The following is a 64,009-nucleotide window of genomic DNA, read 5'->3' as shown; positions in this document are numbered from 1 at the left end:
CACGTGACACACTGTATTGGCCAGGAATGCAGAGTGAAATTAAAGACTATGTCAGTAAATGCACAATCTGCAATGAATATGCCATTGAGCAACAGAGAGAGACGATGATGTCCCACGAGCTACCGATGCGCCCCTGGCAGATAGTAAGTCTAGATCTCTTCCAGCACAGTGGCAAAGACTTTCTGCTGGTAGTCGATCATTACTCAGACTTTTGGGAGATCGACCTCCTCCCCGACCTCTCAGCAGAGACAACGATCAAACGCTGCAAGGCTCAGTTTGCCCGCTATGGACAGCCAGATAGGGTAATTTCAGACAATGGACCCCAATTCTCCGGAGTTGAGTTCCGAAAATTTGCTGCAGGATGGGAATTCGAGCACGTCACTTCATCACCACGACACCCAAAAGCTAATGGGAAGGCAGAGTCCGCAGTAAAAATCGCAAAGAACCTCTGCAAAAAGGCTCTGCGAGAGGGCAAAGATGCTTGGAAAGCAATCCTGCAGTGGCGCAATACCCCGACAGAAGGCATGGACAGCAGCCCGGCACAGCGCCTCATGGCACGGCGCTTAAAAGCAGCTCTGCCAGTAGCCAGCACTCTCCTGGAGCCATGTGTGGTGACAGACGTGCTGGTGAAGCTACGTCACAGAAGACAGGTCTCCAAGTTCATCTACGACAAATCAGCAAAAGACTTACCTGAGCTCAGGGTGGGTGAAACGGTGCGAATGAAGCCACTACCAGGGGACCGGACAGGCCTCTGGAGACTCGGATCCTGTGTACAGAAAGTGGCACCACGCTCCTACTTGGTCGAAGTGAATGGATCACTGTACCGTCGTAACAGGGTTGACCTTCGGATTGCTGAGACAGCACCTACTCAGAACCCTGATGGTCAAAGGGGTCGCATGACAAAAGACAGAACCCCAGCAAGTCACATGGGGCCTGAGGCACTGGGCGAAGAGCCAGGGGATCACAGGTCGGCCGCTCCCTCACCCATCAATTCTCCCCTTAGACATTCAGGTGACACGCCTGTGCGGGAACCCGCAGTCCTCGCAGACAAGCCCCCTGTCTTTTCACGATGCGGGCGTCTGTCCCAGCCACCAAAAAGACTTAATCTGTAGGTTTCCCATCAGGGATTGTTGACAGAGATAAAAGTGAAGAGAATATCAAAATGTGTTGTTGTTCTGGAAAAAAAAAAAAAAAAAAAAAAAATACTAAACTGTTCATGTTGGAAATTGTTACTAGGTTTGTTTTGTTAGTGAATTGACACCTCCTGTCCTATTTTATTAAAGGGAAGATGTTATGGGTGTAAGATGGCACAGTGATGCCATCTGTTGGTAAATGTTCATTACTGCAACTCTTGTGTTTTACCGGGGTGCTTCAGATACCCGGATGTGTTGTGATGTACTGAACAAGACTGGTTACTCGCATCAATGCCTCTGTCTCGTCATTTAGCATTCAAACAGCTACCCTGCCGCCAAATCCGCGTGTCTTGTTTGTAAACGAAACTGTCCCTGTTTGCAAATAATTTAACCTGAGACATTATTAGGGAGTTAGGACTTCATTTCCACCCCAGACAGAGTAGGCCTACTGACACAACAATTTAAGCTTCAACTGCTACTACCTACTCTTCTTCCGTGGAACAACCCAGCGAGAGGTCACAAGTGTTTCCCTAAAAGCTGTCTGCGTTGTTTGTATTGTACAGAAAGTGAATATCTTAATCAATTGATAGTAACATAATTAGATTACTTCCCAAGCAAAGTCAAACTCTGAATGTCAAAGAAATTAAACAATGATATTCCCATATGCATCAGAGTCTTTTCCTGGTACTTTGCAGCTTGTTTCTAGCATAAAGCTGCGTGGACCAAAACGCTGTTATAGATCACTTAATATTATCAGATCCGTTTCATTTTCTTCAGCATCTTAAACTAACAATGGGTCGGCATGTGCTTTTTGTAATTTTCTTTACTAAAAGGGAGGCCTATGGCATACCATCTCATACCCTCTCGACTCAAGTATTTGTTTTAACTTAACAGCCAATCATTGACATGGAGGAATTGACCGAAAAAATCTATGGATGTAGCAGCCTATAGCCTAATTTCGTCTGTCAAACAGGTAGAGCAACCTCTTATTTCTTAAATAGGAAGAAACAGGCTCCAACAAAAAGCCATCAATAACGTTGATTAATACATCATGGACAAGAAACATATTGTTTTTTAACCAAATCAATTACAGTAGTAGCAAGCTATCAAAGTTGACCTCCGGTCCTCCGTCTCATCTTCGCCCCCCCTTCTCAAACTATACAGAACATAGGCTATAGGTTAGTTCGCACACAATATATTTAATTTATTGCACTAGGCCTAATCAAACATAATTGTTGGAAAAAACGTTGATTCTCCTCCTGAACTGCACTACACAGCCCAGCCATTGGTTAAGCAGCATACAATATGTTTTGATCAGCAAGAGCAGAGCAGGTGAGAGATCAGGGTTGGAATATCCATTGCAGTGTGTAATGCAGCCTAATTTTATTCACACAATCCCAGCAGCTATTTTAGAAATATAACTTTCCTCTGTGCTTCTCAGAGCATGCACTTCGCAGTCTTTTGATTGAGACCACAATAAATAGCTTATAGGCACAACTGATATTGCTTGCCCAGCGGACAATCAGAGATGAGGAGCTGCATCGGACACACGAATGTATAGCCTAATAAGCAACTCATTCTGAAACACAGAGAAATATTGAAATGACATCAACTACAAATTACATTACCCTCCCCTGGACTACTTAAAAACAATTATAATAATACCAAACCCTCCCCTTGACTGATATTGAAAAAGCATGATCCTCCTCCATTTTCCTCCCGGTAATTATTCTGTAAATCTCGATCCGCCCCTTACATTGCAATGAGCCATGCCTGTTCCCGAATCGGATGTTGACGATTTTATCATTACGTGACTGCTGCAATGATGATAACATCAACTAGCGTCTCAGCTAAACGATACAAGTTCCTCATTTGAAGATGCTAATTACGAATCGCATTACTACCTAGCTAATATCAAAACGTGCTATGGACATATGGCATACGACTACTTCGCGGTGAAATAGTCGAAGGAAAACTTCACAGGCCAAACTTCAAGAAAAAGGAAAGAACAGCGACCCACATGACAATCATTGTCCAATGGGAACGCACATCTCTCTGTGAGGTTTCCCCTAGTTACCATAGTCACAAAGTCAAAATGGGCTATTTGGTAACATTCATATAAACTAAAATAGACTTTGTGGCTGTGGTAACTAGTGACGAGCTGTAATCATTAGTACAAACTGTTGCAAATCGTTTCAAAAATGAGAGTTTCTATTGGACAAATTCAGGTAGGTCTCCCTGTTTCGTTCTATTTGCTTCAGTTTAAGAAACGTTTTGCAACAAAATTGACGTGATGAATATGCCCCTGCGATCGGTTTAGAAGGCGCCGGTGCAGACACACAAGGCAAAGGGAGGTTGGTTGAAAGTCAAGGGAAAAAAAGGTATAGAAAAAAGTTGTTTATATCCAGCTGTAGCACTGTAAGATAAACGGGAAAGTAACTATGTTTCTATAGTCGTGGAGTTTGAACAACCGAGTCACTAGCTAGCTAGCTTCAGCTTGTTTTCATTTGTTGACCAATCTGGCGAACTAGCGGCTAATTTATGCTTAGTAGCTATCCAGTTGGCCAGTCAAGTTGTTATTATGCTTTTTATTTGGTGTTACAATGACACAACATAGCTAAACTAGCACACTCTTTAGCTTATGTATTGAACTGAGCAAGACAGACCACTTTCCTATCCAAATTATTATTTGATGTAATGTTGCTACTTGCATGATTCTGACGGTGAATTGCTGCACTTTGGTACATTTTCACCCAATTTACTTGTGTAGAAAAAAAGCTAATGATTCTATTTGAAATACTTATTGGATTGACTGTACTGTATTGTCTGCATCAAAACTATCAAATAAAATGAGGTCCTGTGTATTTTCTCTTTTTCCCCTCACAGAGCTGCTGACTCTCCCGGTCCCACCACCACTCCCAGCTCCACCTTACAACACCCTAAATACTCCACTCCCTGCCCTCTTAACGATGGAGCAGCAACATATCCGCTGTGTGACCTGCCTGAGTCAGAGGTGCATGACCAGGCCAGAACCCGGTATCTCCTGTCACCTGCCCCCTAGTCTGTGGGGCCATTTTCCACTCCTTCAAAGGGCCCGAGCACCTCCTCCTCTGTCCCCTGGAGAGAATGCCCTGCCTGAACAGGGGTTTTGGCTGCCCTGACACTCTAGTGCAGACCCGGATGCCTGCGCACCATGGAGTGGAACAAGTGGGCTATCAACTGCTTGGATTACACATCATACGAGAGCTTGATCTGGGGGGTGGAGGAGACAGAGCAGCTGGACATGGCGCTGGCCCTGCAGGACCATTACACACTGATCAAGTCCCTCAAGGTGGTCCCAATGGCGCCCACGGTCGAGAGAAAGCCACCTGTTTTCGCCGTAGAGAGCGCGAGTGAGAGCAAGGACACTGCGTTGACAACGCATTCACCACCCTTGATGAAACAGTCATGACTACCATTGACGACACAGTCACCACTACCATTGACGACGCAGTCACCACCACCAATTGACGACACAGTCACCACCACCACCAATTGACGACACAGTTACCACCACCACCATTGACGACGCAGTCACCACCACCAATTGACGACACAGTCACCACCACCACCAATTGACGACACAGTCACCACCACCACCAATTGACGACACAGTCACCACCACCACCAATTGACGACACAGTTACCACCACCACCATTGACGACACAGTCACCACCACCACCATTGACGACGCAGTCACCACCACCACCATTGACGACACAGTCACCACCACCATTGACGACACAGTCACCACCACCACCATTGACGACACAGTCACCACCATCACCATTGACGACACAGTCACCACCATCACCATTGACGACACAGTCACCACCACCATTGACGACACAGTCACCACCACCACCATTGACGACACAGTCACCACCATCACCATTGACGACACAGTCACCACCATCACCATTGACGACACAGTCACCACCACCACCATTGACGACACAGTCACCACCACCACCATTGACGACACAGTCACCACCACCACCATTAACGACACAGTCACCACCACCACCATTGACGACACAGTCACCACCACCACCATTAACGACACAGTCACCACCATCACCATTAACGACACAGTCACCACCATCACCATTGACGACACAGTCACCACCACCACCATTAACGACACAGTCACCACCACCACCATTGACGACACAGTCACCACCACCACCATTGACGACACAGTCACCACCACCACCATTGACGACACAGTCACCACCACCACCATTGACGACACAGTCACCACCACCACCATTGACGACACAGTCACCACCACCACCATTAACGACACAGTCACCACCACCATTGACCACACAGTCACCACCACCATTGACGACACAGTCACCACCACAATTGACGACACAGTCACCACCACAATTGACGACACAGTCACCACCACCATTGACGACACAGTCACCACCAACATTGACGTCCCAGTCACCGCCACTGAGCTTAGCAAAGGATAAAATTGCTAACGGAATAAATGGTTTCAACGAGGACTGGTATAGCAAGCTGTGCTAGTATTTCATCCTTCCACAAGACATAGTCCGACACAAATCTAAGGTTTCTAAACAAGCCGGCTAGTCGTTCATTCTCTGTTCGGTTGCCAGAGATGCGAGCCAGTCATTCAGTCTTTTTGTTCTGTATCTATGGACGCGACCCAGTAGTTAGTTCTAAATGTCCCATTACCTTACTGGCTGTCAACGTTCTTATCCCTTGCTAGCTAGCCAACTACGGCTAATTTACAGTCATGTCGAAAAGTGTAGCCAGAATAACAACAATGTAGCTGCATTTGTTTAAGCTGTTTTCTAGTGACATTTATTTGGTTACATCCCAGAACAATTAGCTAATGAGGCATTATGCCAGGATTTCACCTGGCATAAAAAATGTGTTCTTGCGTTGTTCAGAGGAGCTAGCCAACAACACAGCTTACACAATAACTTGAAATTGAAGCTGGAAAGACTGTAAACTAGCTGCACTTCGTTTCGTTTTACCTGTTTCTTATTGATATGTCTTTGTATATATTCATAAATTATGCTGCTTCATGATTTTGACGGGCTGAGAAAAGCTGCCTGCCTGTCTGTTCCAAGCGGGCTGTCATGTGCCTTTTACTGAGGAGTTCATGACACGTTCATTACTATGCGACAGCTAGAGATCGAATTTGAACGTTAAAACAATGTTGCAAATGTAGGAGAGACAGACAGCAAGGTTTCTACAAATCTCTGCTGTTGAAAACTAAATGTTAGTTTAAAAGACGTGAGATAATGTCTAGATGCTTTTTATAGTGGAGATCAAGTTTATAAATTGCCTGCCTGGGCTGATGAGACAGTGGATTGCGCAGTCAGGTAGTAACTTGTGGAATTAGACCCCAGCTGGAATGCGGTTTTAACCAATCAGCATTCAGGATTAGACCCACCCGTTGTATATAACTATATTTACAACCTCGTCTGAGGATTTACATTCCCAGTCTAGGATTTTAAAGTGCCACTGCCACCATATAGGCCTTTCTTTTCTTATTGTTTGTACAATAGCACTGATGTTGATTCTCTTACCCTATACCCCTTTAAATGTTAACTAGACTGGAGTGAACTTTCCTGCCTTACTAATGCTTTCTTACCTGTTCTGTTCGGGCAGGTGTGGAGATTCAGCACTGCCTTTAGCCCCGTTAGTGAGTGGCGGTTCGGCGAAGTCTCCAGTATGTCTGACCTTCTGAGGAAGTCAACACAGTTGAGCACAAGATGGAGGGCGTTCCACTGCCGTCCATGTGCACAGCCAGAGACATATCCCTCCTCTCAGTCTTGAAACTCTAGGAGCAACACACAACCTTAGTGTAGCTAACAGAGGTTAGGTACTGGTGTCTAATTTGATTCAGGTTTTGATGTTACATTTATTTTTTTTATTGGAAAAGACTGTCCCATGTTATATTGAGGTTGAAGAGTAAGAGCCTTTAATGTAAAACCTTCTCGACACAGTTCCAGTGGCGGTAAAATTGGACCTGAATTTTGCACTCTTAAACCCATTTTCAATTTACTGAAATCATCCTCCATGAAATGAATCTGAAGGGCAAGTCTGCTCTCTGTGTGGGTTGGACCAGAAAGGGACCACAACACACAAACTAAAACAAAGCGAGAGAAGACACACAAGGTCCTAATGGACATTTCCCAACGATGCATGTGATTCTGTTGCCATTTAATACAAATAGTCTTTAATACCACCTTTCATGATTTTCCTTGTGCTCTTTGTATTCTGTTTTTTTTTTATGGTTGTTTTTCTATCATCACCATGAAGCTTCAGTGAATCAGACAAGCTGTTTGAGGTGATTTATTTTATAATTGACAGTGCATATGAAGATGCTCAATCAGGAGACAAATGTTAGTTCAGTCATTAACATGGCCAATGAGGCAAGATGACTGTTGCCAGCAGCATACCAACCTGCATCCCACTGCTGGCTTGCCTCTGTAGGTCAGCAGGATTGATCCTGGTTGTTCCCTGGATGGGAGACCAGATGCTTCTGGAATTGGTGTTGGAGAACCAGTAGGAGGCACTCTTTGCTCTGGTATAAAAAAAAATCCCCTGCGACATTGCCTTGTTGTTGGGTGCTGTCTTTTGAATGGGTGTCCTGACTGTGGTCATTAAACATCACATGACACTTATTGTCAGAGTAGGGGTGTTAACCCTGGTGTCCTGGCTAAATTCCAAGTCTGGCCCTCATACCATCATGGCCACCTAATCATCCAAATGGTTGCCTAGTCAGGCCTAGGGTAGATTATTATTATTTCAGATTTTTTTTGCGGTTATTGAAATGGCATATTCACTGCAGTTTACAGCCTAGACTAAAGTTTTTTATTCACTGGAAAAAAATGTTTTATTGAATTGTGTTGTTATAGGCTAGGTATGATAATTTTCTTGTCCCTAAAAAGCTTAATCAATTGGGGAGATTTTTGATCTTGAGCGCAGCCTAGGGATAACAGCCTGTAATTTCCTAATCTGATGGGAAAAAGAATATACAGTATATACAGTGCTTTCAGAAAGTATTCAAACCCCTTGACTTTTTCCACGTTTTGCTATATTACAGCCTTATTGTAAAATTGATTAAATAAATAAAAATCCTCAGCAATCTACACACCAATCTACACAGCAAAATACCCCATAATGACAAACATGTATTAAAAATAAAAAAATATAAATACCTTCTTTTTAATACCAAACCATAGATTTTTTTTAAATGTAACCTTTATTTAACTAGGCAAGTCAGTTAAGAACACATTTTTATTTTAAATGACAGCCTACAAAAAGGCAAAAGTGGGGATGGGGGCTGGGATTAAAAATAAAAATTAATTCAATAAAAATATAGGACAAAACACATGACAAGAGAGACAACACAACACTACCGACAACATAGCATGGAAGCAGAACATGACAACACAGCATGGTAGCAACACAAAATGACAACAACATGGTAGCCTCAAAACATGGCGGCAGCACAACATGGTAGCAGCACAACACAGGGTACAAACATTGTTGGGCACAGACAACAGCACAAAGAACAAGAAGGTAGAAACAACAATGCAGAGCAACCACAACTGTCAGTAAGAGTGTCCATGATAGAGTCTTTGAATGAAGAGATTGAGCTAAAACTGTCCAGTTTGAGTGTTTGTTGCAGCTCGTTCCAGTCGCTAGCTGCAGCGAACTGAAAAGACAAGCGACCCAGGGATGTGTGCACTTTAGGGACTACATAAGTGCATACATAAGTATGAATACATGAGTATTCAGGCCCTTTGCTATGAGACTCAAAATTGAGCTCAGGTGCATGCTGTTTCCATTGATCATCCTTGAGATGTTTCTACAACTTGATTGGAGTCCACCTGTGGTAAATTCAATTGATTGGACATAATTTGGAAAGAAACACACCTGTCTATATAAGTTGACAGCGCATTTCAGAACAAAAAACAATTCATGAGGTCGAAGAAATTGTCTGCAGAGCTCTGAGACAGGATTGTGTTGAGGCACAGATCTGGGGAAGGGTACAAAAAACATTTCTGCAGCATTGAAGGTCCCCAACAGCACAGTGGCCTCCATCATTCTTATATGAAAGACATTTGGAACCACCAAGACACTTCCTATGGCTGGCCACCCAGCAAAACTGAGCAATCGGGGGGGAAAGGCCTTGGTCAGGGAGGTGACCAAGAACCCGATGATCACTCTGACAGAGCTCCACAGAGTCTGTGGAGATGGGAGAACCTGTCAGAAGGACAATCATCTCTGCAGCATTCCAACAGTCTGGCTTTTACGTAAGAGTGGCCAGACGGAAGCCACTACTTGGAGACTACTTAGGATTGAGGGAAAGATGAAAGGAGCAAAGTACAGGGAGATCATTGATGAAAACCTGCTCCAGAGCGCTCAGGATCTCAGACTGGGCGAAGGTTCATCTTCCAACAGGACAACGACACTAAGCCCACAGCCAAGACAACGCAGGAGTGGCTTCGGAACAAGTCTCAATGTCCTTGAGTGGCTCAGCCAAAGCCCAGACTTGAACCCAACCGAACATCTCTGGAGAAACTTGAAAATAACTGTGCAGTAACACTCCCCATTCAACATATCCTACCCTGCCTTTCTAAGGTCTTCGAAAGCCAAGTTAACAAACAGATCACCGACCATTTCTAATCCCACCATACCTTCTCCACTATACAATCTGGTTTCCGAGCTCGATCAAGGTCCTAAACGATATCATAGCCGCCATCGATAAGATGCAATACTGTGCAGCTGCATTCAATGACCTGACCAAGGCTTTCGACTCTGTCAATCACCACATTCTTATCGGCAGACTCAACAGCCTTGGTTACTCTAATGACTGCCTCGCCTGGTTCACCAACTACTTCTCAGATAGAGTTCAGTGTGTCAAATCGGAGGGCCTGTTGTCCGGACCTCTGGCAGTCTCTATGGGGGTGCCACAGGGTTCAATTCTCAGGCTGACTCTTTTCTCTGTATACATCAATGATGTCGCTCTTGCTGCTGGTGATTCTCTGATCCACCTCTACGCAGATGACACCATTCTGTATACTTCTGGCCCTTCTTTGAACACGGTGTGAACTAACCTCCAGACTAGCTTCAATGCCATACAATCTCCTTCCGTGGCCTCCAACTGCTCTTAAATGCAAGTAAAACTAAACGCATGCTCTTCAACCGATCGCTGCCCACACCTGCCCGCCCATCCAGCATCACTACTCTGGATCGTTCTGACTTAGAATATGTGGACAACTACAAATACCTAGGTGTCTGGTTAGACTGTAAACTCTCCTTCCAGACTCACATTAAGCATCTCCAATCCAAAATTAAATCTAGTATCAGCTTCCTATTTCGCAACAAAGCAGCCTTCACTCATGCTGCCAAACACACCCTCGTAAAACTGATTATTCTAATGATCCTTGACTTTGACGATGTCATTTACAAAATAGCCTCCAACACTCTACTCAGCAAATTGGATGCAGTCTATCACAGTGCCATCCGTTTTGTCACCAAAGCCCCATATACTACCCACCACTGCAACCTGTATGCTCTCGTTGGCTGGCCCTCGTTTCATACTCGTCGCCAAACCCACTGGCTCCAGGTCATCTACAAATCTTTACTAGGTAAAGCCCCACCTTATCTCAGCTCACTGGTCACCATGGCAGCACCAACCCGTAGCACACACTCCAGCAGGTATATTTCACTGGTCAACCCCAAAGCCAAATCTTCCTTTTTCCTTCCAGTTCTCTGCTGCCAATGACTGGAACGAACTGCAAAAATCACTGACGCTAGAGACTCATATCTCCCTCACTAACTTTAAGCACCAACTGTCAGAGCACCTCACAGATCACTGCACCTGTACATAGCCCATCCAACTACCTCATCCCCATACTGTTACTTATTTTATTTATTTTGCTCCTTTGCACCCAGGTATCTCTACTTGCACACTCATCTTCTGCACATCTATCACTCCAGTTTTTAATTGCTATATTGTAATTATTTTGCCACTATTTATTGCCTTACCTTCCTTATCCTACCTTATTTGCATACACTGTATATATACTTTTTCTATTGTGTTATTGACTGTATGTTTATTTATTCCATGTGTAACTCTATGTGTTTGTTTGTGTCACACTGCTTTGCTTTATCTTGGCCAGGTCGCAGTTGTAAATGAGAACTTGTTCTCAACTAGCCTACCTGGTTAAATAAAGGTGAAAGAAATAAAAAATAAATATATCAAACCTCACAGAACTTGAGAGGATGTGCAGAGAAGAATGGGAGAAACTCCCCAAATACAGGTGTGCCAAGCTTGTAGTGTCATACCCAAGAAGACTTGAGACTGTTGATGGGGATCACATCAAATCAAATTTTATTTGTCACATACACATGGTTAGCAGATGTTAATGCGAGTGTAGCGAAATGCTTGTGCTTCTAGTTCCGACAATGCAGTAATAACCAACAAGTAATCTAGCTAACAATTCCAAAACTACTACCTTATAGACACAAGTGTAAGGGGATAAAGAATATGTACACAAAGATATATGAATGAGTGATGGTACAGAGCGGCATAGGCAAGATACAGTAGATGGTATTGAGTGCAGTATATACATATGAGATGAGTATGTAAACAAAGTGGCATAGTTAAAGTGGCTAGTGATACATGTATTACATAACGATGCAGTAGATGATATAGAGTACAGTATATACATACACATATGAGATGAATAATGTAGGGTATGTAAACATTATATTAGGTAGCATTGTTTAAAGTGGCTAGTGATATATTTTACATCATTTCCCATCAATTCCCATTATTAAAGTGGCTGGAGTTGAGTCAGTGTGTTGGCAGCTGCCACTCAATGTTAGTGGTGGCTGTTTAACAATCTGATGGCCTTGAGATAGAAGCTGTTTTTCAGTCTCTCGGTCCCGACTTTGATGCACCTGTACTGACCTCGCCTTCTGGATGATAGCGGGGTGAACAGGCAGTGGCTCGGGTGGTTGTCCTTGATGATCTTTATGGCCTTCCTGTGACATCGGGTGGTGTAGGTAGTTTGCCCCCTCTGGAGAGCCTTACGGTTGTGGGCGGAGCAGTTGCCGTACCAGGCGGTGATACAGCCCAACAGGATGCTCTCGATTGTGCATCTGTAGAAGTTTGTGAGTGCTTTTGGTGACAAGCCGAATTTCTTCAGCCTCCTGAGGTTGAAGAGGCGCTGCTGCGCCTTCTTCACGATACTGTCTGTGTGGGTGGACCAATTCAGTTTGTCTGTGATGTGTACGCCGAGGAACTTAAAACTTACTACCCTCTCCACTACTGTTCCATCGATGTGGATAGGGGGGTGTTCCCTCTGCTGTTTCCTGAAGTCCACAATCATCTCCTTAGTTTTGTTGATGTTGAGTGTGAGGTTATTTTCCTGACACCACACTCCGAGGGCCCTCACCTCCTCCCTGTAGGCCGTCTCGTCGTTGTTGGTAATCAAGCCTACCACTCTTGTGTCGTCCGCGAACTTGATGATTGAGTTGGAGGCGTGCGTGGCCACGCAGTCGTGGGTGAACAGGGAGTACAGGAGAGGGCTCAAAACGCACCCTTGTGGGGCCCCAGTGTTGAGGATCAGCGGGGTGGAAATGTTGTTGCCTACCCTCACCACCTGGGGGCGGCCCGTCAGGAAGTCCAGTACCCAGTTGCACAGGGCGGTGTCGAGACCCAGGATCTCGAGCTTGATGACAAGCTTGGAGGGCACTATGGTGTTAAATGCCGAGCTGTAGTCGATGTACAGCATTCTCACATAGGTATTCCTCTTGTCCAGATGGGTTAGGTCAGTGTGCAGTGTGGTTGAGATTGCATCGTCTGTGGACCTATTTGGGCGGTAAGCAAATTGGAGTTTGTCTAGGGTGTCAGGTAGGGTGGAGGTGATATGGTCCTTGACTAGTCTCTCAAAGCACTTCATGATGACGGAAGTGAGTCGTTTAGCTCAGTTACCTTTGCTTTCTTGGGAACAGGAACAATGGTGGCCCTCTTGAAGCATGTGGGAACAACAAACTGGGATAGGGATTGATTGAATATGTCCGTAAACACGTAAACAAGTTCTTCCCCACCGATCTCGACAAACCGTTTTTGTATGGACCTCGCTTTGTACATAGGGGCATTGTCATTCTGAGACAGGAAAGGGCCTTCCCAAAACTGCCACAAAGTTTGTAAGCACAGAATCGTCTAGAAGGTCATTGTATGCTGTAGCATTAACATTTCCCTTCACTGGAACTAAGGAGCCTAGCCCCAACCATGAAAAACAGTCCCAGACCAGTATTCCTTCTCCACCATACTTTACAGTTGGCACTATGCATTGGGGCAGGTTGCATTCTCCTGGCATCTGCCAAACCCAGATTTGTCCATCGGAGAACACCAGAGAATGCATTTCCACTGCTACAGAGTCAAATGGTGGAGAGCTTTACACCACTCCAGCTGATGCTTGGCATTGCGCATGGTGATTTTAGGATTGTGTGTGGCTGATAGGCCGTGGAAACCCATTTCATGAAGCTCTCGACGAACAGTTCTTGTGCTGACGTTGCTTCCAGAGGCAGTTTGGAACTTGGTAGTGAGTGTAGCAACCGAGGACAGACAATTTTTTCAAGATACGCACTTCAGCACTCAGTGGTCCCGTCTGTGAGCTTGTGTGGCCTACCACTTTGCGGCTGTGCTGAGTCGTTGTTGCTCCTAGACATTTCCTCTTCACAATAATAGCACTTACTGGGGCAGCTCTAGCAAAGCAGGAATTTTACAAACTGACTTTTTGGAGAGGTGGCATCCTATGACGGTGCCACATTGAAACTCAGAGCTTTTCAGTAAGGCCATTCTACTGCCAATGTTTCCTATGGAGATTTAATGGCTGTGTGCTCAGTTTTATATACCTGTCAGCAACGGGTGTGGCTGACATAGCCGAATCCACTAATTTGAAGGGGTGTCCACTTACTTTTGTAAATGAAGTGTATGTTGGTGATGTAAATTCAGAAGAGCGTGGGGCCTAGGTTTGAGCTTTGGGGTACTCCCTTGGTGGCAGGCAGTGGCTGAGACAGCAGATGTTCTGACTTTACACATTGCCCTCTGGCCATGGTTAATCCCTACCACATTCATGTGAACTCCTCCTTTTCTTTCCCTGTATTCCTTTCCTTTTTTCACCACTCCCTTTCACCATTTCCTAGCTTCCTTTCCCCCTTCCCTAACTTATTTTCATTTTCCTCTTTACTGGCTGTGGTTAATTCATTACATATACAATGCATTTGGAAAGTATTCAGACCCCTTCAGTTTTTGCACATTTTGTTACATTACAGCTTTTTTTCACAATGAATTTTTTCCCTCATCAATCTACACACACTACACCATAATGACCAAGCGAAAACAGGTTTTTAGAAATAGTTGAAAATGTAGGGCACCTGTACATAACCATCTGATCATTTATCACTCCAGTGTTAATCTGCATAATTGTAATTATTCGCCTACCTTCTCATGCCTTTTGCACACAATGTATATAGACTCCCCTTTTTTCTACTGTGTTATTGACTTGTTAATTGTTTACTCCATGTGTAACTCTGTGTTGTCTGTTCACACTGCTATGCCTTATCTTGGCCAGGTCGCAGTTGCAAATGAGAACTTGTTCTCAACTAGCCTACCTGGTTAAATAAAGGTGAAATAAAAAGAAAAAGAAAAAGAAAATATTAAAAAGAAAAAACAGAAATACCTTATTTACATTAGTATTCAGACCCTTTGCTTTGAGACTTGAAATTGAGCTCAGGTGCATCCTGTTTCCATTGATTATCCTTGAGATGTTTCTACATCTTGACGGGACTCTTTCGTACTGGTCCCGGTGGGAATCAAACCCACAACCATAACACATGCTCTACCAACTGAGTCACATCAACACAAACACTTGATGTCTCAAATACTCAAATACTGTATTGTGCATTGTTTTTTCTTCATGGTGATAGAAAGTCTGCAGGTACAAACCTTGATGACCAGCCTATGTACAATACAGTAATGTACAAAAAGTGGTTGTTTCCCATGTTATTTGATCAATACAAATATTTAATTTGATGTGGCTGTTTTGTGTCTTCGCCCATAACTTTGCAACCTTGGTATAAATGTTCGTTCTGGATTCCATTAGAATGACAATCGCAGAGAAAGGGCAACAACTCTTACAATTCCAGCTATTGAATCCTACAAGATACTATTCTTAATTATACAACTACCTTTTTGCCAAACCATAGATGCAGATTTATTTAATTTAACTAGGCAAGTCAGTTCAGAACAAATTCTTATTTACAATGACAGCCTACCCCAACCAAACCCTCCCCTAAACCAGACAACGCTGGGCCAATTGTGCACCGCCCTATGGGACTCACAATCACAGCCGGTTGTGATACAGCCCAGGATTAAACCTAGGTCTGTAGTGACTCCTCTAACACTGTGATGCAGTGCCTTAGACCGCTGCGCCACTCAGGATGCCTATGCTACAGCATTCTACTGTCTGCTAAAATGAGTAAAAAGACCCAGAATTTTTTTAAACTGAGATTTAACTGAGATTTTTCAGGGGTTGCTGCAGCACCATCAACACCCCTACTTCCCCAGGCTTTGTTCCAATGTGTAGCCTTCTGTACACAATGACATGGTTTTGAAGCCTTCATCACAGAGAATGAGCTATGAAAGCTTGAAAATGTAACAGCACTGCGACCTCTAGCCTAATAGGCTATAACTTTTAGATCATTTGGTGAGATGTCACCAATGGATATTAGTGAGATGTTAAGTGACATTATCACTCCGGCGTGTCCAGACATAGAGGTGTTTGTGTTGGGGTCCCATCTGGAGATGGGTCACTAATGAAACCGACAAAGGTGGGTAAATCCATGCGTGAGCCCTGCCTCTGGATCGACAACGTGCACCTGGCAGAGCTGTGACAAGAGAGCCTGTAGTTGAAGTTCATCAAATCAGTGGGGGACAATTTAATTTCTAAAGATATGCAGTGGTTCTTCCTTTAAAAGTTTTGTCGTACTGCAGCACACCTTGCGGGATGCTATGGAACATTATTTAAGTGTCAGCCATTGTTGCCATTAATGCTAGTTAGTGCTAGTTTAACAACCAGAGGGCATCTTTGAGAAGCATTTTACTTTAAAAAATATTGGCTGTACTAGTGAATTTAAAACCTTTTCTTGTAAAAACATTGATTTTAAGAAATGTAGCTGAATTAATTTGATTAATATTATGGTGTTTCTATTCCAAGAAAAACAAAAAACGCAACCCTCAGGGTTCCCGTTAGGAAAATAAGGTGCTGTACAACGTGACCAGTAGGCCCTAATTGTAGTCTAACCAATACCCAAATGGAGATTCCGTGAAAATAAAAATCGCATTGAGTTATCAAGACTAGTCCGCATGCTTGTCTCAGAGCGGTTCGAAACTGTGCTGTAATAAATGGCTTCAAATCCTATTGCTTCTGTCTTCAATATGCTTTAAATGCCACAAATAATTGAACACACACAATTCTTAAAACTCTGAAAAGGGTAATAGGAGTCTCTCTCTCTCTCTCTCTCTCTCTCTCTCTCTCTCTCTCTCTCTCTCTCTCTCTCATAATCTAATACCCCTTTGGATTTAAGTATAACTTTTGTATGACTGACACCTTTAGTGAGAGGTCTAATGCTTTAATATTTAATAATTTCTGCCCTCCAATTTCATATTCATTATATAAATATGCCCATTTGCAGATAATACGCAACATGTCGACTAAAGCGATATATATCTTAAATATATGGTTTGGTGAAAGATTGGACTAATATTCAACACAACTAATTATGATAATATAAGTTAGGGTAAATGCTCAACTATACCGAACAAAAACCTAAACACAACATGCAGCAATTAAAACGATTTTACTGAGTAAATCAGTCAATTGAAATACATTAATTATTTCCTAATCTATTGATTTCACATGACTGGGCAGGGGCGTGGCCATGAGTGGGTATTGGAAGGCATAGGTCCACCCACTGGGGAGCCAGGCCCAGCCAATCAAAATGAGTTTTTCCCCACAAAAGGGTTTTATTAGAGACAGAAATACTCTTCAATTTCATCAGGCAGCAACACTGCCACTAAAACAACGTTGGAAGTGGCTTACGGTTGAGAAATTAACATTAAATTCTCTGGCAACAGCTCTGGTGGACATTCCTGCAGTAAGCATGCCAATTGCTTGCTCCCTCAAAATTGAGACATCTGTGGCATTGTGTTGTGTGACAAAACTGCACATTTAAGAGTGGCCTTTTATTGTCCCCAGCACAAGGTGCACCTCTGTAATGAGCATGCTGTTTAATTAGCTTTTTGATATTCCACACCTGTCACGTGGATGCATTATCTTGGCAAAGGAGAAATTCTCACTAACAGGGATGTAACAAATGTGTGCCCAACATTTGAGGGAAATAAGCTTTTTGTGCATATGGAACATTTCTGGGATTGTTTATTTCTGCTCATAAAACTTGGGACCAACACTTTACATGTTGCATCTATTTTTTTGTTTAGTATATCTCCACGTTTGTTTCCATGGCATAGATAGGCCTACAGCCTTTTATGTATTCTGCCTGTTGCTCTTTCAACTGTAATAAGCAGTTCAGTCACTTGATGGCGGCAAAGACATGTCTTTGAATTGCACAGGTTCGAGGCTCTGGCTCTTTGTTTCCGACAGAAAGGGTGGTGCGCAGTGATTAATGATGCATAAATTACCACCTTGAGAAATACCAGGACAGAAGGCCTTACAATGTCACACCAAATGACCACATCTCGTCCATCATTCCCTGCAATCTTACTCATCTGCTGTATATGATATGTTTTCTTTGGGTATTATGAAGTTTGTTTGGAAGATAGATTAGAATATGAGATGGATGAGAGGGATAGAGTTCAGAAAGCGAGTGGTGAAGCAGGGAATCTATCCAGGCGGCAGCACTACCACTATTACTAGATCAGCCCCAGAATTATTAGCATTGGAAATACGCATGGGATGATTTTCCATGTAGCCTAGCTCACAGTACTCTAGGCCTATTTGGAAATACTTGGATCAACAGTGAATCGGAATAATAACTTTATGAATAACTGTCTTTATTTGGTGTTGTATGCCTACTTGAAGGCCAATTACCTACCACCACATCACCTTTAATCCAAAGATGTTATGTCAACGCCCAGAGCAACCTGGTGGATGGGGTGTCATGCCACCCTGTTGGACACTTGATCGAGGTGACATGTCGCATGGACGAGATGAAGCACATAACTGACTTGTGTTTTGTTTTCACAAGTAGTCCTCTTTAAAATAACCGATCTCAGTCCTCTTTAAAGTGAACTCTGGGGTAAAAAAAAAGGCAGTGCTCTTTGTTTTCACACTGCCTTTGCCTTTGAATGAATCCTCTTTGCATTCACATTATTACGTTTAGAAAGGAATCACAATCTTTTTCCAACATTCACTCAATGCACTCTGGGCTTTGATGGACATCAGAATGTGTTAATGAACAGCTAGATATACCGTACCTACTTACATTTTGGAAGCTAAGATTGCATTTAGTTAAAAGATGAGACATAATAATTGTGATCAGAAGATACTATCAACATGTAAATATTATTGGTAACAGAATAAATAACAGAAAAATAACTGCAGATTAAATAATGCTGTAGTCCAAAATTGTATACCCAATGTAGGCTATTGCCCCTTTAAGAGCTAGAATAGATTTTGTACCCTATGCAGTGATTCTCAACAGGTTGGTGTCTTATCACACTATTCAAATCCTACAATCAAAAAAACAGCTATCTTAGCCTATAGATCACATATTGAAAAACCAATAAACTGAACTAAAAACACACATTTTGGAATTTCTGTGCGTCCATGACAATCAATAGGCCTAACCAAAAACAGCACGTTTTTTCTGTGAACCTGCACATTATGATTTTATCTCTATTGTGAAACCAATGTGAGAGGGTTTATTGCAGTAGTCTAGTGCAGTGGATCCCAAACTGTGGGGAGCGAGTGGTCTGCAGCCAGGAGTGCGAGGGCCCTATTTGGTAAAATACTAAGTCCATATTATGGCAAGAACAGCTCAAATAAGCAAAGTGAAACAACAGTCCATCATTATTTTAAGACGCGAAGGTCGGTCAATCCAGAAAATTTCAACAACTTTCTTCAAGTGCAGTCGCAAAAACCATCAAGCGCCACAAGAAGGGAAGACGCACAGTTACCTCTGGTTCAGAGGATACATTCATTAGAGTTACCAGCCTCAGAAATTGCAGTCCAACCAAATGCTTCAGAGTTCAAGTAAAAGACACATCTCAACATCAACTGTTCAGAGGAGACTGCGTGAATCAGGCCTTCATGGTCGAATTGCTGCAAAGAAACCACTACTAAAAGACACCAGTGGAGCAGGTTGAGAGCTTCAAGTTCCTTGGTGTCCACATCACCAACAAACTAACATGGTCCAAGCACACCAAGACAGTCGTGTAGAGGGCACAACAAAACCTATTCTCCCTCAGGAGACTGAAAAGATTTGATCCTCAAAAGGTTCTACAGCTGCACCATCGAGAGCATGGTTGCATCACTGCCTGTTATGGCAACTCCTCAGCCTCCGACTTCAAGGTACTACAGAGGGTAGTGCGAACGGCCCAGTATATCACTGGTGTCATGTATTGTCATGTTGTGTCTTTCTGTCCTTTCCTTTCACCCTGTCTCCCTCTGCTGGTCGTATTAGGTTACCTTTTCTCCCCCGCTTTCCCCCAGCTGTTCCTTGTCTCCTCCTAACTACCCATTCACCCCGTTTCCCACCTGTTCCCTTTTTCCCTCTGATTAGGTCCCTATATCTCTCTCTGTTTCTGCTCCTGTCTTTGTCGGATTCTTGTTTGTTGTGTTTCATGCCTGAACCAGACTATCGTCATGTTTGCTGTAACCTTGTCCTGTCCTGTCGGAATCTGCCGGTCTATCTGAGCCTACCTATGTTTGGTTATTAAAGAAGCTCTGTTTAAGTTAGTTCGCTTTTGGGTCCTCATTCACTCACCGTAACAGAAGAATCCGACCAAGAATGGACCCAGCGACTTCGGATCCTCTCCACTCAGCCGTCGAGATCCAGGGAGCGATGCTAGGCAGACACGAGCAGGAATTGTCTGCTGCTCGACATGCCGTTGAGACCCTGGCCACCCAAGTCTCCAACCTCACAGAACAGGTTCACCATCTCCGCCTCGATCCACCGGCCACTTCCAGGGCTTTCGAATCTCCGGAGCCCAGAATCAATAACCCGCCGTGTTACTCTGGGGAGCCCACTGAATGCCGCTCGTTCCTCACCCAGTGTGATATTGTGTTTTCTCTCCAGCCCAACACTTACGCCAGGAGCACTGCTCGTGTCGCCTACGTCATATCTCTCCTTACTGGACGGGCTCGTGAGTGGGGCACGGCAATCTGGGAGGCAAGGGCTGAGTGTACTAACCAGTATCAGGACTTTAAGGAGGAGATGATACGGGTTTTTGATCGATCTGTTTTTGGGGAGGAGGCTTCCAGGGCCCTGTCTTCCCTATGTCAAGGCAATCAATCCATAACAGACTACTCTATTGAGTTTCGCACTCTTGCTGCCTCCAGTGGCTGGAACGAGCCGGCTTTGCTCGCTCGTCTTCTGGAGGGTCTCCGCGCAGAGGTAAAGGATGAGATTCTCTCCCGGGAGGTTCCTTCCAGCGTGGATTCCTTGATTGAACTCGCTATTCGCATTGAGCGACGGGTTGATCTTCGTCACCGAGCTCGTGGAAAGGAGCTCGCGTTCTCCGTTGCCCCCCTCTCCGCATCACTACCATCTTCCTCTGCCGGCTCGGGAGCTGAGCCTATGCAGCTGGGAGGTATCCGCATCTCGACTAAGGAGAGGGAACGGAGAATCACCAACCGCCTCTGTCTCTATTGCGGTTCTGCTGGTCATTTTGTCACTTCATGTCCAGTAAAAGCCAGAGCTCATCAGTAAGCGGAGGGCTACTGGTGAGCGCTACTACTCCTGTCTCTCCTTCAAGATCCTGCACTACCTTGTCGGTCCATCTACGCTGGACCGGTTCGTCAGCTTCCTGCAGTGCCTTAATAGACTCTGGGGCGGAGGGCTGTTTTATGGACGAGACCTGGGCTCGGGAACATGACATTCCTCTCAGACAGTTAAGGGAGTCCACGGCCTTGTTCGCCCTGGATGGTAGTCCTCTCCCCAGGATTCAGCGTGAGACGCTTTAACCCTCACTGTTTCTGGTAATCATAGCGAAACCATTTCTTTTTTGATTTTTCGTTCACCTTTTACACCTGTTGTTTTGGGCCATCCCTGGCTAGTTTGTCATAATCCTTCCATTAATTGGTCTAGTAATTCTATCCTCTCCTGGAACGTCTCTTGTCATGTGAAATGTTTAATGTCTGCTATCCCTCCTGTTTCCTCTGTCTCTTCTTCACAGGAGGAGCCTGGTGATTTGACAGGGGTGCCGGAGGAATATCACGATCTGCGCACGGTGTTCAGTCGGTCCAGGGCCACCTCTCTTCCTCCACACCGGTCGTATGATTGTAGTATTGATCTCCTTCCGGGAACCACTCCCCCCCGGGGTAGACTATACTCTCTGTCGGCTCCCGAACGTAAGGCTCTCGAGGATTATTTGTCTGTAGCTCTTGACGCCGGTACCATAGTCCCCTCCTCCTCTCCCGCCGGAGCGGGGTTTTTTTTTGTCAAGAAGAAGGACGGGTCTCTGCGCCCCTGCATAGATTATCGAGGGCTGAATGACATAACAGTTAAGAATCGTTATCCGCTTCCTCTTATGTCTTCAGCCTTCGAGATCCTGCAGGGAGCCAGGTTTTTCACTAAGTTGGACCTTCGTAACGCTTACCATCTCGTGCGCATCAGGGAGGGGGACGAGTGGAAGACGGCGTTTAACACTCCGTTAGGGCACTTTGAATACCGGGTTCTTCCTTTCGGCCTCGCTAACGCTCCAGCTGTCTTTCAGGCATTAGTCAATGATGTCCTGAGAGACATGCTGAACATCTTTGTTTTCGTTTACCTTGACGATATCCTGATTTTTTCACCGTCACTCCAGATTCATCTTCAGCACGTTCGACGTGTCCTCCAGCGCCTTTTAGAGAATTGTCTTTTTGTGAAGGCTGAGAAGTGCACTTTTCATGCCTCCTCCGTCACATTTCTTGGTTCTGTTATTTCCGCTGAAGGCATTAAGATGGATCCCGCTAAGGTCCAAGCTGTCATTGATTGGCCCGCCCCTAAGTCACGCGTCGAGCTGCAGCGCTTTCTCGGCTTCGCGAACTTCTATCGTCGTTTCATCCGTAATTTCGGTCAGGTGGCAGCTCCTCTCACAGCCCTTACTTCTGTCAAGACGTGCTTTAAGTGGTCCGTTTCCGCCCAGGGAGCTTTTGATCTCCTCAAGAATCGTTTTACATCCGCTCCTATCCTTGTTACACCTGACGTCTCTAGACAGTTCGTTGTCGAGGTTGACGCGTCAGAGGTGGGCGTGGGAGCCATTCTTTCTCAGCGCTCCCTCTCTGACGACAAGGTCCACCCATGCGCGTATTTTTCTCATCGCCTGTCCCCGTCGGAACGTAACTATGATGTGGGAAACCGCGAACTGCTCGCCATCCGGTTAGCCCTAGGCGAATGGCGACAGTGGTTGGAGGGGGCGACCGTTCCTTTTGTCGTTTGGACTGACCATAGGAACCTTGAGTACATCCGTTCTGCCAAACGACTTAATGCGCGTCAGGCGCGTTGGGCGCTGTTTTTCGCTCGTTTCGAGTTTGTGATTTCTTATCGTCCGGGCTCTAAGAACACCAAGCCTGATGCTTTATCTCGTCTCTTCAGTTCTTCAGTAGCCTCCACTGACCCCGAGGGGATTCTCCCTGAGGGGCGTGTTGTCGGGTTGACTGTCTGGGGAATTGAGAGGCAGGTAAAGCAAGCGCTCACTCACACTCCGTCGCCGCGCGCTTGTCCTAGGAACCTTCTTTTCGTTCCCGTTCCTACTCGTCTGGCCGTTCTTCAGTGGGCTCACTCTGCCAAGTTAGCCGGCCACCCTGGCGTTCGGGGTACGCTTGCTTCCATTCGCCAGCGTTTTTGGTGGCCCACCCGGGAGCAGGACACGCGTCGTTTCGTGGCTGCTTGTTCGGTCTGCGCGCAGACTAAGTCCGGTAACTCCCCTCCTGCCGGCCGTCTCAGGCCGCTTCCCATTCCCTCTCGACCGTGGTCTCACATCGCCTTAGATTTTGTCACCGGACTGCCTTCGTCAGCGGGGAAGACTGTTATTCTTACGGTTGTCGATAGGTTCTCTAAGGCGGCTCATTTCATTCCCCTTGCTAAGCTTCCTTCTGCTAAAGAGACGGCACAAATCATCATCGAGAATGTTTTCAGAATTCATGGCCTTCCGTCAGACGTCGTTTCGGACAGAGGTCCGCAATTCACGTCTCAATTTTGGAGGGAGTTTTGCCGTTTGATTGGGGCTTCCGTCAGTCTCTCTTCCGGCTTTCACCCCCAGTCTAACGGTCAAGCAGAACGGGCCAATCAGACTATTGGTCGCATCTTACGCAGTCTTTCTTTTCGCAACCCTGCGTCTTGGTCAGAACAGCTCCCCTGGGCAGAATACGCCCACAACTCGCTTCCTTCGTCTGCGACCGGGCTATCTCCTTTTCAGAGTAGCCTCGGGTACCAGCCTCCGCTGTTCTCATCTCAGTTCGCCGAGTCCAGCGTCCCCTCCGCTCAGGCTTTTGTCCAACGTTGCGAGCGCACCTGGAAGAGGGTCAGGTCTGCACTTTGCCGTTATAGGACGCAGACTGTGAGGGCTGCTAATAAGCGTAGAACTAAGAGTCCTAGATATTGTCGCGGTCAGAGAGTTTGGCTCTCCACTCAGAACCTTCCCCTTAAGACGGCTTCTCGCAAGTTGACCCCGCGGTTCATTGGTCCGTTCCGTATTTCTCGGGTCATTAATCCTGTCGCAGTTCGACTTCTTCTTCCGCGATACCTTCGTCGCGTCCACCCGGTCTTCCATGTCTCCTGTATTAAGCCCGTTCTTCGCGCCCCCGCTCGTCTTACCCCCCCCCCCCCCATCCTTGTCGAGGGCGCACCCATCTACAGGGTCCGCAGGATTTTGGACATGCGTCCTCGGGGCCGTGGTCACCAGTACCTCGTTGATTGGGAGGGGTACGGTCCTGAGGAGAGGAGTTGGGTTCCCTCTCGGGACGTGCTGGACCGTGCGCTGATCGAGGATTTCCTCCGTTGCCGCCAGGTTTCCTCCTCGAGTGCGCCAGGAGGCGCTCGGTGAGTGGGGGGGTACTGTCATGTATTGTCATGTTGTGTCTTTCTGTCCTTTCCTTTCACCCTGTCTCCCTCTGCTGGTCGTATTAGGTTACCTTTTCTCCCCCGCTTTCCCCCAGCTGTTCCTTGTCTCCTCCTAACTACCCATTCACCCCGTTTCCCACCTGTTCCCTTTTTCCCTCTGATTAGGTCCCTATATCTCTCTCTGTTTCTGCTCCTGTCTTTGTCGGATTCTTGTTTGTTGTGTTTCATGCCTGAACCAGACTATCGTCATGTTTGCTGTAACCTTGTCCTGTCCTGTCGGAATCTGCCGGTCTATCTGAGCCTACCTATGTTTGGTTATTAAAGAAGCTCTGTTTAAGTTAGTTCGCTTTTGGGTCCTCATTCACTCACCGTAACAACTGGGGCCAAGCTTCCTGCCATCCAGGACCTCTATACCAGGTGGTGTCAGAGGAAGGCCCTGAAAATGGTCAAAGTCTCCAGCCACTCTAGTCCTAGACTGTTCTCTCTGCTACCTCATGGCAATTCTAAACAGCTTCTACCCCCAAGCCATAAGACTCCTGAACATCTAATCAAATGGCTACCCAGACTAATTGCGTTGCACCCCCCCCCCCCTTTTCCACCGCTGCTATTCTCTGTTGTTATCATCTATGCATAGTCACGTTAATAACTCTACCTACATGTACATATAACCTCAACTAACCATTTACCCTGCACATTGACTCTGTACCGGTACTCCCCTGTATATAGTCTCGTTATTGTTATTTTACTGCTGCTTTTTAATTACTTGTTACTTTTATTTCTTATTCTTATCCATATTTTTTGAAACGGCATTGTTGGTTAGGGGCTCGTAAGTAAGCATTTCACTGTAAGGTTGTATGTGTTGTATGTGACTAATACAATTTGATTTGATTCATTAAGAAGAAGAGACTTGCTTGGACCAAGAAACGCGAGCAATGGAAGGTGACCCTTTGCCCCAGTTTTTCATCGAGGATCTCTCTGTACTTTACTCCGTTCATCTTTCCCTCGATCCTGGCTAGTCTCCCAGTCCCTGCTGCTGAAAAACATGCTGCCACCACTATGCGTCACCGTAGGGATGGTGCCAGGTTTCCTCCAGACGTGACACTTGGCATTCAGGCCAAACAGTTCTATCTTCGTTTCATCAGACAAGAGAATCTTGTTTCTCATGGTCGGAGAGTCCTTTAGGTGCCTTTTGGCAAACTCCAAGCGGGCTGTCATGTGCTTTATACTGAAGAGTAGCTTCCGTCTGGCCAAAGGCATGACTGGTGGTGTGCTGCAGAGATGGTTGTTCTTCTGGAAGGTTCTCCCATCTCCACAGAGGAACTCTGGAGTTCTGTCAGAGTGCCAATCAGGTTCTTGGTCACCTCCCTGGCCAAGGCCCTTCTATCCTGATTGCTCAGTGTGACCGGACGGCCAGCTCTAGGAAGATTCTTGGTGGTTACAAGCTTCTTCCATTTAAGAATGATGCAGACATTTTGTGGTACCCTTCCCCATTTTTTGGTACCCTTCCCCAGATCTGTGTCTCGTATCTCTACGGACAATTCGACATCTTGGTTTGGTTTTTGCCCTGACATGCACTCAGTCCGGCTTTAAACGTGCTCTTGAAAGTTGAAATAGTAGAATGCACAAGCTGCAATTTCGAAATTGGGTAGTGCGTCATCAGTTCCTTTTGTCATGTTAGTCATTGCATTCCTTGGAGAGCTATTTATTTTAAAAAAATTGCCCATAGATATTGTTGAAAGTTTTCAGTCACTGAAATATCACATGAATCATCACATGAATCTACATTAGACATAGCAAAATGCATAGAATTGAAAGAAAATAAGCTTCAGTTCAGTTCGCTTCTCAGGCTCTTTTGAGGGGTATGAGTTGCACTTCAACAGGTAACAACACCCATAGTCCCATTGTCTTCCCACAGGTGGCATCCCTTCTTTTCAGCGCTCATCCCTCAACCGTGTGGGTGTTGGCAGCTGGAAACAAATCTCATTTACATCTCTCTCTGTCTCTCTCTCTTAGATACTAAAATGGCGCCGACAAAGATGGTTGCCTCGCTTCGTATTCTTAGGAAACTATGCAGTATTTTTTTTAATGTATTATTTCTTACATTGTTACCCCAGGAAATCTTAAGTATTATTACATGCAGCCGGGAAGAGCTATTGGATATAAGAGCAACGTCAACTTACCAACATTATGACCCTGAATACGACTTTCCTGAAGCAGATCCTGTCTTCGGACCACCACCCAGGACAATGGATCTAATCCCAGCAGTTGAGCGAAAACAACGGCGACGCAGAAGGGGCAGAAGGAGTGGTCTTTTGGTCAGGCTTCGTAAACGGGCACGTCGCTCACCGCTCCCGAGTATACTACTCACCAATGTCCAGTCTCTTGACAAGGTAGACAAAAAAAAAAAGAGACATCAGAGATTTTAACATTCTCTGTTTCACAGAAACATGGCTCTCTCGGGAAATGTTGTTGGAGTCGGTCCAGCCACCAGGCTTCTCCATGCATCGCACCACCTCTGGGAAGAGGAAGGGCGGGGGTGTGTGCTTTATGATTGACAACTCATGGTGTGATCATACCAACACACAGGAACTCAAGTCCTTTTGCCCACCCGATCTAGAATTCCTTGCAATCAAATGTCGACCATTCTACCTACCAAGAGAATTCTCGTCAGTTATAGTCCCAGCTGTGTACACCCCCCAAGATGGCCCTCAAGGAACTTCACTGGACTTGATGTAAACCAGTAACTATAAACCTGAGGCTGCATTTATTGTAGCTGGGGATTTTAACAAAGCAAATTTGAGATCAACGTTACCTACATTCTATCAGCATACTGATTACAAGACATGTAGGGCTAATACTCTCGACCACTGCTACTCTAACTTCTGCGATGCATACAAAGCCCTCCCCCGCCCTCCCTTTGGCAAATCCCAACACGACGCTGCTGTTGGCTTATAGGCAGAAACTCAAACAGAATGTACCAGTGACGAGAACCATTCAACGCTAGTCTGACCAATCGGAATCCACGCTCCAAGATTGTTTTGATCACGCGGACTGGAATATGTTCCAGTCAGCCTCAGAGGACGACTTTGATCTATACACTGACTCGGTGAGTACGTTTACGCGATGCACCGCATTTAACCATGGAAAGAGGTCTGGTGATATGGCTGAATATAAACAGTGTAGTTATTCCCTCCACAAGGCAATCAAAGAAGCGAAATGCCGGTACAGGGACAAGGTGGAGTCTCAATTCAATGGCTCAGATACAAGATGTTGTAACGGTTTTCTTTGGGTGAAGTAGAGTCAGACCAAAACGCAGCGTGGCTATTGCAATCCATGTTTAATGAAACAAAGTAAACACGAATCAAATACAAAACAATAAACGTAACACAAAAACCGAAACAGCCTAATACTGGTGCAAAGTAACACAGAGACAGGAACAAGGACAATCACCCACAAACACACAGTGAAACCCAGGCTACCTAAATATGGTTCCCAATCAGAGACAATGACTAACACCTGCCTCTGATTGAGAACCATATCAGGCCAGACATATAAATAGACAAACAAGACATCCAACATAGAATGCCCACCCAGCTCACGTCCTGACGAACACTAAAATAAGGAAAACACACACGAACGATGGTCAGAACGTGACAGACGTATGTTGCAGGGTCTACAGGAAATCACGGACTAGAAAAACAAAAACAACCACGTCACGGATACCGACGTCACGCTTCCAGACAAACTAAACACCTTCTATGCCTGCTTTGAGGATAAACTATCAAAACTGTGCCCACCCCCCTCCTTCTCAGTGGCTGACGTGAGTAAAACATTTAAACATGTCAACCCTCGTTGGGCTCCTGGCCCAGACCCATCCCTAGCCACGTCCTCAGAGCATGCGCTTACACCAGCTGGCTTAAAGACACATTTAAATGGCTACCTATCCCAGTCTGTTGTCCCCATATGCTTCAAGATGGCTAACATTATTCCTGTACCCAAGAAGGCAAAGATAACTGAACTAAATGACTACCGCCCCGTAGCACTCACTTCTGTCATCAGGAAGTGATTTGAGAGACTAGTCAAGGATCATATCACCACTACCTTACCGGCTACCTTTGACCCCCAACAGGTCCACAGATGACGCAATCGCCATCGCACCGCATACTGCCCTATCCCGTCAGGGCAAAAATAATACCTATGTAAGAATGCTGTTCATTGACTATACGCTCAGCATTCAACACGATAGTACCATCAAAGCTGGGTCTCAACCCCTCCCTGTGCAACTGGGTCCTGGACTTTCTGACGGGCCGCCCCCAGGTGGTGAAGGTAGGATACAACATCTCCACTTCACTGACCCTCCAACTGGGGCCTCACAAGGGTGTGTGCTCAGCCCTCTCCTGTACTCCCTGTTCACCCACGACTGCGTGGCCATGCACCTGTACTGACCTCACCTTCTGGATGGAAGCGGGGTGAACAGGTAGTGGCTCCGGTGGTTATTGTCCTTGATTATCTTTTTTGCCTTCCTGTGACATCGGGTATTGTAGATTGCCCCCAGTGATGCATTGAGCAGACCACACCACCCTCTGGAGAGCCATGCGGTTGTGGGCGGTGCAGTTGCCATACCAGGCGGTGATACAGCCCGACAGGATGCTCTCAATGGTGCACCTGTAAAAGTTAGTGAGGGTTTTCAGTGACAAGACACATTTTTTCAGCCTCCTGAGGTTGAAGAGGGGCTGTTGCGCCTTCTTCACCACACTGTCTGTGTGCATGGACCAATTCAGTTTGTCAGTGATAAACTCAGGAAAAAAAGAAACTTCCTCTCATTGTGAACTGCATTTATTTTCACCAAACATGTGTAAATATTTGTATGAACACAACAAAACTCAAAAACTGAGACATGTGACTAACAGAAATTGAATAATGTGTCCCTGAACAAAATCAAAAGGGGGGGTCAAAATCAAAAGTAACAGTCAGTATCTGGCGTGGCCACCAGCTGCATTGAATACTGCAGTGCATCTCCCCCCATGGACTATTTGCCAGTTCTTGCTGTGAGATGTTACCCCACTCTTACACCAAGGCACCTGCAAGTTCCCTGACATTTCTGTGGGGAATGGCCATAGCCCTCACCCTCCGATCCAGCAGGTCCCAGACGTGCTCAATGGGATTGAGATCCGGGCTCTTCGCTAGTGTAACGCTCGTCGTTGTAAGAATGGTCGGACCAAGATGCAGCGTGGAAAGTGTTCATCATATTTATTAGTGTACCAGGAACAAAACAAAATAAAGAGTAACAAAAACGAAAGGGTTCAAAAGCAACAATACAAAATCAAGATCCCACAAACAACAGGTGGGAAAAGGCTCTCACTGGAGGCTTCTGGCCATGGATCATCACTGGAGGCTTCGGGCCATGGATCATCACTGGAGGCTTCGGGCCATGAATCATCACTGGAGGCTTCGGACCATGGATCATCACTGGAGGCTTCGTGCGTGGAACAGGCACAGGACGTTCCAGGCTGGAGACACGCACTGGAGACCGGGTGCATGGAGCTGGCATAGGATATACTGGGCCATGGAGGCGCACTGGAGGTCTGGAGCGTAGAGCTGGCACAATGCGTCCTGGACAAAGGACCACCTTCGCATGGCAAGTGCGGGGAGCTGGCACATGATGCACTGGGCTGTGAAGGCGCACTGGAGACACAGTACGTATGGCCGGCGCAGTATATACTGGCCCGTGAAGGCGCACTGGAGGTCTGGAGCGTAGAGCTGGCACAACGGGTCCTGGACAAAGAACCACCTTCGTACGGCAAGTGCGGGGAGCTGGCTCAGGACGCACCGGGCTGTGGATGCGCACTGGAAACACATTGTGTATCACTGCAAAACATGGTGCTTGACCGGTCACACGCTCCCCACGGTGAGTACGGGGAGTTGGCTCTGGTTCAAAACCTGGCTCCACCAACCCCGTGTGCCTCCTCCCAATTTTTTGGAGGGGCTGCCTCTCGGGCTTCCATCGTGGTCGCGAACCCCGGTGTCGTCGTTGTTCCTCCCTCGCTGCCGCCGTCTGCTCCCATGGAAGGTGATCCTTTCCGGCCCGGATCTTCTCCCACGTCCAGGATCCCTTACCGTCCAAGATATCCTCCCATATCCAGGATGTGTGCTCCTCCTGGCCACGCTGCTTGGTCCGTTTGTGGTGGGATCTTCTGTAACGCTCGTCGTTGTAAGAATGGTCGGACCAAGATGCAGCATGGAAAGCGTTCAACATATATTTATTAAAGTGAACCAGCAACAAAACAAAATAAAGAGTAACAAAACGAAATGTCCAGCTTTGTAGGGCTCAAAAGCAACAATACAAAATCAAGATCCCACAAACAACAGGTGGGAGAAGGCTGCCTAAATATGATTCCCAATCAGAGACAACGAAAGACAGCTGCCTCTGATTGGGAACCATACCAGGCCAACATAGAAATATACAAACTACAGTATCCACCCTAGTCACACCCTGACCTAACCAAAATAGAGAATAAAAAGGCTCTCTAAGGTCAGGGCGTGACAGCTGGCCATGGCAGAACACTGACATTCCTGTCTTGCAAGGAATCAAGCACAGAACGAGCAGTATGGCTGGTGTCATTGTCATGCTGGAGGGTCATGTCAGGATGAGGCTGCAGGAAGGGTACCTTATGAGGGAGGAGGATGTCTTCCCTGTAATGCACAGATTGCCTGCAATGACAACAAGCTCAGTCCGATGACGCTGTGACACACCGTCCCAAACCATGTCGGACCCTCCACCTCCAAATCGACCACGCTCCAGAGTACAGGCCGCGGTGTAACGCTCACTCCTTCGATGATAAACACAAATCCGATCATCACCCCGGTGAGACAAAACCTTGACTCGTCAGTGAAGGAGCACTTTTTGCCAGTCTTGTCTGTTCCAGCGACGGTGGGTTTGTGCCCATAGGCGACGTTGTTGCAGGTGATGTCTGGTGAGAACCTGCCTTACAACAGTCCTAGAAGCCCTCAGTCCAGCCTATTGTGGACAGTCTGAGCACTGATGGAGGGATTATGCGTTCCTGGTGTAACTCGGGCAGTTGTTGTTGCCATCCTGTATCTGTCCTGCAGGTGTGATGTTCGGATGTACCAATCCTGTGCAGGTGTTGTTACACGTGGTCTGCCACTGCGAGGACGATCAACTGTCTGTCCTGTCACCCTGTATCTCTGTCTTAGGCGTCTCACAGTACGGACATTGCAATTTATTGGCCACATCTGCAGTCCTCATGTCTCCTTGCAGCACGCCAATGTCACGTTCACACAGATGAGCAGGGACCCTAGGCATATTTATTTTGGTGTTTTTCAGAGTCAGTAGAAAGTAATCTTCAGTGTCCTAAGTTTTCATAACTGTGACCTTAATTGCCTACCGTCTGTAAGCTGTTAGTGTCTTCACGACCCTTCCACAGGTGCATGTTCATTCATTGTTTACGGCCCATTGAACAAGCATGGGAAACAGTGTTTAAACCTTTTACAATGAAGATCTGTGAAGTTATTTGGATTTTTATGAATGATCTTTGAAAGACAGGGTCCTGAAAAAGGGATGTTTCTTTTCTTGCTGACTTTATGTACACCGAGGAACTTAAAACTTTCCACCTTCTCCACTGCTGTCCTGTCGATGTGGATAGAGGGGTGCTCCCTTTGCTGTTTCCTGAAGTCCACAATCATCTCTTTTGTTTTGCTTATATTGAGTGAGAGGTTATTTTCCAGACACCACACTCCGAGCCCTCACCTCCTTCCTGTAGGTTGTCTCGTCGTTGTTGGTAATGAAGCCTACCACTGTTGTGTCGTCTGCAAACTTGATGATTAAGTTGGAGGCGTGCATGGCCACGCAGTTATGGGTGAACAGGGTGGGGGCTGAGAACGCACCCTTGTGGGGCCTCAGTGTTGAGGATCAGCGGAGTGTAGAGGTTGTTTCCTACCTTCATCACCTGGGGGCAGCCCGTCATGACATCCAGCACAGGGTTGGGCCAAGACCCAGGGTCTCAAGCTTAATGATGAGTTTGGAGGGTACTATGGTGTTGAATGCAGAGCTCTACTCAATGAACATCATTCTTATATAGGTATTCCTCTTGTCCAGATGGGATATGGCAGTGTGCAGTGTGATGGCTAATTGTAATTCCCTTTTAAGTGAGTTGTTGTTTTGTTATCGTTTACAGACGCTTGATTTGTTTGCACTGTGCGGTGTCTCCTGAGTGAGTTTGAGTCTTAGTGTTTCTTGTTTTCACAGTTTAATTATGTACCTTCTGTTGAACGTTTTCCAGTAAAGTATTCAAGTTTTTTCCTAAACCACTGGTTCTTCGTCTGGTTCTCTTCTCTGCTCCTGGATTCTACCTCACCATGTCACATAACACTTTTATTGATTTGATCCTGAGATGAATAGCTCCGCCCACCACATCCTCATGTCATGAGTGGAATGCTAGACCCTCTTCAATCTCTGAGCAGTGACAGCCAGCCATGCTTACCCTACTCTCTCATGTCTGCTACTAGCCTCCTCTCTCCCACTCATTTTTAATTACAATGCAAACAGGGTTTTGTGAGGGACTGCCAAATCTATTAGAGGAACGAGAGATTAAAAGTGTTAAAGACCTTAAAAGAGATTTCTGTGAAGAGGAGGGGAAAACTTTTGGGAGGTCACTGATAACTATTTGCAATGTGATAGCCAGACTGTCATCATCATCATCTCCCACCTTCTTCGCAAACTTTAAGAGAGATGGCTAGTCATTTGGCTGTGTGTCATAATGGTTCATTGGCAGTTTGGGCTATATGAAGTAATTTACTGACAGCAGGTTGAGTGGTTGTATTAAATGCAGTCATTCAATGTTCAGATTGGAAATAGAGTTGAGCAGTTAATTACAGGGCAGACAATAGTTGTATTTTGCAGTTTATTTGAAAATGCTATACCAACTAAAAGGCAAATATTTTCTTTGATATTCAAATGTATCTCATAAAAACAAATAATATTCGAAAGTATTTTAAACAGTACACAGAACATCAAATAATATTTGAAGGTATTTTAACATTAACATTTTCAGATTTTTTACATTTTATTAAATGGCTGCCAAATATTTCATGACGAAGAGTTGAATTAGTCTAAATATATCATCAAAAGCACATGGATCAAAAGCTCTTAGATATGTATCTTAATATAGCCTATAGTAATCTCTAATACATGAGAGACATGGAAACACCTCTACATTAGAATAGACCAATTTTCCAGCTTCAAAATGACTAACACATATATTTTCATAATGAGTGAGACTTAAGGTAATACAGTAACACTTGACATCAAGTTTTTATACATGTGTAGTAACTGATTATTACAATAGCAACACTGTTGTTACATAGGACTTTGGAAATTGCTTTATGATAATGAAGTTATTACATGAAATAAGGAATAGTCATTATTCCTCTTGGGCACAGTAGTTACAAAAACTCTTGGCTCATTGCTATGCAGTTCAAATGCAATTATTATTTAATAACATAATTAGAAAATGTTATAAAAAGACCGAATCGTACTATCGCGACTCTGACGCTCGTCGGATGTGGCAGGGCCAGTAAACCATTACAGACTACAAACGTAAGCCCAGCCGAAAGCTGCACAGTAACACGAGCCTAGCAGTCGAGCTAAACTACTTCCATGCTCGCTTCGAGGCAAATAACACTGTAACATGCATGAGAGCACCAGCTGACCTGGAAAAATGTGTGATCACGCTCTCCGCAGCCGATGTGAATAAGACCTTTAAGCAGGTCAACATTCACAAGGCCGCACAGCCAGACAGAATACCAGGACGTGTACTGCGAGCATGCACTGACCAACTGGCAAGTCTCTTCACTGACATTTTCAACCTCTCCCTGTGTTTTAAGCAGACCACTATAGTCCCTGTGCTCAAGAACACTAAGGTAACCTGCCTAAACGACTACTGACCCGTCACACTCACATCTGTAGCCATGAAATTATTTGAAAGGCTAGTCATGGCTCACATAAACACCATCATCCCAGAAACCCTAGACCCACTCCAATTTGCATACTGCCCCAACAGATCCACAGATGATGCAATCTCCTTTGCACTCCCCAGTAACCTTTCCCAGCTGGACAAAAATAACACTTACGTGAGAAATCCATTCATTGACTACATCTCAGCGTTTAACACCATAGTGCTCTCAAAGCTCATTCCTGGGACTAAACACATCCCTCTGCAACTGGATCCTGGACTTCCTGACAGACCGCCCCCAGGTGGTAAGGGTAGGTAACAACACATCCGCAATGCTGATCCTCAACACAGGGGCCCCTCAGGGTTGCGTGCTCAGTCCCCTCTTGTACTCCCTGTTCACTCATGACTGCATGGCCAGGCACAACTTCAACACCATCATTACATTTGCTGACGACACAACAGTGGTAGGCCTGATCACAGACAACAATGAGACAATCTATAGGGAAGTCAGAGACCTGGCCGTGTGCTGCTAGGCCAGCAACCCTTCCCTCAACGTGATCAAGACAAAGGAGATGATTGTGGACTACAGGAAAAAGAGGCCAGAGCACGCCCCCATTCTCATCGTCTGGGCTGCAGTGGAGAAGGTTGAGAGCTTGGTGTCCACATCACCAACAAACTAACATGGTCCAAGCACACCAAGACAGTCTTGAAAAGGGCATGACAAAATCTGTAACCCCTCAGGAGACTGAAAAGATTTGGCATGGGTCCTCAGATACTCAAAAATGTCTACAGCTGCACCATCGAGAGCATCCTGGCTGGTTGCATCACTGCCTGTTATGGAAACTGCTCGGCCTCTGACTGCAAGGCACTACAGAGGGTAGTGCGAATGTCCCAGGACATCACCGGGGCCAAGCTTCCTGCCATTCAGGACCTCTATACCAGGCGGTGACAGAGGAACGCCCTAAAAATGGTCAAAGTCTCCAGCCACCCTAGTCATAGACTGTTCTCTCTGCTACCGCATGGCAAGCGGTACCGGAGCACCAAGTCTAGGTCCAAGAGGCTTCTATAAACAGCTTCTAACCCCCAAGCCATAAGACTCTTGAACATCTAGTCAAATGCTACCCAGACTATTTGCAGGGCCTCCCCTCTCCTTTCACCCCCTCTTTACTCCACTGCTACTTTCTGTTGTCATCTATGTATAGTCACTTTAATAACTCTACCTACTTGTACATACTACCTCAAATAATCAGTGCCCCCACACGTTGACTCTGTATCGGTACCCCCCTGTATATAACCTTGCTAATGTTATTTCACTGCTGCTCTTTAATTACTTGTTACTTTTATCTCTTATTCTTCTGTATTTTTTTTGGAACTGCATTGTTGGTGACACAGGGCTCGTAAGTAAGCATTTCACTGTGTTGTACGTGACTGATAAAATTTGATTTATTTAGACGTTTTTTTCCGAGGATGTTTTAGCTGCGCAATTTCATATTTAAGGTGCTAGCTGCAGTATTTCTCAAGTAAAAAAATGTGAGACATATTGTCTTATGGTAACAAAGTTGGCTCTGATGGGCAGGTCGGTCTCACTGTCTATACTACTGGATAGAGAGCAATCACCGCAGGTGTTCACCCCATGTTCGTGAGCTAATGGACATCGTCAAATCAAAACCCAACCTTCATGTACCCGTTGTGACGCAGTGATGTTCCGAAATGATCCTTTACACTGTAGTAAATTGTATTCTCATATCGATGCCATATAGGCCGTTTTCAAAGGGTTTCATTGCTTTTTAAAGGCAGTCGTTCTTTTTTGGAATCTGTATTAAAATAAGTAACTATTTGATGCCTACATTTTTAAAAATAAATTCACAAACACACAGACATGCACGCACACACACTTGCCTTCTTTGCTCAGTGCACACACCTTGTGAGGTGAGCTGCTGGACACATACAAAATTAGCCTGGTCCACCTGAAGCTCTGGATATACTGTACACCTTAAAATGAAACAGAGGGTGGCCAGGTCCAACCGGGTTTTAATTTGTGGCCCAAGACCTTACACGCCTTTGTCAAGGACCTCTGTACTGCAGGAGGCACATGAACTTGTATACCTCTCCTTTAATAATAGCTTTTTAAATGAGACTTCCAGGCTGGTATCAGTATAGCCACCGGTATCAAACACAGCCCGCTCTCTAATACATTTATCATTGTTTATCTGAAAGGGAGGTTAATGCACTTTACAGGAACATTGTTCGTTATGCGTCGATCAGAGGTGACTCCCAAGGACTTCTCTACCATTGTCTTGCTAATGCAATTCAAACCTGTTTGTACAGCTGGGTTATTTCGATAGTTTAGAGATGTTTGTTTCTGCTGTAAGCTCCTCTTTACTTCCATGCCAGGGCTTTGACTGGTTGGCCATGTTTACCCAGTGGAGAAGGTTAAGTTCACACCAGCCCACACCTTCATCAGTGCCAAAAGGGCCGGTTAAGTACACCAGACAGGGAGGAGAACACGAAAAACGACACTGTAAAAAATGATTGGTTGTTTCAACTTATTATTTCCAGCGATCAAGTTACGTGGCCTTTTTCAAGCTCAGAGTACTTCACATTTCACGTTATCCTAGCTTTTATTACATTCATTTTGACAAACAGATGGTTAATTTGATGTTTGTTAATTTAATATTTTTGAATCAACTTAAAACCTTTGTTATGTTAACAATAAATATGGAGTTCTAATAACTAAAGTTACATTATTGTTGACAAATAAAAGACAGTTAAGTCCGCTGCTTCATTTTTCAGTCTAACTTACACATTATGTCAACAATACATTTTGAGTTAACTATAAAGCAACATTTCCGTTGACAAATAAAATCATTTCATCATGTCAGTATAACCAACCATTTTTAGCTGAATCTTTTTCCAATTTTGTTATGTCCATTTTTTATAAAGTTATCATAAATAGTAACACAGTTATAACTACATTTAAAGTTTACATAACAAAATTGTCTAAGCTAGGATAACGTGACATGTTAAGTGCTCTGAACTTTAAAAAGACCACGCGACTAAACTCAGCAAGAAAGAAACGTCCTCTCACTGTCAACTGCATTTATTTTCAGCAAACTTAACATGTGTAAATATCTGTATGAACATAACAAGATTCAACAACTGAGACATAAACTGAACAAGTTCCACAGACATGTGACTAGCAGAAATTGAATAATGTGTCCCTGAACAAAGGGGGGGGGGGGGGGGGGGGTCAAAATCAAAAGTAAAAGTCAATATCTGGCGCATTAAATACTGCAGTGCATCTCTTCCTCAAGGACTGCCAGTTCTTGCTGTGAGAGGTTACCCCACTCTTCCACATTTCTGGGGGGGATGGCCCTAGCCCTCACCCTCCGATCCGACAGGTCCCAGACGTGCTCAATGGGATTGAGATACAGTCACGACTTTGGTCCCTCTCCTTGTTCGGCGGTCGAAGTCACCGACCTTCTAGCCATCGCTGATCCTCTTTTCATTTTCCTTTGGTTTTGTCTTGTCTTGTATCACACCTGGTTCCAATCCCATTTATTACATGTTGTGTATTTAACCCTCTGTTCCCCCTCATTGTCCTTGTCGGGGATTGTTTGTTTGTAAGCATTATGCAAGATATGTTCTGGTGTGCGATGTGTTTTGTACCCACTTTGTATATTTTGGTTTTCGGAGTTTTTGAGCACTTATTAAACTGCTCCGTTTATACCAAGTTCGATCTCCTGCGCCTGACTTCCCTGCCACCAACACGCACCCTTACATACACGTAGCAGAATTGCACAAGTAATCCAATTTAAACTGATATAGTAAAATACTATTTGCCAAACGTAGCCAAATCAGTTTTTCTTTCTTAATTTAATCAAATTACCATTTTAAAATCGAGTGTGTGCGGTGCTAACCAGCTAGCTAGCATGTAACATAGTGGCTAATGTCCTTGCTATTCTTGTGCTGAAAAGTTTTCATTATTTTTTACAAAGGCCACTTGTTAACTTACCCAATAAATATTTATACCGTGTAGGTTACCAAGTAGGTAAATAACATGCTAGTGGTTGTATTGTTTTAAAGGAGATACTCACCTATTGCCAAGCTACTCACTCCAGTTTAGAGTGCAGTAGAAGAGTTGCCAAAGCACTGTCTTGATCAAGCCACTTCCTGAAATGACGCCGCCACCTATAAATTAACAATGAGTTCAAAAATAAATTGTGCTAGTATGACAAGGCTTAAGTAAATTTAAAAAATGTTTGATTCTAAACATTGTACACTTGTTTAAGAATTGATTGCTATAATTACAAGGACTAAGTACTAAACCAAATTAAGTTTGATCTATATTCCCTATCAATACGCAAACAAGGAGCAAACTCAAACAGAAACACTAATATCACACAATTGGACAGCTGATCTGATGCATTCTGAGTGTTTTTTGTAGTTAATCTATTTTATAACCAATTGGAACATTACACATATTACTTTCACAACATTGGCCTCACCAAACACCAACTGTTAGATGGCTAGCCATGAAAGCTTAGACCCAATAATAGGATCTCTAATACATGTACATGCATGGAGAAATAGTATATGTCAATCATTCTCCTACAGTTTAGTCAGTTAGCAGACACGCTTTTCTAGAGCGACTTGCAGTTAGTCTTACTTGAATAAGCTATAGGCCTTAGTTACACATGTGTAGATCTTCATGCAGTAAAAACCTGTAACCCTCAGCTAACACAATATGAACCCATAGCCCATACAATTGACACAGTGTCAGAGTCGTGTGTTTAGGTGGCAGGGAAGTCAGGCGCAGGAGAATCAAACTGAATGAAATTGAGTTGTTTAATAACAATAAATGAAACATAACTCCAACACTAAATAACAATAAAACAAAGTGGGTACGAGGATCCGTCGCGCACCAATACGAACAACACAACACTGAGCAAACAAACAATCTCTGACAAATACAAAGAGATGAGACATGAGGGGAAACAGAGGGTTAAATACACAACAGGTAATGAATGGGATTGAAACCAGGTGTGTTGGAAGACAAGACAAAACCAATGGAAAATGAAAAATGGATCAATGATGGCTAGAAGACCGGTGACGTCGACCGCCGAGCACCACCCGAACAAGGAGAGGCTTCGACTTCGGTAGAAGTCGTGACACACAGTTAATGCTATGTGGCTCCATATTCTTTAACATTTGGTGCATTTGTGTCAGAAATTAGAAAATTAGAAATTGCATGTGACCTTTGCCCTCACAGACAAAACATGAATTTATTGGCTGCAAGGAATATGGGGGAAGTCACTCCAGAAAAATTGTACCAATCAAATTCCATTTAAAACAAACAGAACAACAAACTGCCAATTGTGACAATTGTTGGCACCCCAATAGGGATTCTTACTTATGAGCAGCTGTATTGTGGCCTTCCATGGCTCCCTTTAAGTAGGGTATGAAAATAGTTAACACGCATGGAAGATGCATTTTTCCTCAATCACAATGTGGAAAGGCAAAAACACTCACAAATTCAAAAATAAAAAAATTGTTTCTGCTATTAAACAATAGGTACACTATTAGGGCAATAATTAAAACCCACACACCAGTACATGTGCACCGGAGGCAGTTGCACAGACCACTGATTTGAAATCTTGGTTCTGACTTAAAAGTTAAATGAACACATAGGTCTTAGCCGATTTAACTTAATTTTGTAAGTTAATTAAGTTAATGTACAGATTTGTTGTTATCCTGACTTGACATTTAAAGTCAAACAACTATTGTCTTTATTTAGTTCATTTTACTTATTGGATCTAATTTGAAAGTTGAGGGAATGTAAGACAATGTAATGATTTATAGTTATTATAACTTGCCATGTTTCAACAACACAACTAGGATCTTGTTTTAGTTTATTTCACTTATTAGTTCTGATTGGAAAGTTGACTGAGCAAATTGTTCTTTGCTAACTGAACTTGGTTTTTTATGTTTACATTTTTTTTTTGAGTTAAAGTTAAGTTAATAAAGTTAACATTATTTGTAAAATCAACACATTTTGCACATTTAGTTGACTTGAATAGATGAAGTAAGTTATTTTGACTTAATCTCCAAAACTTTTTTTTAGAAATTAAGAGTTTCTGGGTGTAGAAAGGAGTCTTTCTCCAGCTGTATATTTAAAGTGGAGGCAAATGTTCCTGAATAATCTCCATTTAACTCTTATGCAAATCAGGAGCGTCTTTGAGTTTCACTGCCCTGGTTTCCCATAAATACCCAGAAGTCTGTGGCACCAGCTGCTGGCCCAACCAGAGAGGGGTCCTTGTGGTGTCACTCAAGGGCATCATTCGGTGACGCTGTCGCTTCTTTTACGGGTAACTTCCTCCCACTGACTGTTGAGTTTACTCAAGCTAAATGGAGTCTGGTCTCAGAGTGACAGGGCAGAAAATGAATGGAGGAGGTCAGGGAACATCACTGCCAGAGAAAATTACAGGAGGAGAGAGAGTGTGAGAGCGAGAGAGCGAGAGAGGAGGGAGAGATGAGATCGACTGATGGCTTTTCTGAGAAGTTGGGATTTTTTTGAATCGGTCTCTTTCGTGTGGAGAGAAATTAGATGAGTGAAAACAGCTTTAGATCAATTGCCTTTGGTCTGTCTGGGAGACAGTTTCTAAAAATACCACAGCTCTCCCCAGGAATCAGACTAGCAGACTAATGCATTTAGCTTTCACCCTCTAGGTTTCCCTCCATATTTTCCCCTATATTTTCCACCTTTACTGGGTGTGTCTGGGCATCAACCCCAGTCCCTCAACCCCTGTGCCCCTTCACTGCTACCAGGGTCCTTTACTGGGTGTCTGGGAATCAATCCCACTCCCTCACCGCCTGTACCCACTCTGCTCTGTTCCCATAGTCCTGGGTGTTTCTGGGTAGCTGCCCTCGCCAGCTGGATCAAGTGACCCTCAAGCTGAAGGAGGAGCTGGGCGTGACTATGTTGGTGAACTTCCAGAAGGAGGGGGACGTGGTCAACATCTTTTCCGGCTACTACCGCGACCCCGGGCAGGATATGACCCCAGAGACCATGATACACCTGTACAGGGACTGTCGCCTGAGATTGTGGCTTTGCCTATCATGTGGATCCCCATGCTGGATGGGGGGCTCTGGGGTATATTCAGGACTGCAGATGTGTCTCTCAAGGACCAGGAGAGAAGTAGACTGTAGATCAGTCATGAAGCCCTCCTCTTTTGCATCCTGGATCTGGGTAAAGACTAATCAGAAAGGATGAGGATCCTACCCCAGAATGTTTTCCTGCTGCACGGTCTCCTGGAGAACGGTCACACGGTCTACGTTCACTGTAAGGCTGATGTTGGCCGCTCCACCACAGTCGTGTGTCTCCTTATGTTTGTCCTGGGATGGAGCAAGAGGAAGGAGCATTATTTTGTCACTCCCTGGAGGGCGGCGGTCTAAATCAACAAGGAGACACTGGTAAACGCCATGGGGGACTTCATGCGCACCTCTGTTTGCTACTTGGAGACATGAGGGAGGACCCCTGTATGATGTGGAGTGTTGCTGCCAAGTTGTGGGTGAGTGTCTGCCTTAGAGACAGTGGGAAAAAATATGCACACCCGGCATGATTTGTGCAGAAGATGCCAGAAGGTGAAATAACTTAAGTGAAAATAAACCTCTGCACTCATTTGATCTAATGCAAATTACCAGTTTAGATAACTTGTTGTCATAAACTGGACGATGCAGAGATACCCATAGGGAATTCTACTCGCTGCCGTTATACACTGTATCTACAAAAGTATGTGGACACCCCTTCAAATTAGTGGATTCGGCTATTTCAGCCACACCTGTTCCCAGGTGTATAAAATCGAGCACACAGCCATGCAATCTCCATAGCCTAGCCTTAGCAGTATAATGAATGCATTACTGAAGAGCTCATTAACGTTCAATATGGCATCATCATGGGATGCCACCTTTCCAACAAGTCAGTTTGTCAAACTTCTGGAAATGTCTAGGAGCAACAACGGCTCAGACGCGAAGTGGTAGGCCACACAAACTCACACAATGGGACAGCTGAGTGCTTAAGCGTGCAGAGTGTAAACATCACTACCAAGGTCCAAACGGCCTCTGGAAGCAACATCAGCACAATAACTATTGGTCAGTATTTTCATGAAATGGGTTTCCATGTCCGAGCAGCCGCACAAGCCTAAGATCACCATGCGCAATGCCAAGCGTTGGCTGGAGTGGTGTAAAACTTGCCGCCATTGGACTCTGGAGCAGGAATAATGGTCTGGGACTGTTTTTCATGGTTCGGGCCCCTTAGGTCCAGTGAAGAGAAATCTTAAGGCTGCAACATACAATGACATTCTAGACGATTCTGTGTTTCCAACTTTGTGACAACAGTTTGGGGAAGGCCCTTTCCTGTTTCAGCATGACAATGCTCCTGTGCACAAAATTAGGTCCATACAGAAATGGTTTGTCGAGATCGGTATGGGAAAAGCTTTCTGAACCCACACTACATGACCAAAAGTATGTGAACACATGCTTGTCGAACATTTCATTACAAAATCATGGGCATTAATATGGAGTTGGTCCCTCCTTTGCTGCTATGACAGCCTCCACTCTTCTGGGAAGGCTTTCCACTAGACGTTAGCACATTGCTGCGGAGACTGATGTTGGACCAATCCGAACTCCTCTATCGGCATGTCCAGCCCACTCACTATCTCAGCCAACCATGGCTCGTGGGAAGGTTGCTAACTTTTTCTTTGGCTTAAGCAACAAGGCTCGTAATTTAACAATTGTATTCGTATTTACAGATGGCATACACACTTGTTATTAAGGCACATGAAAGTTCACATGTTCCAGAAGGCATTTCTGAGCAAAAAACACATTTTGATAAAATAATATTTTTTACGTTCAAACAGCTCTCCTGTGAAGTCGTGACTTGCGAAATACGCCTAGTTTCCTGAATCGGGATGTTAATTCCTTAATAAATAATTCCAGGAACAATATTTGTACTCAAGTATGTAAATTGTTTTGCCTCAACTCTAGAAACTTTTAATCCTACCCTGTGATGTCACAAGTTAGGTGTCCATCCAACTGGTGACAGATTTTCATGCGAATATTTGAAAATCCTCATAAAATCCATATGAGCATTTTCCCACCAGAGATGTGTTTCCATCAAATGTACTTGATGTGGATAAAAGGTTGTGCGCATTGACGCAGCTGCCTCATTATGAAGTAGATAACTGCTGTTTGACTTGACATGAAACTAAACTACAGTTTTAATCCTGCGGTGCTGCGCTTGTGCGTAACAGCTAACTATTATATGACGTGTTTGTAGAATGCTGAGTCCCCTACTGACTGACATGAATGAGGCTCCAAATCCCTCTTCCCTGTCACTTTGCTAAATCCTAGGTTTAGCTGAAATGCATCTAAACACACCAAATGTTTGATTCTGGCACTTGGCACGCTTTGCATTCATTGTACAATTCATATGACACTTCACATGCTTCTCTTTTTCTTCCAATTTATCTAGATCCAATCAGTCCTGTCTCGCTGGTTGCATGGTTGGTCCGTTCTCACTGGTGAGTACACTATCTTACATTATTTTTGGGGGGTTTGATGCCAGCAGCCCCGCATAGGGCTACCTGCATCACAGCATCTGGGTTCGAGGATCATCCCTCAGAGATGAGGCCATTCCCCAAACCATTTTAATAAATATTCCTACTTGCATTTTGTCTCTGTTGTTCATTCAGTTATCCCTGCCCTCAATTGAATTAAGTGTAGACTAAACGTCATGTGAAACAAAATAATTGTCATCGACTGCTGGTCTTAGAAAAACATCTGTAGCACGTTTGATAGCCTAGTCTCTTGTGAGGCTGGCACAATTATACAAAGATATGTGTTCACAGTAACTCGGAAGTCTATTGAAATTAAGGCCTCATTCCATTTAAATTTCACCAATGATGTCTCAGTGGAACCATAACTACATGGCCAATTCTTAATTTCTTCCAAGTTGTAGGCTGCCCAGTGAACCACATTGCCTGAGCGTGAGAGCTGCATGTCAAACATCTCTTCTTATTGATGCCTCCATTATGTACAGTACCAGTCAAAAGTTTGGACACACCTACTCATTCAAGGGTTTTTCTTTCTTTTACTATTTTCTACTTTGTAGAATAATCGTGAAGACATCAAAACTATGAAATAACACATGAAATCATGTAGTAACCAAAAAAGTGTGAAACAAATCAAAATATATTTTATATTTGAGATTCTTCAAAGTTGCCAACCTTTGCCTTGATGACAGCTTTGCACACTCTTGGCATTCTCTCAACCAGCTTCACCTGGAATGCTTTTCCAACGGTCTTGAAGGAGTTCCCACAAATGCTGACGACTTGTTAGCTGCTTTTCCTTCACTCAACTCATCCCAAACCATCTCAATTGGGTTGAGGTCGGGTTATTGTGGAGGCCTTTGCATATTTTTTGAAGAATCTCAAATATAAAATATATTTTGTGTTGTAAAAATTTGAAAATAGTAAAAATAAAGAAAAACCCTTGAGTAGGTTTGTCCAAACTTTTGACATGTACTATAAGTATATGTATTGCAAATTCGTAACATACTGTACAAACAGGAATTGGTAACATATCATACAAATTGGAATTTAACATATATACGAAATGGATGAAGGAATATTGGCAAAATATAACATATCGTACTATTCCATGGGCACCATGAGATGCAAATATTGTGCATAGAATGGTGTGTTTTCTTTTGCAATTTTGTATTACTTTTTTGGGGTTTTGGCTTCTCTAGAGTTTGATCACTGTATCCTGTGGTCTTGATGCAGGATCGCGATAAAGTCTATATTTTGGCTTGATAGCTAATCTGTCTGGAAGTAGGACGTTCAGGGACTGTTCTGGAAATGCTCCTAACCACTGTCAAAAATGTTGTGGCTTTTGATGCACTTTTCAGCAGCCGTGGCATCACCCAGGTGGGTGCTACAATGGCGGATCAGTACCAGATAAGCAGCTCTAATGGTGTGACTCACCATTTAGAGAAGCAGGTGTGGTGCGCTGTTGAAGAGCTCCAGGCCAGTTTTTTCAGAGTGTCTTTGTTTCTCCTTGGATGTCCCATCGATGCCCCACTCTCCTGCACATACTGTACACTGCCTTTCCAGCCCAAACGGCATCAACGTCATCCCAAGCCCACTGAGACTTTCATTCTCCAATATTAAAACCTTTTTTAATAAAAAAACAACTTTCTATGTGCTTTGAGATTCTTTTAAATCTATCTATCTATCTATCTATCTATCTATCTATCTATCTATCTATCTATCTATCTATCTATCTATACTAAATTCAGGGATGCCAATGGACATTTACCATGTTACATCTACCCGAGTCCAGATTGACCTCCCACAAGGCTTATCATAAAGGCAGAGCCAGCCAATATAAGGCCTTGGCATAGTGGCCCATTGTTACATTTTGTATCTCCTTCTTTCGCCCTCCTCAGTCCATGTGAGATTGACAGGCAGACTAAATACAAGATAGATCTCAAAGGTTGTCTGTGACAAATCAATGGTCTCTTAACCTACCAAATGAATATAATATGCTATGTCATTCAGCAGTGTTAGCCCACTGTGAGGTGCTGCCATTCAATGATACTTGAATGTTACCTTCTCATTTGAACCTCAGTCTGACTAGAGGGAGTAAGGTGTATTTTGTTGATATGTTTTGCCTGGGGAAATATTTTTGGTCTGAGCTCGAGCTTGTCACAAATGTTTAAATGTTCATCCACTTGGCTCTTTTAGCTCGGACCTGTCTGCGTTGGGATGGTCATTCCATCATCACGAGACGTAGAGCTTATAATTCAGAGTTTAATAGTCACATGTACCAGGTTGCAGGTGTGATTGTAAGGTAGAGTGAAGATCCAACATGCAGGACAAAGTTAAATAAAATAATTCAAATTGTAATAAAACAATAGAAATAGCACTATATACATCATACAACTGTAGCAGTGATGAATAAATAAATGTCCACTGGGGTGGAGGCAGAGTAAAGACTGTTAGGGACAACATAGGAGTAAATTCGGTACACGTCATTGAGTGGCCCACCCAGAGCCCGGACATGTACCCAATCAAACATCTCTGGAGAGACCTGAAAATAGCTATGCAGTGATGCTCCCCATCCAACCTGACAGAGCTTGAGAGGATCTACAGAGAAGAATGCGAGAAACTCCCCAAATACGGGTGTGCCAAGCTCGTAGTGTGATACGGTCTTTAACTAGCCTCCCGATGCACTTCATGATGATGGATGTGAGTGCTACTGGTTGGTTGTCATTCAGTTCAGTTACTTTCCCTTTCTTGTTCACGGATATGACCTAGGGAGAGATTGACCTAGGGACCTAAAAAATGTTAGATAACACAAAAGCCAGCTGGTCTGCACATGCTCTGAGGGCACGGCTAGGGATGCCATCTGGGCCGGAAGCCTTGCGATGGTTAACATGTTTGAATGACTAACATACGTCCTCAGTGGAGACTGCTTTCCTCGGCAGCTCAGGGTCATTGTGCTCGAACTTTGAGATAAAGGTGTTTAGCTCCTCCGGTAGGGTGATGTTGGTGACTGCGATGTAGCTAACTTTCTTTTTGTAATTCGTGATTGTTAGGAGCCCCTGCCACATACGCCTTGTGTCCGACAGGCTGAATTGCTCCTCTTCTTTGTCCCTATACTTGTGTTTTCGCCATCTTGACCGATCTGCATAGGTCGTATTTGTACAGTTTAAACCTAGCTATACACAGTGTACAAAACTTTAGGTTATCTTTCCATGACATAGACCAGGTGAATCAAGATGAAAGCTATGATCCCTTATTGATGTCACCTGTTGAATCCACTTCAATCAGTGTAGATGAAGGGGAAGAGACAGATTAGAAGGATTTTTAAGCCTTGAGACAATTGAGACATGGATTGTGTATGTGTGTCATTCAGAAGGTGAATGGGCAAGACAAAATATTTAAGTGCCTTTGAACAGGGTATGGTAGTAGGTGCCAAGCCCATCGGTTTGTGTCTGTCAAGAATCGCAATGCTGCTGGATTTTTCACGCTCAATAGTTTCCTGTGTGTATGAAGGATGGTCCACCATCCAAAAGACAATGTGCCAACTTGACACAACTGTGGGAAGCATTGGAGTCAACATGGGCCAGCATCCCTGTGGAAAGCTTTTGACACCTTGTGGAGTCGGGGCGAATTGAGGCTGTTTTGAAGGAAAAAGGGGGCGCAACTCAATTTTGGGAAGGTGTTCCTAATGTTTTGTGCATTCATCACTTTACCCCAGGACTCCCGTGTCAATTAAGTGGCCTGATTACATCAGTGAGCCCAAATGCATGTCCTATGACTCACATTTACGTTTGGTGAGTGGAGCGATGGCCCGCCTGTCCTGCTTTGCTCACGGATCCTCAGACGGTAGCTGCAGTGGGTGTCACCGGGTAGGCCCACAGCTGTTTTTGATTTGATGGGTCTGGATAAAGTGCAGTTACTCTGTGGCACCTGAGTGACATGCAAGTACATATGATGGAGCGTTGTTCTCTGTATCTGATGAGGCTCAGATGTGATATCCGCACTAGCCGAGAGCGCGCATTGAAATGAAAAATATGAGGGGTCAGGAGGCTGGAAGAAACGGCATAGACGTCCCGAGCGGCAGAGGGAGGGGGTGAATGACTGCTGTGAATTATTAATAAATATTTCGTCAGATAACAGTGACATTGCTTCTGTGAAGAAAACACACACATCCATGTTTATTTCTAGTCGACTTAATAGGCTGGTGCGTCGGCAAGGACGTATCCTTGTACTGTATTATGTCTTCAGAAAGTATTCCCACCACTTGGCTTGTTCCACATTTTGTTGCATTACAGCCTGAATTTAAAATGGATTATATTTGTTTTTTGTCGCTGATTGACATACAATACCCCATAATGTCAAAGTGGAATTATGCTTTTTGAAATGTTTCCAAACTAATTCAAAATGAAAAGCTGAAATGTATTCACTCAATAAGTAGTCAAACCCTTTGTTATGGGAAGCATAAATAACTTCAGGAGTGAAAATGTGCTTAACAAGTCAGATAATAAGTTGCATGGACTAGCTCTGTGTACAATGATGATGTTTAACATGATTTTTGAATGACTGCCCCATATCTGTACCCCGCATAGAATTATCTATAAGGTCCTTCGGTCGAGCAGTGAATTTTATGTGCTGATACAAAGACCAAGGAGGTTTTCCAATGACTCGCAAAAAAGGGCACCTATTGGTTGATGGGTCAAACATTTATTTTTCTTATTATATATATATTTTTAATGACCCCTTTTTCATGATATCCAATTGGTAGTTCCAGTCTTGTCCCATCACTACAACTGTCCAACAGACTCAGGAGAGGCAAAGGTTGAGAGCCATGCGTCCCCCGAAACACGACACTGCCAAACCGCACTGCTTCTTGACACACTGCTCCCTTAACCAGGAAGCCAGCAGCACCAATGTGTCGGAGGAAACACCATCCAGCCAAAGACCGAAGTCAGCATGACCCGCCACAAAGAGTAGTCGAGGTAATTGAGGTAACATGTAGGTAGAGTCATTAAAGAAGTTGGGGGAAATGCAAATAGTCTGGGTAGCCATTTGATTAGATGTTCAGGAGTCTTATGGCTTGGGGTTAGAAGCTGTTTAGAAGCCTCTTGGACCTAGACTTGGTGCTCCGGCATCGCTTGCTGTGCGGTAGCGAAGAGAACAGTCTATGGGTGGGTGGCTGGAGGGTGGCTCCAGGGTGGCTGGAGTCTTAGACAATTTTTAGGGCCTTCCTCTGACACCACCTGGTATAGAGGTCCTGAATGGGAGGAAGTTTGGCCCCGGTGATATAATGGGCCGTACGCACCACCCTCTGTAGTGCCTTGAGGTCAGAGACTGAGCAATTGCCATACAATCTCATGCTAATCACATTAGCCTACGTTAGCTCAACCGTCCTGCGGGGGACCCACCGATGTTGCAGAGGTAAAATTCAAATTTGAAATGTGGGGCTGACATTGTTTAACTTGTTATGGCTGGGGGCAGTATTGAGTAGCTTGGGTGAATAAGGTTCCCAGAAAAAACTGCCTGCTACTCAGGCCCAGTTGCTAATATATGCATATTATTATTGTTATTATTATTATATTATTATTATTATCTCTGCCTCATTGCCTCATATTATTACTGCCTCATTGCCTGCATCCGTAATGGGTCAGCGGTCAAACGACAACCACTCATCACTGTCAAACCCTCCCTGAAACACTTCAGCGAGCAGGCCTTTCTAATCGACCTGGCCGGGGTATCCTGGAAGGATATTGATCTCATCCCGTCAGTAGAGGATGCCTGGTTATTAAAAAAAAAATGCCTTCCTCACCATCTTAAATAAGCATGCCCCATTCAAGAAATGTAGAACCAGGAACAGATACAGCCCTTTGTTCTCTCCATACCTGACTGCCCTTAACCAGCACAAAAACATCCTATGGCGTTCTGCATTAGCATCGAACAGCCCCCGTGATATGCAACTTTTCAGGGAAGCTAGAAACCAATATACACAGGCAGTTAGACAAGCCAAGGCTAGCTTTTCAGGCAGAAATTTGCTCCCTGCAACACAAACTCAAAAAAGTTCTGGGACACTGTAAATTCCATGAAGAATAAAAACATCTCCTCCCAGCTGCCCACTGCTCTGAGGATAGGAAACACTGTCACCACCGATAAATCCACTATAATTGAGAATTTCAATAAGCATTTTTCTACGGCTGGCCATGCTTTTGTCACGTTCTGACCTTAGTTCTTTTGTTATGTCTTTGTTTTAGTATGGTCAGGGCGTGAGTTGGTTGGGGGGGTCTATTTTCCCTTTTCTATGATTTGGGATTTCTGTGTTTGGCCTGGTATGGTTCTCAATCAGAGGCAGCTGTCATTCGTTGTCCCTGATTGAGAACCATACTTAGGGAGCCTGGTTTCACTTTGAGTTGTTGGTGATTGTTTCCTGTGTCTGTACCATACGGGACTGTTTCGATTTTCGTTTGTTCATTCACGTTGTTATTTTGTATTTTTGTAGTGTTCAGTTTTATATATTAAAATGGCCACTTACCACACTGCACATTGGTCCGACATCTCTTACTCCTCGTCAGAAGAAGAGGAGAGTCGTTACAGCTTTTCACCTGGCAACCCCTATTCCGGTCAACAGCACTGCACCCCCTGCAGCGACTTGCCCAAGCCTCCCCAGTTTCTCCTTCACACAAATCCAGATAGCAGATGTTCTGAGAGAGATGCAAAACCTGGACCCGTACAAATCAGCTGGGCTAGACAATCTGGACCCTCTCTTTCTAAAATTATCTGCCTCTCTTTCGTATCATCCGAGATTCCTAAAGATTGGAAAGCTGCCACGGTTATCCCCTTCTTCAAAGGGGGTGACACTCTAGACCCAAACTGTTACAGACCTATATCCATCTTGCACTGCCTGTTAACAACCCTCCAGATGAGCTTCAATGCCATACAACTCTCCTTCCGTGGCCTCCAATTGGTCTTAAATACAAGTAAAACTAAATGCATGCTCTTCAACCGATCGCTGCCTGCACCTGCCCGCCTGCCCAACATCACTACTCTGGACGGTTCTGACTTAGGATATGTAGACAACTACAAATACCTAGGTGTCTGGTTAGACTGTAAACAATCCTTCCAGACTCACTTCAAACATCTCCAATCCAAAGTTAAATCTAGAATCAGCTTCCTATTTTGCAACAAAGCATCCTTCACTCATGCTGCCAAACATACCCTTGTAAAACTTACCATCCTACCGATCCTCGACGATGTCATTTACAAAATAGCCTCAAATACCCTACTCAATAAATTGTATGCAGTCTATCACATTGCCATCAGTTTTGTCACCAAAGCCCCATATACTACCCACCACTGCGACCTGTACGCTCTTGTTGGCTGGCTCTCGCTTCATACTCGACGCCAAACCCACTGGCTCCAGGTCATCTACAAGACCCTGCTAGGTAAAGCTCCCCCTTATCTCAGCTCACTGGTCACCATAGCAGCACCCACCTGTAGCACGCGCTCCAGCAGGTATATCTCTCTGGTCACCCCCAATACCAGTTCTTCCTTTGGCCGCCTCTCCTTCCAGTTCTCTGCTGCCAATGACTGGATCAAACTACAAAAATCTCTGAAACTGGAAACACTTATCTCCCTCACTAGCTTTAAGCACCAGCTGTCAGATCAGCTTACAGATTACTGCACCTGTACAAATTTAGCCCAAACAACTACCTCTCCCCCTACTGTATTTATTTATTTAGCTCCTTTGCACCCCATTATTTCTATCTCTACTTTGCACATTCTTCCACTGCAAATCTACCATTCCAGTGTTTTACTTGCTATATTGTATTTACTTCGCCACCATGTCCTTTTATTGCCTTTACCTCGCTTATCTCACCTCATTTGTTCACATTGTATATAGACATATTTTTCTACTGTATTATTGACTATGTTTTTTTACTCCATGTGTAACACTGTGTTGTTGTATGTGTCGAACTGCTTTGCTTTATCTTGGCCAGGTCGCAATTGTATATGAGAACTTGTTTCCATCCCCTACTACAACATTTTCCGTCACGATAGAACTGCCAAAGCGGGAGGAGTTGCAATCTACTGCAGAGACAGCCTGCAGAGTTCTGTCATACTTTCCAGGTCTATGCCCAAACAGTTCGAGCTTCTAATTTTAATCTCTCCAGAGATAAGTCTTTCACTGTTGCCGCCTGTTATAGATCCCCACCAGCTCCCAGCTGTGCCCTGAACACCCTATGTGAATTGATTGCCCCCATCTATCTTCAGAGTTCGTTCTTTTAGGTGACCTAAACTGGGTGACCTAAGCTAGATGCCCTCAATGTCACACAAATTATCAAGAAACCCACCAGGTACAACCCTAAATCTGTAAACATGGGCACCCTCATAGATATTAGCCTCACCAACTTGCCGTCCAAATACACCTCTGCTGTTTTCAACAGGATCTCAGCGATCACTGCCTCATTGCCTGCATCCTTTATGGGTCCGCGGTCAAACGACCACCCCTCATCACTGTCAAACGCTTCCTAAAACACTTCAGCGAGCAGGCCTTTCTAATCGACCTGGCCCGGGTATCCTGGAAGGTTATTGACCTCATCCCGTCAGTGGAGGATTGCTGGTTGTTCTTTAAAAGTAATTTCCTCACGATGCCCTTTTCAAAAAATGTAGAACTAAGAACAGATATAGCCCTTGGTTCACTCCAGACCTGACTGCCCTCGACCAGCACAAAATTGTCCTGTGACGTACTGCACTAGCATCGTATAGTCCTAGCGATGTGCAACTTTTCAGGGAAGTTAGGAACCAAAACACACACAGTTAGGAAAGCAAAGGCTAGCTTTTTCAAACTGAAATTTGCATCCTGTTGCTCTAACTCCAAAAAGTTAAATCCACAATAATCGAGAATTTCAATAAGCATTTCTCTACGGCTGGCCATGCTTTCCTCCTGGCTACCCCAACCCCGGCCAAAAACTCTGCACCCCCTGCAGCGACTTGCCCAAGCCTCCCCAGTTTCTCCTTCACACAAATCCAGATAGCAGATGTTCTGAGAGAGATGCAAAACCTGGACCCGTACAAATCAGCTGGGCTAGACAATCTGGACCCTCTCTTTCTAAAATGATCTGCCTCTCTTTCGTATCATCCGAGATTCCTAAAGATTGGAAAGCTGCCACAGTTATCCCCTTCTACAAAGGGGGTGACACTCTAGACCCAAACTGTTACAGACCTATATCCATCTTGCCCTGCCTTTCTAAAGACAAGTTAACAAACAGATCACCGACCATTTCGAATTTCACCGTACCTGTGCAAGGTATGTCTCACTGGTCATCCCCAAAGCCAACACTTCTTTTGGATGCCTTTCTTTCATTCTTTCACTGAAGTTGGAGACATATCTCCCTCACTAACTTTAAGCATCAGCTACAGTGCCTTGCGAAAGTATTCGGCCCCCTTGAACTTTGCGACCTTTTGCCACATTTCAGGCTTCAAACATAAAGATATAAAACTGTATTTTTTTGTGAAGAATCAACAACAAGTGGGACACAATCATTTAGTGGAACGACATTTATTGGATATTTCAAACTTTTTTAACAAATCAAAAACTGAAAAATTGGGCGTGCAAAATTATTCAGCCCCCTTAAGTTAATACTTTGTAGCGCCACCTTTTGCTGCGATTACAGCTGTAAGTCGCTTGGGGTATGTCTCTATCAGTTTTGCACATCGAGAGACTGAAATTTTTTCCCATTCCTCCTTGCAAAACAGCTCAAGCTCAGTGAGGTTGGATGGAGAGCATTTGTGAACAGCAGTTTTCAGTTCTTTCCACAGATTCTCAATTGGATTCAGGTCTGGACTTTGACTTGGCCATTCTAACACCTGGATATGTTTATTTTTGAACCATTCCATTGTAGATTTTGCTTTATGTTTTGGATCATTGTCTTGTTGGAAGACAAATCTCCGTCCCAGTCTCAGGTCTTTTGCAGACTCCATCAGGTTTTCTTCCAGAATGGTCCTGTATTTGGCTCCATCCATCTTCCCATCAATTTTAACCATCTTCCCTGTCCCTGCTGAAGAAAAGCAGGCCCAAACCATGATGCTGCCACCACCATGTTTGACAGTGGGGATGGTGTGTTCAGCTGTGTTGCTTTTACGCCAAACATAACGTTTTGCATTGTTGCCAAAAAGTTCAATTTTGGTTTCATCTGACCAGAGCACCTTCTTCCACATGTTTGGTGTGTCTCCCAGGTGGCTTGTGGCAAACTTTAAACAACACTTTTTATGGATATCTTTAAGAAATGGCTTTCTTCTTGCCACTCTTCCATAAAGGCCAGATTTGTGCAATATACGACTGATTGTTGTCCTATGGACAGAGTCTCCCACCTCAGCTGTAGATCTCTGCAGTTCCTCCAGAGTGATCATGGGCCTCTTGGCTGCATCTCTGATCAGTCTTCTCCTTGTATGAGCTGAAAGTTTAGAGGGACGGCCAGGTCTTGGTAGATTTGCAGTGGTCTGATACTCCTTCCATTTCAATATTATCGCTTGCACAGTGCTCCTTGGGATGTTTAAAGCTTGGGAGATCTTTTTGTATCCAAATCCGACTTTAAACTTCTTCACAACAGTATCTTGAACCTGCCTGGTGTGTTCCTTGTTCTTCATGATGCTCTCTGCGCTTTTAACGGACCTCTGAGACTATCACAGTGCAGGTGCATTTATACGGAGACTTGGTTACACACAGGTGGATTGTATTTATCATCATTAGTCATTTAGGTCAACATTGGATCATTCAGAGATCCTCACTGAACTTCTGGAGAGAGTTTGCTGCACTGAAAGTAAAGGGGCTGAATAATTTTGCACGCCCAATTTTTCCGTTTTTGATTTGTTAAAAAAGCTTGAAATGTCCAATAAATGTCGTTCCACTTCATGATTGTGTCCCACTTGTTGTTGATTCTTCACAAAAAAATACAGTTTTATATCTTTATGTTTGAAGCCTGAAATGTGGCAAAAGGTCGCAAAGTTCAAGGGGGCCGAATACTTTCGCAAGGCACTGTATCTGAGCAGCTTACCAATCACTGCAGCTGTATACAGCCCATCTGTAAATAGCCCATCCAACTACCTACCTCATCCCCATATTGTTTTTGCTTTACTTTTTTTGCTCTTTTGCACACCAGTATTTTTACTTGCACATCATTATCTGCTCATTTATCACTCCAGTGTTAATTTGCTAAATTGTAATTACTTTGCTAATATTGGCCTGTTTATTGCCTTACCTCCTTACTCCATTTGTACACACAGTATGTAGATTTTTCTATCTATTGTGTTATTGACTGTACTTTTGTTTATCCAATGTGTAACTCTGTGTTGTTTTTTGTCGCACTGCTTTGCTTTGTCTTGTTCAGGTTGCAGTTGTAAATTAGAACTTGTTCTCAACTGGCCTACCTGCTTAAATAAAGGTGAAATAAAAATAACAAAAATATTGGTCTGACTACATGTATCTGTAATCTATTGATGTGACTACATTGATCTGCTGTTTGAATTGAAGACCACCTGATCTAGAGCCGCTGGGCTCCTCCCACCCTCCTGTGGTCCAGTTGTGTTTACACCTATGAACAATTAAAATAACATGATGCAGAATGACACAATATAGGACAGGTATAAGCATCCACCTAATTATTTTTATTAATAATAATGGAAAATATGCTTAACAACACAGCAACCACATTGTTTGGCTTTTAATCTGTTTTACAATAGTACTTTACCTGCAAAGGAAAGGCCAAATTCTCTGACAACTCCAGTTCCCACGACAAACTGTTGCGCTCCACTATTAGCCAGGTGCTGCACCTCCTTTTGTTCTTACATTTTTCTTCAAGATGATGACAACAGCTTCCACCCCAATAACATATTAATAAGAATAACATTTAAGGAGGAACCAAACATTACATGTATTTTATAAGAACTAGTTAATTGTACACTTTTATACTGAAAACAAATGACTAATTACATTTCCTGTAACACATAATCATTCTGTCTAAGTAATCTCTGAACCTATACCCTCTTCTATTCTTTTATACTTTAAAAAAAATCTTACCCTATGTGAGGTTCTAAAACAGTAACACTTTATTACAGCCCACACTTATCAGGGACAAATTAGCAGCTTTTAAGTAAGAGCCAATAGCTGCAAGGTCACTGGTTCAAACAACTGGAGGGTTGCTGAAATCAAAATACGGTTCCAGTAAACTACCTATGAAACACTTAAACTACAAATGAGTGGCTGAAAATTGTGGGCTCAAACATAGTGTTAGTGTAAGGGTTTTTGTCCTCTTCTGAGGAGGAGTAAGAGATGTCGGGCCAATGTGCAGTGTGGTAAGTGTCCATTTTAATAATAATACTGAACACTACAAAATTACAAAACAACAAAGTGAAATGAACAAACTAAAATCGAACCAGTCCCGTGTGGTACAAACACAGACACAGGAAACAAACACCCACGCAACACAGGTGGAAAAAGGCTACCTAAGTATGATTCTCAATCAGAGACAACTAACGACACCTGCCTCTGATTGATAACCATACCAGGCCAAACTCAAAACACAACATATAAAAACGAACATAGACAACCCACCCAACTCAGGCCCTGACCATACTAAAACAAAGACATAAATAAAATAACTATGGTCAGAACGTGACAGTTAGCCTGCCACCCTAACGGTTGCATCCCCGGTTATAGGAATCGGGTCCTTTTTAGTTATTGTCCAGAGAAATTCGACAGTGTAAATTAATAACATCACAAAGAGGTTTATTTCCAACATGACAGCGGGTACAACATAGCTGTAAGACAGCTGAACAATTAATCAAATGGCCAACTGGACTGTTTACATTGACACCGTTTTTACACTGCTGCTACTCGTTGTTTATTATCTATGCATCTATGTCACTTTACTCCTAACCTGTACCCCCACACAATGACTCGGTACCGGTACCCCCGTATATAGCCTTGTTTTTGTTATTTTATTGTCTTACTTTTTATTTTGTTGTGTTACTTTAGTTTATTTTAGTAAATATTTTCTTAACTCTATTTCTTGAACTGCATTTTTTGGTTAAGAGCTTGTAAGTAAGTATTTCACGGTAAGGTCTACAACCTGTTGTATTCGGCGCATGTAACAAATAAAGTTTGATTTGATCATTCCTTGCTCCAGGCTACGCTCCAATAGGATACAGTATGTTGCTTTTAGCAGTGCAGCCCCCGAAAATAACACACAAAATGTATAAAAACTGGCGCCAATCTCCGGTTTATTGTACAGATGCAGTGGTACAAGACCATTGGTGCTCTTGCTCCAGCGTCACAGGATACATTTCTACCTTGACAGAGCTAGGGCGAGCACACCATATTGTTTCACTATTTAACCATATATTCAACTGACTAACAGGCCAGATACAGTAGGTTATAAACACGTGACCCATGACTGTATCAATTTTATAAAGATATAGGCCACATAATATTATACGCCATTAAGCAGACACTTAAGCGACTTAGTCATGCAACTTAGTCATGCATAGCATAACCTCTTTCTAAATACGTTGGAAAACAAATTGCTTTATGTAATGAAGAGTACATGTCTAATAAAACAATTCACTTTTACAATTGTTCTCTCATTAAACATTACAGAATACACAAGTCGACTGTTTTATTGGTGCGACATGCGTCACCTCACTCTGATTGCGCCCAGGTGCATCACGTTATTGGTGGGTGGGGTTTTCCCTATACATTTCCAGTGTTTCCCAGTGGCCAGAAGATTCCATTATTTGTGAAGGTTGGAGTGCCTTGAGAGGACAAGAGAAGTGAAGGTGACTTTCCAGCACTGGCAGCCTGGTAGTTGAATCGTAAGTATGGCAAAATGATGACCTCCTGCCAGGATCCGCCTCCTTAAAACTATGCACATTGTATGTACTGCTGTTTCTAATTCAAGTAATTCAAGTAAAAGATATATATATATATATATATATATATATATATATATGTGATAGGATCACAGTATGAGCGTTAGCACTGAAGATTGTGTGATATTACGGCTCTCCAATGGTGATTATAGAGATGTGACTCTAATATTGGTGCTGAAAGATATTTGTGCTTCAGAAAATAAATATGTTGTCTATTTGAAATATATCCCAGGCACATCAGATACAACTAATTGCGTTATGCTGTATCAAGTGCTTGTGATTCGTTGGCCAGTCAATTCAGGTGTGAAGTGACTACCTCTGCCCAGGCTGGATAAAAATGCTTTCTTACTGATCACTTGGACACGAATTTGGAAACAAAGCATCACTTTGTACTTACAGCTATGCAATTACAGTCTAGCGGTTGTTAGAGAACAGCACATTTCCAGCCAACATGTTTCCGAACAATGTTGAAACTGCATTTATTACTGTGTACTAGTTATGTAGGTTTGAGGGCAGCTTGATGTAGTGTGATTAGATACAATGTCATTACTACTTACTGTAGGCATCCATCTCACAACTGCTGAATGATTATCGATTGATAAGTGATTTTTAGTGAACCACAGTTTTAAGTAATAGATTTCTGAATACATTTCACGTATGATTCAAACCATGGACTTCATTCCTGTAAATCAATCATTCATGTGCAAAACCCTTCCTTAACCATGAATACTCATTGTCAGTAGAATCCATATTCCTCCTACCCCTGGGCGAGATCAGGCAACATCATAAAGTTCACTTCCACTGCTATGCTGATGACACCCAGCTCTACCTCTCCACCAAACCCACCACTTCCCTCCCTCATCAGCTGCCTTCACGACATCCAGAGCTGGATGAGCATAAACCTCCTCAAACTCAACAAGACAGCGGTCATGCTCATCAGCTCCAAATCCACTCTCTCCAAGCATCACCACAGATGGTCTCCCGTTCCTTTTGTGAACACAAGTCAAAAGCCTCGGCGTCTCCCTGGATAGTTCCCTCTTTCAAACCACACACAAAAACCAACACCCGGACAGCATTCTTCCACTCCTGCACCGAAACCCTCACCCATGCCTTCATGACTACCCGACTAGACTTCTGTAACACATCCCCACCAAACTCATCAAGAGACTCCAGCTAGTTCTGAACTGCTGCCAGAATCCACACCAGCACCAGATCAACTGAACACATCCAACCAATCCTGGCTCCATGTGCAATCCTGTGTTAACTTTAAAATACCCTTCCTCAACTACAAAGCCCTCCACAACCTGGCACCCACCTACCTCACTGATCTTCTTCCAGTCTATGCCCCCTCCCACTCCTCCTCTGCTGGTCTCCTTGTATCCCCCCCCCATTCCACCATGGGTGCCCGGGACCTTAAGCTCCTATTCCCAACCCTTCCATCTTAAACCAAACCCTTACCCTAGACCAGGTAAGCCAAACCCTTACTCTAAACAGAGTTTGTATACTCTTGCCAACCCATCCCTCTTTTTATCTGTCCTATTTTGTCCTATTTTGTCTGTACCTTGGTTTCAATTTTATATTGCACTGTTGATTGATGCATATGATTTTTATGACATTGTTTGCACTTCATTTTATGTAGGGCTACTTTTAATGTAAGATGTCCTGAGTGTCCTAAATTATTATTATTAGTGAATCGGGGGGACACACACCTCAAAAAAGATGTTGTTGTCCAGTTAATATCATTGTTTTGGTAATACTCTTACTTTAAAAACGCCCGTTAAGAATAATCCAGCAGGAAACAGTATTTCGGACTATAAAAGGATTACTGTGGAAAGAAGCATTATGGAATGCAAAGGTGAAAGTGATAGAGTAATTCTCAACATTTCACATCAAAATGGAGGGCTACATTTTTTATGTTGGAATCAACATTAATCTGAGAATACATACCTCCCCCTTCAGTACCACTGAGCAAAACAAGTTATAAATCAAATTGTATTTGTCAATTGCGCCAAATACAACAGGTGTTGTTGACCTTACAGTGAAATGCTTACTGACAAGCAAGCCCTTAACCAACAATGCAAATAATTAAAAAAATAAGATAAGAACAAATAATTAAAGAGCAGCAGTAAATAACAATAACACGGCTATATACAGGGGGTACCGGTACAGAGCCAATGTCAGGGGGCACCAATGTCGAGGTAATTGTAGGTGGAGTCATTAAAGTGACTATGCATAGATAATAACAGAGAGTAGCAGCAGCGTAGAAGGGGGGGGGGGGGGGGCATTACAAGTAGTCTGGGTAGCCATTTGATTAGCTGTTAGCTGAGGGTGGAATAGGTTTTATCGTGCCCTCTTCACGACTGTCCTGGTGTGCTTGGACCATGTTAGTTTGTTGCTGATGTGGACGCAAGGAACTTGAAGCTCTCAACCTGCTCCACTACAGCCCAGTCGATGAGAATGGGGGCATGTTCAGTCATCCTTTTCCTGTCATCCAAAATCATCTCCTTTGTCTTGATCACGTTAAGGTTGTTGTCCTGGCACCACACGGTCAGATCTCTGACCTCTTCCCTATAGGCTAGACAGTTGTTGGTGATTAGGCTGTTGTGTCATCAGCAAACTTAATGATGGTGTTGGAGTCGTACCTGGCCGTGCAGTCATGAGTGAACAAGGAGTACAAGAGGAGACTGAGCATGCACCCCCGAGGGGCCCACGTGTCGAGGATCAGGTTGCCAGATGTATTGTTACCTATCCTTAGCACCAATGGGCAGCCCGTCAAGAAGTTCAAGATCCAGTTACAGATGGACTGTAACGACTGTCGTTGGTGGAAGAAGAGGAGGACCAATGCGCAGCGTGGTAAGTGTCCATTATTTGAATAAAACAACTGAACACTGAACAAAACGACAAACGAACAGTCCTGTAAGGTGACGAAAAACACTAAACAGAAAATAATTACCCACAACTAAAATTGGGAAAACAGGCTACCTAAGTATGATTCTCAATCAGAGACAACGATCGACAGCTGCCTCTGATTGAGAACCATACCAGGCCAAACACAGAAATACAACAGACTACCCACCCCAACTCACGGGGTCCTTAGCTTACTGATGAGCTTCGTGGGCACTATGGTGTTGAACGCTGAGCTGAAGTCAATTAACAGCATTCTCACATAGGTGTTCCTTTTGTCCAGGTGGGAAAGGGCAGTGTGGAATGCGATTGAGATTGCGTCCTCTGTGGATCTGTTGGGGCAAATTGGAGTGGGTCTAGGGTATCTGGGAGGATGCTGTTGATGTGAACCAAGACCAGCCTTTCAAAGCACTTCATGGCTACCGAAGTGAGTGTTATGGGGCGGGAATCATTTTAGGCACGTTACCTTTGCTTCCTTGGGCAAAAGGACTATGGTGGTCTGCTTGAAACATGTAGATATTACAGACTCAGTCAAAGAGAAGTTGAAAATGTCAGTGAATACACTTGCCAGTTGGTCTGCGCATGCTTTGAGTACAGGTCCTGGTAATCCGTCTGGCCCTGTGGCTGTGAATGTGGAAAATAGACGGTTACGAATAATATAGGTGAGAATTCTCTTGGTAGACAGTGTGGTCTGCAGCTCAGGTACTCTACCTCAGGTGAGCAATACCTCAAGACTTCTTTAATATTAGACATCGCGCACCAGCTGTTATTGACAAATAGACACACAACCCCACCCCTCGTCTTACCAGATGTAGCTTCTCGGTCCTGCCGATGCGTGGAAAATCCCCCCAGCTCTGTATTAGCCATGTCGTCGTTCAGCCACTTTTCTGGGGAAACATAAGATATTACAGTTTAATTTCCCGTTGGTAGGATAATCTTGATCGAGGATCATCGATTTGATTTTCCAATGATCCTACGTTGGCCAATAGAACGGATGGCCGTGGAAGTTTACTCATTCGCCTACGAGTTCTCAGAAGGCAGCCCGACCTCCGCCTCTTTTTTTCCCTCAGTCTTTTCTTCACGCAAATGACTGGGATTTGTCCTGTTCCCGGGAAAGCAGTCTATCCTTCATGTCGGAATCGTTGGATTCGTTAAAGGAAAATATTATTCCAGGTCGAGGTGAGTAATCGCTGTTCTGATGTCCAGAAGTTATTTTCAGGCATAAGAGACGGTAGCAGCAACATTATGTACAAAATAAGTTAAATGTTTTTGTTAGAAACAACTATCAAAATAGCTCAGTTGGTTAGGAGCACGTAAAATGTCAGCCATCCTCTCTGGCACACGCAAACAATAGCCTAATGTGTCTTGGGGGTGGTACAGAGTGCAAGTCATGATGAGAAGGGCCCCACTCTGTGGAACTGGCCCTAGGCACTTCTCTTCAGCAGAATAAATTGCAGAACCTGTTTTCTAGAGGGCCCTTTATGAGAAAAATACAACATAGGCCCGACACAAATGATGCATTGTTGAAAAATGCCTCGTCTGGAAGGTATTCAGAACGTTGACGCTGCCAAAATCACCACCTCCTGTTCATTTCAACGCTCTAATGCTCAACTCATTTGAAGTACATTACCGTTCATCAAAGGGAAAGGGAAAAGTGTGGTAGAAGGAGGGAAGAAATGGATGGAGAGAGTCATTTTCTTTGACAAGCCTCCACCTCAATCAGTGGCTGGCCACTGGAGTTCCAGGTAGGCTCTTGTGTAGAATCCGTCTTGGCTGTCAATAACTGTGTGTTGTCCACTCCGTCTTACAGACTGCCAGCACTCATTGATGGGTCTGCAGAACATGTCCTAATATGGATGTGAGAGGGGACCGCCTGACCCCTGCAGAAGGCAGTGACTAGTGTGTTTGTATGGGTGTGGGTGTCTACGTTCGGGCAGGTGTGGGTGCACGTGTCTGTAAGGGAGAGATTCCTTATGTGTTGGCATAAATGTGTATTTTTTTGTGTGTGATGTGTATGTGAATTCACTAACAAACAAGTTGCTAGATGAACTCACCCACCACCTTCATGTATATGTGTATATATATAGTGTGTGAAATTAAATCATGGTATGTTTAACCACATGTTCATTCACTCTGTCAGACATGTTATTTGTCCTCACCAAGCCAGACTTGACAGCACACTAACTTTGCAGGTTGTGCTGAAATTCATTGACCCCCCAGCTAGCATATGATGTTCTGAGAACCATGTGTTTCTTAGAGCTTGGTGATAGCGTGGTTGTCCCTGTGATTATTTTGCACACAACCTTCCCACAACGTTCCTGGAATGGTGGAGGATAGTTGCTTGGCTTTGAAACATTCTCAGCAAATTAATTTCATTACTTTAACATAATGTTTCCTAAAAGTTCAAACATGTTTTTTTTAACTCGATTTTTGATAATGTTCGAGGAACTTTCTCCAACTGGTTAGACATTGGGAATGTTCTCAAATAGTTCAGAGAACATTAACAATGTTCTCCCGTGAATTTCAATACTTCAGCATAATGTTAACTCATGATTAATTTTAAAATCATTTTAAAATCAAGTTCTAAGAAAGTTAAGAAACAACGCTCTTCTGTGGGAATTTCAATACATTAGCTTATGGTTCTACTTAAAGTTATGTTTTCAGAACAGTAAGAATACTTTCCAATCAAAAACACAAGAAAACATGTAACGTTCAAAGAATGTTCTAAGAAAGTTATTGAAAAACATACAGTATACATTCCATTCTCAGCGTCAACAAAACTCTGTCCTCTATCTTGTTAAGTGTGTGCTGGTTTGTTGGCCGCGCCCACTAATTGGCCACACCTGATCTTAATAAGAGCTTGTTTCCTTTGAAATGGGGTCTGTTTGAATAGACTAAAATGAACAGCTTTGTATCAGTAAAAAAAACATGGCACACTAATAGGGCTGACCCCAGTTAGTCAACTGTTTGATCGTTAGGCTGGTGGTCGACAGAGATTGTTTTAGTCGACCAGTAACAAATATTTATAGTACCAGTCAAAAGTGTGGACACTTACTCATTCAAGGGTTTTTCTTAAAT

At 44.0% G+C, this 64,009-nt stretch overlaps 1 long non-coding RNA gene and 1 pseudogene across 1 annotated transcript; both read left to right on the top strand.

Moving 5' to 3' along the window:
• Window positions 1–5,496: 5,496 nt before the first annotated feature.
• On the top strand, window positions 5,497–7,400 carry LOC118965515. The gene is made up of 2 exons (XR_005052874.1): window positions 5,497–5,693; window positions 6,826–7,400. It is a non-coding gene; the product is annotated as an uncharacterized LOC118965515 (long non-coding RNA).
• Window positions 7,401–27,589: 20,189 nt separating this feature from the next.
• LOC110530913 lies at window positions 27,590–42,029 on the top strand (annotated as a pseudogene).
• The last annotated feature ends 21,980 nt before the right edge of the window (window positions 42,030–64,009 follow it).

Source organism: Oncorhynchus mykiss, chromosome 8 (genome assembly GCF_013265735.2).
Source record: "Oncorhynchus mykiss isolate Arlee chromosome 8, USDA_OmykA_1.1, whole genome shotgun sequence".
In the NCBI taxonomy this organism is placed as follows: domain Eukaryota; kingdom Metazoa; phylum Chordata; class Actinopteri; order Salmoniformes; family Salmonidae; genus Oncorhynchus; species Oncorhynchus mykiss.
This window is presented reverse-complemented; position numbering and strand designations above follow the sequence as displayed.